The sequence below is a fragment of the Artibeus jamaicensis genome, unplaced genomic scaffold (assembly GCF_021234435.1).
Source record: "Artibeus jamaicensis isolate MK-2021 breed Jamaican fruit bat unplaced genomic scaffold, CSHL_Jam_final contig_3230, whole genome shotgun sequence".
Lineage (NCBI taxonomy): Eukaryota > Metazoa > Chordata > Mammalia > Chiroptera > Phyllostomidae > Artibeus > Artibeus jamaicensis.
This window is the reverse complement of record NW_026521764.1, coordinates 1,945,088-2,006,035: the sequence shown is the minus strand read 5'-3', so window position 1 is coordinate 2,006,035 and position 60,948 is coordinate 1,945,088. Positions and strand designations below refer to the sequence as shown.

Below are 60,948 nucleotides of genomic sequence, written 5' to 3'. Positions count from 1 at the left end.
GTTGCACAACTCTGTGACTGTATTAAAGACCCCAGAATGGTGCACTTTACATGGTGAACTGTTTGATATGTGACTTTTATCTCAATAAAGCTGTTATGTACACAAAAACCTACATAAATACAAATATGCTTCTCACAATTTCATTCTCATTTAAGTGTTTAAGATAAAACTCCCATATAAAGAAAACAATGAAAATTTAAATAGAAATACTTCTTCACGAATTTTACAAATAATCAACACATCTAAAATAAAGAAGAAATTTAGCAGTCTATTTTAAGTTAAAAATATTTAATATTAACAGGTAAAGACATTGATGGCGACAGCTTTATATGGCTCATTCCACACATTTCATAATGTAAAAGGGCAGAGCATTATGAGGAAAGAAATAAGTAGATGGGTTGGTAAGAGACTTATTTATCACATAAAAGCAATTAATATGAGATGACAAATATTTAATTAAAATTATTACAAAACTTCAGGTACAATGGGGACAAATATCTCTGATGTGTCTTGCTAAGGAAATCATGTACCTTTGTAATCCATAAGAAGTTCAAAGTTAACAATGATACTGTATAACAATCAGTGTTATTCTAGTGTCCTATAAGTTTGCTCTAAATAGCTTTATTTTTGGAATAATTGGATTTTATTTAAAGTGAGGACTGTAGGTCAGTCATTTATTTTACTGGTTGATTTTAGAGAGGAAGGGGATAGCAGGGAGGGGAGAGAGAGAGAGAGAGAGAGGAACACTGATTTGTTTTTCCACTTATTTATGCATTCAGTGGTTGATTCTTGCATGTGCCCTGACGGGACTGAACCCACAACCTTGGTGTATCAGGATGACAGTAACCAATTTAGCACCCTCTGAGATATAATCATTTTTTAAAGCACTGGGTAAAATAGTGATATAAATTAATTATGGGTGATAAGCTTGACATTTGTTTAAAAGATGGAATATATTTAATTGGAGTGAATATATTTCATCAGGCATATAGTACATTTTCTAAAGTTCCGAAATGCGATTATGAAGTTTGTGAGAGAGTATGTGTATGCCTTGCCTCACTCTGCCTTGCTTTTAAAAATGGAACACACTTGGCACTAAATGGAACAAAGGAAGACAAGCAAAACCATGTGAGACTAAGCTGTTCCATACTATTTCTTAGTTTTTGAGTAAATCAAAACAAACAGACCTAATTACACAGCACTTCTGTGATGTATGAAAATAGAATCTAGAGCTAAGATGAGACTGTTTCACTGAGGAGCCAATCCCCACAATGTCATAATCATAGTTACAGATGTGAAATTCATTTAAGAACTTGTATTTTCACTGATGCTCATTATATTTCAAGTTTTCTTGCTGGATATGTTCATGATTAGGTGGCCAGCTAAATAAGGTGTGTAGTCAAGTAAGGAAATTTAAATAAGAAACATCTATTTTATAAGGATCTTTCTTTACTTGAAACTTCCTTCCAAAAAAACAAAAAACATCCCACCAAATTAAAACTTTGTAACCAAACTCTTGGAACAAAGCACTGGTGGCCATTTTTTTGAGTCTCTAATGAGTCTTGAAGTCCACTCATTTTTCATGTTTCAAGGGTTTCTTCATTTGCTCCACAAGTATCGACAACACAAATTAAACAACTTGTTACTGGAAAAGCTCGAACTTTGGAGTTGGCAAACCATTTGTCTGTTTCAGTATTATATTCAAGGATGTGTCCTAATCGACCCACACCTTGAAAACCAGCCAAAACATAAACTATGGAGCCAACTGCTGCACATTTCACTGTCACACCCTTCCACGGCATCGGTGAGACCATCTTCCATTCATTTAGTTTAATATCATAATACTCCACATTGTCCAGACCGCCTGCAAAAGGACAAAACACAAACACTATAAGCAATTCAGAGAAGATCTCTTAAAGTAATAATTGTTTGCATTTTTCCAACAATTTTATTATGAAAATTTTCAAGCAGGCAAAAAAGGTGTAAGAATTTTATAGTGCCCATGTACCTACCATTTAAATTCTTATGCTTACCTTAACACAGCAGAAATGTAATTTTTATTTGTCATTTTCAAATCATAAGTATTTAATTCCACAAAATTAAAAATTTTCTATCTGTCGTAGAAAAATAAAAAAGTAGACCAATCTGTGAATTTTCCTTTGGGTTAATTATAATTATTCAAATGTCCCACTCTGTCCTTCTATTTACCTTTCTACTTTTCAGTAGAAAATAGCAGTGAGCAGAGAGAGGAGAAGGGAAAGAAGTTGTTTTATTGTTGCACTTAAGTAGTGGTTAAAGGTACTGACTAAAATGAGGTTGTGGAGTATATATAGATTCAGTCCAAATTTCCCTTATTTAAAGCAATTATTAAAGATTTTAGTACATTATTTAAGAAAATAAAAGGTTAAATTCACCCATTTAAAAACAGTAATAATGTTTTCATGCAGTGTTTAAAAATGTTTAGGGAACTTTGTCATTCAGATCCTGGACACAAGTCCTAAAACCTGTATTTAAAAAGTTTAAAAAGTATTTTTTTAAAGTTTGATTACTTCTGTCCCTCAGCAGTTCTTAAGCTAGCGTGATGCCACACCCCAGGGGCACTTGGAAATGTGTGGAAGCCACCTGAGACTGTTACACTCACTGACGACATTTCCCACATTTCATGAAACAGGATGTTAATTTCAATGTGCTCCAAGGTTGCATAAAATGCTAGTTCCCAGAAACTATAAAAATAAGTATAATGATGTATGTGATAAATGCTTGTATGTAGATTTTAAGAAATGTTTCCATAATTTAAGATAGGAAAATAATCAGCAGACTCATTGGGAAGGCTGCACAGTGAGGTGACATCACACACCTAAGCCGTTCTGACCACCCACAGCAAATATCTTATCCTTCACAAAGACCAGTCCGTGATTCTTCCTGGCTTCAATCATTGGACACAGCTCAGTCCATCTGGGAAAAGAGAAGAAAGGTTTTAGTGTACTTGTTCACAGGCAGTAAAAGGACTCACGCTGATTCACAAGAAAGACCAGTTGCATATGTGCACACACACACAAACACACATCTGGAAGGCTAAAAACCAAAAGCTTCACGGTGGTTTTGAGCAATTTATCTATAGATGGGTAAATACAGATTTTATTCCCTTCAACTCTGACAGCATATGAGATATAGAGGATATCTGGAGACTATTAACATGTCTTTGGAAGGAATTCACTTCTTGTAGTTCACAATGACTTGTAAAATGGTAACAAAAATGAAGGGAAAGACACATAAAAGACTATAAAGCACAAATAGTGTCACATGTGGTTTTAATTAATATGTACATATGAGTAAGTAAAACACAAACTTATCACGGGCCTCTAGCAAACTGGCAAATTAGGGAACATGCTAATTATTGAGTAGTAGGGGTGGTGCTAAGTACAGTAACGTGAAACTAGTGAGGAAATGAACCCAGATGAAATCCCAGTCAGACCTTTTGCTCGCACTCAAAAACACAAAGAACTTCAGAAAGAAAATTCACTAGCTTTTTTATAGGACTGTTCTTCCCTTACCAGAACAAGTTATTGGGTAAATGTGTTCAACATAAATGTTGTGCCAAAGAGCTGCACCAAAACTCTGATCTCTTAATAAACCTGATGATCTTGGAGATTTCAACTAGGAAGAGATGAGTTTCAAGATATATTGCTTTCAATTCTATTCCTAAAATTGGTAACCAGTTGAACAAAATATGCATAAAAACCCCTTATAACTGCATTTTTGTTTGGGAAAGGACTTATTGATTATGCTTCCTTAACTCCTTTAAAAGTAGGTGGGAAGCATAAATAAATAAATGCACATGACCATACTTTATAATTAAAATGTTGCTCTTAATTTTAAAAAAGCAGTAGCTGGAGTGGAAGACTTCCGTGTTTCGTAGTCTGGCAATATTTCCTAAACATAACATTTGAACACAAGAGTTTTCCTTCTGGTTTTCCCCTCCTACAAGAAGGAAGGGAAATGGAGGGGCTCCTACAGGGTACAAGGTGAAGCCATTTCTTAAGATGTAGGAAGGGTCCAGGCTGTAAACATGCCCCTGACCTTGGCACATTTAAAAGTGTCTGTACATTCTTAATACAAGGCTCCTTCTGCATTTTGACATGTTCTTCCTAGAACTTACAGAACACAATACCGAGCTTACAGAACACAATACTCTTGAAATAAGTTTTAAGTTAATACATACGTTTCCGTGGCAGGATCATAAACTTCACAGGAATTCAACACACGGCCAGAAACATTGTTCCCTAAGCTCCCACCACAAACATAGATGAGGCCATTGGCCTCCACCATCCCGTGGCTGCAGCGCTGGGTCAGCATGCTGGGCTTTGTGTGCCAGCTCTCAGTCCTTGTGTCATAGCACTCAAATAAATACAGAGCTGAGTTTCCTGTAAGAGAAGAGGGCCAGTCATGCCTGTTGTCGTGTGTGTGTGTGTGGGCTTGGGGCGAGCTGACTGTAGAGCTGAGTCAGTGGCTGGAAGAAAGAATTTAGGGTTATGGAGTCTTTTCTATACTCAATCAGTAACAGCAGCAACATGTAGGAATAGTTGTAGAGACCTTGGAAAATATTCACAGAAGGATACATTGGAGAGACTTACTTATTGGTAACTAAATTTTAGAAAAAGAAATTGGTTTGATTTTAAAGAAAATTAAATTAAGAAACTTTATACATGTCCTCAAGCCCAGCTGTGCATGATAGGAATTATCCAACCTTGAAGTATTTATACAGAGGAGAAAAACATAACTATTTACAGATGGTAAACCCATACCTTAAAATACAAAAACTACCTGATAATATTCTGAAACTTATCATTTAATATTCTATAACAGCCACTGCACCATTAACAAACTGCTCTTCCTGACTGCTCTCAGTGGTTGTGTGGGTAACCCCTGAAGTCACGCTGGCCCGTTCCTCAGTATGTGCCCAAGGCATCGCTGTATGTTTTTGGTGTACTTTGATTATACCTTTTAATCGCAAAGCATATATTCTGTTTTTCAACTTCTGCATATTATAGGAGCCCAATAAAGTTTCAGAAATGATACTATCAAAGTGCTTTTCTTCCTTCCAAGAGAAGTTATAACTTGACCAAATTATTTCTCATCTGCCCTATTCTGAACTTTGCTAGTGCTAAAAAACAATCACACACTGCCACCCTTATAATTCTCAATCACAATCAAAATGTACAAAAAGCAAAGATCAGAAAAACCAGTGGTTGTGACTAACAATAACTTCCTTTTAAAAAATGTTTCCAATTTGGTAGATTTAATTGGTTGACATTAGGGGAAATATACAGTATATAGCAGAAATAAAAATCTATGTAAGTAAAAATCTTAAGAGTAAATGAAGTTATCTATGATACTTGCTACAAAAAGTATATTATAGAACAGTTAATTTTTATTTTTAGCATTTATTGTATGTATTAGACATTCTGTGAAAAATACTTTTAAACGGGAAAACTCATTTCTTAAATCACATTTAGAAAATCATATTTTTTCTTGTACTTATCTGGGAGGATATGCATTTAAAATGTGGCATATGCATTTAAATTATGTCAAAAAGTATCTGAACAAATAACACCAACAGTTCATTTAAACATGACAGCCAGGATACTCAGCTTTAAAGCACATGCCCCAAACAGAAACACGAGCCAAGTCCTTACCGACTTCGGAACCGCCAGATGTATAGATTTTGCCTTCTGCGGCACAGGCCGCCAGGCTGTCTCGCGGAGTGGGGGGTCCCAGTTTGGAATACCAGCTGTCCTTCACGACATTATAGCAGTCCATTCGTTTAATGGGGAAAAGCTGAGAGCCACCCAAAATGTATACAACATTGTCCCAAAACACGCATGCTGCATCTCTGCGTTTTTCAAAGGGGCAGCGGATGTCTGTCCAGCTATAATCCTGCAATGGAAAAGGACAGGAAGCTTTCAGTGATGGAAAAATATAATTGAAAAGGATAAAGGAAAGCTGTAGTTGAAAAATGCGAACACAAGATTTTGTTAATTTAGTAAAGCACATATAAGAATGTTTGGCTTGAGACTATTCATCTAATCTGTGTGATTTATTTTTCAGAATGTTGGCAGAGGGCAAGAAGAAGACAGTGGCTGTTTGGGTCCTTTCTGGCTCTGAAATGCATTTTAATACATTTGGAGGTATCGTCATCATCTAGTCTTCTATTCCTGCTGGTACTGAGGATAATACAAGAAGATTTGAAAACAAGTAGGTTTGTTATTTTAAACAAGCTTTTGCCCAAATATCCTCAATACCTTCCCCGACAAATGTATAGAGTGTTATAAAGAATTGATGGTTAATACGAAGTTGAAACTGCCATTATCTTACTAATGTCTAACGCTAGAAAATATTTTGTGGACTTCTGTGAGACATTAATTTTCTGTAAACATTCAGTTGAGCCACTGTATTCAGCTGGGCGCTTATAGCTGTGATACTTATTATGAAATACTTGAGTACAGTAGTTCCCCATCATCCACAGTGGGTCTGTTCCAAGACCCCCAGTGGATGCCTGAAACCTTATACATACTACGTGTTTTTCTGTACATACATACATATGATGAAGTTTAATTTATAGATTAGGCACAGTGAGAGATTAACAGTAATAATAAAATAGAATAATTACAATAATATACTGTAAAAGTGAAGTGAATGTGGAGTCTCTCAAAATGTCTCACTGGCTGGACCCGCCCTTCCTGTTGTGACGAGGTGAGATGGTGCTGTGTCTGCGTGATGAGGTGACTCGAGGTGAGTGATGAAGGCACTGTGACACAGTGTTAGGTTGTTCACCTTTTGACAAAATGTCAAAAGGAGGATCGTTGAGCCATGACTTAGGAATTGTTTATTTCTGGAATTTTCCATTTAATATTTTCAGACTGTGGTTAACTCTAACTGAAACTGCAGACAGTCAAACTGTGAAAAAGGGGTACCACTGTAGCCTGTTCTGAGTAGTTTGGAAACTCACTTTCTTCTTCCCAGCAATTAGAAATGGGCACCTATCAGTGCTTCACAGTAGGGCCTGTTCACAGTACCACTCTGCTTCCTCACTGCGTTAGATGACATCCATGGGCGCCTGCATCCTTCTCCTATGGAAATGTGTGGGGGATGTGCCCAAAGTCACAGAGTCCTGGATCCGCCCTCTTTGAGTGAGGAAGCTATAGGTTCCTGCTGCTTTCCGAAAGTGGTTGGAGATAATAAGGGTCAGGCAGAAATCCAAACAACTGCCAGTCTCACTGAATAAAGCAGTGCGTATGGTTATTAGTGTTCAGTTCCCTCTGGGAAACTAATCAGTTGATACTATGCTAGTATCTCTCGTTTCAGGCACTCTTTGGATTAGGTCCAAGTATCACAGGAAGTAAGTTTTATTAAGGTCCCTGATGTAGAATACCATGACTCCTAGTGATCATAAACATTCTGCTTTTTAGGTGACCAGAAAAATAAAGTCTTAATCCATTTTTTATTCTCAAATTAGGATCTATGCGTCCCCTAGCTTACTGTGTGGTATGTGTATTGGCAGGCACACAAAACTATGGGATAGACATAGCACCTTCCCAAAGCTTCAGTGTTACTCAATGGACACTGAATAATAACTCAGAGAATCTCAAGTCCTGCCACTCCTACATCCAACATATTGCTATTTATTATTAGAAAGCAATATGGCAACTTTTCCATGGTTTCTAAAGATATCTTCAAGAACATTATTTTCATGCTGTTCCTTATTTAATTTCAGGATGAGAAAATTGGTTTATCTCCAAGACCTGCTACTCTTCCAATTAAAAATAACTGCCCATGTAGAAGTTGGGATTAAAACAAACAAAATACTTTTTTTCTTTTAGCTAGATCACCTTAAACATTTAGATGCTAGGATATGAGTTTCCAAAAATTGAATTCTGAAGAGTTTGGTAACAGAATAATTCTAACTTTCTAATCTTACTCAGGGATTTAAGTAGGGAATTGATGGGTGTTCATAGGTACCTGTCATACAAGGTTTCAGATTTAAGAAGTAAAATAAATTGCTCTTTTGGAACTATAAGCCCATGGGGAAATGATTAATTTTGTATGTGTAGTACGTGTGCATGACACAAGAACAGGCACATGCTTCTGGTTACTTGCAATTTGGACTCTGATGTCTCTAGAAATCTAGAATTTTTTAAAGAAATATTGTCATTCATTGGTCATTGTACATGTTAGACACTAAGCTTGATAAACACTATATTATATGATACCCTAGTTCATCTTCTAGGCAGAAAGTAGAATGATCTTTGCAAGAAATTTTACCTAGAATGTAAAATGGACTATTTCAGAGAAAAGTTAATGCTTTACATCTGGGCTCATTATGTCTATCTGGCAGGTATGTGTTCACACCTGTGTTGGAACATATCCCTGGCTTTGGCTGTATGTAGGTATGTGTGGTGGGAGAGGAGCTCATGATTGTTTTTTAGTGTGTGTATAGGTAGATCTCCCTGGGAGGTCTAATTCCTCCAATCTACCTGATATCCCTTGTCTGAAACAGACTACTGAGAAGGCGATTCGATGTCTGCCCTTTAGTGACTTGTTACACTGCCTAGGTGGTGATGTGTGGAGCTGAGGGGAGAAAAATAGATGGGAAGGAAGGATTGTCAGGCTCAGGGGGTGTGAGTGCTGGGCCTTATCCTAGTGATGGGACCACTCTTTACCTGGGGCCTGCAGGTGAAGGGTCACTTACAGCTCCTTGTACGCCTAGACTACAGGGCAGGCTAGAGGGACATGAGCTTTCCAGTTAGCAAGAAGATGGACAAATGGCACTAGAGTCACAGTGTGTGTGGGGGCAGGGAACTGTCAACCTAAAAATAGAGTTTTAGTTAAGTTCAGTTGAGTTTACCCAGTCTGCGCGAGGTTCTGCATTTAGCTGCTGAGAATATATGAAAATAGGGCAAGCGGAAAGCCTGGAAAAGATGCAAGTGGAAGGACAGACACACGTGTGCAGAAGTCCCTTGTGGAAAGTCCAGTCTCCCCTGGTCCTGGTCAGCTTTTCTGACCTCTGCCGTAATATACCGCATTGCGGACTTTTTTTCAAGTTCAAGACTCCTTTTTTGTTGTTTTGGTTTCTCCGACTTCCCCACTGTGAATCCCCACCAAGCTGGTGAGGGAACACTCCAGTACTCCCAGGCCTGGTGATTTCCCAGCTGCAGTGCTATGCTGCAGGCAAGTAACAGGCTGCAGGAGTGGAGCAGCTGTCATGGTCTCTCTAAATGCCTCAAGGCAAACACATCAGTCTCTATTCCTTTTCTTGAGGGTAAGAACAGATTTTATATAATCTGTATTCTGAAAACACATGAATCCTCAAAAAACAAAAACACTACAAGATGTAGATTTTAATAATCAAGAAAACCAAAATCCAAACTAAAAGAAATACTTTTTATTTTTAAGGCTTAAGAACTTTATTTTGAATCACTGTGAGAGGAAGCCAAGCAAAATTAGGGAAGATAGGGTCTTAGAAAAAAGGAAAGAACAATTAACAAAATGGTAAACAACCTTAAGATTTCTTGCAGAAACCTCATGGAGTTGACCCGAGTTTAAATAACCAAATTATAAACACTTTCTCTGAAGCCAGTATCTGACTTATCTCTGTTTCTAAGGGCTGTCAAAAATAAAATCACAGAACTATGGTGACAATATCAAAAGCAGGTTTATGTCAGATGCCAGAACATTCCTCATAAAAGATTCATGAAAAATGCATAGAAACACTTTTGGCTTCATTCATTTCACAAGTCACAAAAAACTAGTAAACCTGGGCACTGAGCTGGACTCTGTGTGGAGGAGCTGTGGGACTCACAGAAGTCAGTTACCCTCTCTGGCTGTTACTTTCCTTATCTGTAAAACAAGACAACTGGGTGATCTCAGGGCCTTTCCTTTGAGCCCTCAAATCCAGTGATTTTGAGGGTCCAAATAACTTATATGTCAGTAACAAAGAGCTACTATTAATTTAGTCATTATTCAGTACTTGCCTTCCTAGGAACTATGTTGAAATATCTTAAAACATTACATTATTTCCTCAATAACTCTATGAGGTAATATCCTCATTTTACAGATTAGAAAACTAAATCTTAGAGATGTTATATACCTTGTCAAAGGTCACAGAGTTAGGGAGTGTTGAATCCAAGATTAAAGTCTAAAACGATTAGACTCCAAAGTGGTGCTCCTAAACTCTACACTGCTCTGCTTCTCTAAAAATCCTCTTACATGGCAGCCGAGAAAGAACACTGGATTGGGAGTGAAATAATGTGGGCTCTTCCCATTGCTGTTGTGTTTCTAGCTAAGTGCCTGGGCATCTGTAAAATCTCACCTATAAACTCAGGATGTTGGCAGGATGGCCACTGAGGTCCTGCACAGCCTCCACCTACAACTTACCACTTACAAACACAATGATTAGCTACTAAAACCAAAGGCTGTCTGAAAACGGGATATCCCCCATGTCTTGGTGTGGTATTTGGCTTGGGGCTTAGCGTGTCTAAGGGAATGTTTGGACTGGCTGACAGGCCACAGTTGTAGAAAAGTGTATCTCCTCCAGCTGAGCCGCCTTCATTTTTGACCTTCTAAAGGTCAAAGGCTGTAGATATGACACAACTGGTCTAGCTTGGACCAGTTCTCCCTGCAGCACTGTCCTTAAGTCACACAGACTCCAGTGTGCACCTTGTCCCTGCAGCTCCTGGCCCTGTGGCAAGGAACAGGGAGACCTGTGACCAACCAACGAACAGTTAACTGTGGTTAGGGACCAGGATTTCATCTAGTTTTGGGATAAATCTAAATAGTTTCCATTTCTATCCTTTGCTAGAACAACTATTTTCCTAGGAATTTACCTGAAAGGAAGCACTGGGCAATGTATAAAGTTGGCACATACAAGGACGTTTCACTGCAGGGATGTTGTAACAGGACAAAATGGGAAACAGGCCAAATGTGTGGGAAGAAGACAGGCATTAAACAAAGCATGGTATATTTTGTGCTGGAATACTCTGCAGCCCTTCAAAAGGATGGCATTTTCACTGACATGAAAATATCTCCATAATGTAAATGCTGAGAGAGTAAGACGTTTGTGCAAAACAGCAAGCACGGTGTGATGCCACACATGCACAATGAGAGGCCGGAATGACGTTCACTAACTACTGACGATGTTTCTCCGTGTTGGGAGCACTTCACTGTCCTCCTTCAGGTCTTGCTATATTTGAATTTTCTGCAATGAGCCTGTGTTATTTTTGTTTTAAACAGAAAAAGTAAATACAACAACCAGACCAATGATACCAAAAGTGTGGTACGAGGAAAACAACATCTTACACTTATAATAGTGTTAAGTGTTTTAATAGAAATGTAAAATTTTAAAACGAAGTTAAAGCTTTAAGAACTGAAAAACCTAAAAGGTTATATTATAAGGCTGGATTTCACCTACAAGATGGATCAGAAATAGCCTCTGCCTTCCTGCCGAACAGCACACCTGTGAGGGCACTCGGGTTTTTCAGAGGAGAGTGCTTGATTGTGCCAAGTAATCTCACAGGCTGTACTCATTTTGAAATGCTCTCATTTTCAACAGTCACACAAATATTCCTGGAAGTATATTAATCCCCCCCAAATCCACAGAATTTAATAATCAGCCATTAGGAGGAATACTCTTATAACTTAAGTTCTTTAAGAAATATAGCATTCTAGCTAGGAATAAAAAGGGCTTCCACACTTGAAGTGGGCAGAAAATGACTGTGCTGCTTTAAGCTGACAGATAAAATTAAAAATAATGAATATATAAATGGGTATTTCTGAGCTGTTAATGACTAGTTAAAATTAGCAAGGAACTGAAGTGAGGTCAGAGACCAGCTCAAAGGGAATTACTAATTAAGAATCACTGCTGCTTCAGAAGGTCACAGAATGTTCTTCCCTCCACTCTCAAGCTAAAACCCTATCACTAAAAGACAAAACTCAAACAACTATGCAGAAGTTTACGTAGGAAATGAAACTCGGTCCAGTAGTGATACCTGACATGCATCTTGTGCTCAGTAACAGCCCTTCTCCTTGAGAAGATAAATGAGATAGTAGGGAGTGTTCTGGTGCTGGCACATGCCACTTGTCTCAACCCCAAATCTGTCTTTAGAAGTAATTTTTAATCTTGGCACAGGAAGGCATACCATACTTCAGATGATGATCTAAAATCCCAGAATGCAGTAACATAACTCATTTAATACAACGTTCTCACCAGGGGGACAAACATCTATTCTGTCTCAGATGTGCAGAGTAGGAAATGATGCAGATGGTCAAGCGGTGTAGAAGAGTTAGGGAAGGCAAACTAAAAAATGAAGATGGTGAGCTTTTTAAAATTTAAATATGGAAAACCTAAGGATGGCAAGGAGAACCTGGGTGAACACTGATTTTAAAAGAAGAGGGAGTTAAGTGAACATAGTGGATATTCACACAAATACTAAGATTTATACTTTATAATAATGAACCAGAGGGACTTCCGCCAAGATGGAGGCATAGGTGGAAGCACTGCGCCTTATCACACAACCAAGTTTAAAAATAACAAAGTTTTAGCAACAAAAACGCAGCCAAACCACAGAAAATTGAACTGCACAAAAGTCTGACAACAACGAAACCTTCAGCCAAACTGGTAAGAGGGGCAGAGCCAGCAGCAGAGCGGGGTCGGGCAGAAAAGATCCAATGGACCCACCCGGGCATGCAACCCAGGTGCGCCAGCAGCCGTGGGGGGATCCCAGGTGTGGAGAAGCAGGCAGACCCACTGAGGGCGGACCGTGGTCACACATTTGTGCGCAGACAAACTGGTGAAGGAGATAGCGGTGTTGACAACGACCATGCAGGCCCCAGCAGTGGGATGCAGCAGAGGGGACCGCCACTGTCCCTCTCTGACCCCGCCCCCACATACAGCATCACAACCCAGTGACTTGGGTGGCCCCACCCTGGTGAACAACTAAGGCTCTGCTCCTCATACGTAACAGGCACAAACAGATCAAAACATGGCTCAAGAAGAACTCAGAGCCCCAGAGCCAATAAATCTAAGTGATGAAGAAACAGCAAAACTTTCAGATGCACAGTTCAAAACACTGGTGATCAGGATGCTCACAGAACTGGTTGATTTTAGTCACAAATTAGAGAAACATATGGAAGCTAAACTAATTGAAATGAAGGGAAATACACAGGAAACCAATAGTAATGGAAAAGAAATTGGGACTCAAATCAAAGGAGTGGACCAGAAGGAGGAAAAAATGATCAAACAGAAAAGGATGAAGAAACAAGAATTCAAAAAAATGAAGAGAGGCTTAAGAACCTCCAGGACATCTTTAAACGTTCCAACATCTGAATTACAGGGGTACCAGAAGGGGAAGAGGAACAGCCACCAGTGGAAAACTTATTTGAATAAATAATAAAGGAGAATTTCCCCAATCTGGCAAAGGAAATACACTTCCAGGAAATCCAGGAAGCTCAGAGAGTCCCAAAGAAGTTGGACCCAAGAATGAACACACCAAGGCACATCATCATTACATTAGCTGAGATTAAAATGAAGGAGAGAATCCTAGAAGCAGCAAGAGATAAGGGGACAGTCACCTACAAAGGAGTTCCCATCAGACTGTCAGCAGATTTCTAAAAAGAGACCTTACAGGCAAGAAGGGGCTGGGAAGAAGTATTCCAAGTCATGAAATCCAAAGACCTACATCCAAGATTGATTTATCCAGAAAAACTTTCATTTAGAATGGAAGGACAGATAAAGTGCTTCTCAGATAAGATCAAATTCAAGGAGTTCATCATCACCTAAGAACTCCCTTGAATAAGGGAGTTCAAGCCCTTATTATATGAAATGTTAAAGGGACTTACCTAAGAAAAAGAAGATAAAAAAGATGAACAGTGAAAGGACAGCAAACTCACAGTTATTAAGAACCGCACCTAAAACAAAAGCAAACTAAGAGGACAGCTAGATCAGGAGCAGAACCATAGAAATGAAGATCACATGGAGGGTTAGCAACAGGGGAGTGGGAGGAGGAGAAGGGGGGAGAAGATATAGAAAATAAGTAGCATAGACAGTAGGTAGAAAATAGATAGGGGGGAGGGCAAGAATAGTATGGGAAATATAGAATCTAAAGAACTTGAGACACATGGTCATAAACTAAAGGGGGGAATGGTGGGGGAGGGGTGTGCAGGGTGGAGGGGAATGAAGTGGGGAAATAGAACAACTGTAATAGCATAATTAATAAAATATATTTTAAAAAATAAAGATTTTACATATCAAACAAAAAATGAACCAGAAAACTGAGGCTGACTGCTTTGCCTAAGCTCATACATCTAGACGTGAAATGCTTTCTACAAAACAGTTGCTTTCCTTAAAAGAAAAGGGAGAAAAAAATGGCCTCACAAAAGAAACAAGACCAATGGCCTACTCCTTCAGTTCTTTTACCTACACCTAATTTCTTAAGCACAAAATTAGATGCCATTCCATTAAATATTTTGTAGGCTTTCATGAAAAATTTTAATAATCATACTTATCAATATCAAAAAGATGCATTCATACTTAGGATTCAATATATTGTCTTTTTTCCCCCTTTCCTCCTATCCAGACTACGAATGTTTCCCTTAAGAAAATCCCCGTGAAGCTTCTATGAACAAGTCCAACCCGAGGTATCTCTTCCTCTCATACCCCTAAGGTGGTCAGTGTCTGTCCTGTCTCAGGACTTTTCACTGCCTCTGTGCAGTGGCTGCCTCACTGCAGGAGCCTCTGTGCCCTCTAACTGCTTCATGCTTCCGTATCCATCTCATGCATATGGATTTGAGGACAGGACCGTGTGATACATGTTTTTCACATTCCCTGCTGCTACTCAACCCACACATTTCAAATTCTAGATGAACTATAATACTGGTAATATGCCCAAATATCATTTGTTTAAACTATGCTTTTTTAAAAAAAGATTTTATTTATTTATCTTTAGAGGGGAAGGAAAGGAGAGAGGGAGAGAAATATCAATGTATGATTGCTTCTCATGTGTCCCCTGCTGGGAACTGGCCTGCAACCCAGGCATGTGCCCTGACTAGGAATTGAACAGCTGTTGTTTGGTTTGCAGGCCCGCACTCAATCCACTGAGCTACACCAGCCAGGGCTAAACTATCCTTTTATGACCAGCTAACCACACCACATGCTGCCATGCAACATGCTCTGTGGTTGATAACAGCGAGGATAGTTACCTCTTATACCTAATCACCAGTTTTCAAAGGATATAATCATACTAAACCTATCTGAACATGATTTAATACTTCTGGCATGGCAGATGGTATTGTGCCTCTGGGTCATCATATGAACAATTACTAAAGGTAGCTGACAGTAATTTTCAAGTGACATGGAATAGCAAATACTGGTAATTTATCCCTTTCCCTATTGGTCACTCAGCCTGACTCTTATCCTTCTGGCCCTGCATTCAGGTGCCTGCCACTCTCCAGTTAATTCCAGGATGGCTAGATCCCTTAAAACACCACTGCACAGAGACACCATTCCTAGTTTCCCCATCACTTTGCACTTACAGCCCTCAGTCAAATACCTGCAGCTGTTTCTGCTCTCCCAGCCTTTTCAGGGGACTAATCTGTTAATTCATAATTGCACTGGCTGTGGCTTACAAAGGAGTTTGATGTCATCCCTGCCATGGTCAGTCATATTTCCCTGGGGTTTCTGGAAGATGCAGTGACTAAACACAAAAGCAAACAGATCCCTGAGGGTGAAAACATCAGGCTGTGTACCTGGGTCAGGTGCGAGTGGCTGAGGTTGATTTTAGAATAAAACTACAAAAACAGTCTGTTATGGAGATGCTTGAAAAGAAAAAAAACAAAACAAAACGGAGGCTCTGAATGTTCCTATTTTGGAAGACATTCTAGAAAGGCAGAGCACTCTTCTGAGACTGACCTCAGAGTAGGTTTTAACCTCTTTTGCATGAATGTGAGGACCACCTGTCTACCAAACTGCTTGCAAACAGGCAGGAGACATACTTACTGTGCACAAGCTGCAAAGAACATAGTTTTTTTTTCTTTTTGCCACTGGGTACCTATTGCATGGATGAGTTAAGGAAGCCTGAGGGGGACCATGGCGACCCACACTTGTATTCCAGCAGTGGCAGTCCCGGGGCGCAGAGCCATAGGTCCCACCCATCTGAGATGCTTGTTGCCCATATTGGGTGTTCTGTTACTGGGGGGGCTCCTGCCCATTTTAGCAGTGCTCACTTTTTCCCCTAGTGCATTGCTTCTACAATACTCTTCTGCAGGGGCAAACACTACTGATACTCTTATAAATGCCTTGTTGTTTAGTGTAACACCATTTTCCTTTAAGGTTCATGCTTCTTTTATGCACAGGCTTTTTAAAAGCTGTATGCAATACACTCTAACAGCTGGTTCCCACCTGGCTGGCAGAGTGGAACTGTCTCTGTGTTGCCGGCCTGTTTAAGAGGGAGAGTGGCCATGTTACTGTGAGAAAAGGCACTGTTATCCCTCAAATACACAAGACTTTGAGCAGGAAACTGCACTCTGAGTTGAAGGTAATTTCATTTCTCTTGATTTGGGGCCAATCTATAGTTAAATCCAGCCCTATAAACCAACACAGACAAAACTGCCTGTGAAATGTTATATACAATTGTACCGGTTCATTCACCCTAATAAACTTGAGTACAGGCTATTCTTGGAGATATTGTGGGTTTGGTTTCAGACCATCGCAATAAAGCAATTTGTAATCTTTTTGCTGGTGGAGGGTATAGTTTACAATTGATAAAAATGCAACATGTGAAGCACAACAAAGCAAAGTGCAATAAAATGAGGTGTGCCTGTTCCCATGCTGGGCCAGACACTAATCCCGGTGATGCACTACTTCTGAGTTCTGAGTAAGCAAATGTACTCGGGGAAACCTTCCAGGCATGATGGCTCCTGTGGTTTTCTGTCTTTATAATACAGAGGCTCTGGCCCTCACCCTATAGTTTTACTCCTGGCTTGTTCTGACAGGCAATAAGCAGAACCCTGTTTCTCAAGGGCACAGAGTGTTTCTCCACCATACGGACGTGGTGAGCCTGGACCCTCACAATGATCTGAGCCCTCAGCTCATCATTTAATTGACAAGAAGAGTCCAAATAAAAACTGGTCAAGTGAGTCAACTTTTATTAGGCATCAATATCATAAGACATTCCCATGCTACTATTTGAGAACACCAAGAGAGGAGAGCACCGGATACAAATAAATAATGCTTAGTAATCACTAAGCACTTGGAAACTTCAAAAAGGCAGGTACAGGAGGGAAAGGGACAGCTCAGCAGGCTTTATAAAAGGGCCATAACAGGAACAATGTCATTTCAATTCAATACAGTCCCCCAAGACTTCCTTTTCTCTCAATTCTTAGAATATTAAGATGTTCTTTTAATTTTTTAGTCAGCAGTTACTACAAATATTTGCCACCTCTCATCAGTGATATCCAAAGAATATCTAAAGGCAAAAGTTTATAGGGATATGGGCTTAATTCTAGATAATTCAATCAAGTAATGAATAAATTGTCCCCTTTGAAGGAGATCAGTCCAATAAAAATGATAATTTTTGGCTGGTATAGAACACACAAAAATGGGTCCCATTTAATGATCATTAAAACCATTTTAACATTTGTAAAAATATTAAGTTCAAGAATCTTAAATGAAATAATTACTAATAGTACTTATGTTCACTTTGGGAGATTCAGTGTAAATAATAATTTATAATGAAATCAACCTTCTCAATTGTTTTACTATTAAACAGAATAAAGACTAATCAACTCATATTGAAATGTTATATACAAATAATAGTAAATGGTGAAAATTTTTCAAGATGAAGCTTTACAACAAAAAGAAGGGATAACCTGATACTTCCAATAGAAACATTTAATAAATAATGTAATAAAATTCTAAGGTGTAGGTGCCAGGGAATAAGAGAGAGTTGATGAAATGAGGGTGTTTTATTGGTAGTTGTCTCTTCAGTTATTTGAAGTTTTGCACTGGAAGTCTAAAAATTTGTGGGTGAGTATACACAATAGCAGTAAATATGGGCCATTTATAAGAGCAAGGTAAGACATCAAATGAAAATGCTGAAGTTACAGTCTTCAGGCTGGTGCAGAATATATATCACTTTTCAACTGTCCAATAAAAAAAAATCGAAAATGTTAGAGCTACAGACTAAAACACAAAGTGCTGAGTCATTCTACATTTGCCTTGTTCTAGAAACAATGTCTCCTAAATGAAATAGGATTCTTTTTGTCCCTCTGCACATCAAAATAGCTAAAATAAATACTTTATTTTAAGATAAATATTTCTATAAAAACATGTTTAATTCTTTTTAATGATCAAATTCAGCACAATAGTTCAGCTTTGGGAAACAGGGGGGGTGTAGTAGCTATTATCAACACTTGAAAGCTCCGGTTCATAGAATTACAATTTAAACTCCTATGATTTCAGTTTTTACTTGGGAAAAAAAGTGTATTTATAAATTTCCTGCTCTTGACTTCAAAGGATCCTGAAAAATTAAAAATACTAAAATTAAATAGCCACTGCACAGACCTAACCTTACCTGGAGTGAAAGTGATGTGCAGGTATGACCACCTCTCAAGTACCCTGACATTGTGCTCACTGGGTGCTCACTGGATTGTACGGCACAGTCCATGAGGCCTCATGGTACCTGCCAGTACTCAGTCTTCTACTGAGACGGACAGCCAAATATATCTCTAGTAAAAAACATGTGCCCATACTCTGGAGATGGAGAAATGGACCAGAGATAGATGTAGGAGCTGAGAGCAGCCCAACAGGGAAGCCCAAATATGAAGGTATTTACCTATTTTAATCTGATCCTTCTTCCCTGAAGAGGTCTTTTGGGTATCTGGCAGCATGTCCACTTACTGCATTATGATGTGAAGTATTATAATAAGGAGGAGAAGTTGCTGAGGCCTCCTTCTCCACCACAATAGAGGAATTGCCAAGACTGGTGACTCTGCTGTAGCCAGGGCAGGTGTGGTCTTACTGGACCAGACTGAGCAACCACTAAAACCTGGCATATAGCTAACACTCTAGCTCATGAATATCTCTGTTACTGTCTACACAGACCAGTAGATGGAATTTCTTTTCAAATGGTAAGAAAATTAATGTACTCTATGGTCTGTCCTTGGGGATCTCTTTCTAGCTTCTCTCTCTTTATGCCATAAGCTGCAAGAGCCCTGGTCTGTCTCACCTTCCCCAAAGCAGTCAGTTACACGCTGGTCTCCTTATAGTGATGCTCATAATGCTCATGAGCTCTGGAGAATAGGAAATGGAAAGGACCCTTCCTGTATATCTTGGTAAGACAAATGCTTCACAGGGCAGCAGTTATCCTTGAACACAGTGTCAGTTACTTCAAAGTCCCTAGCTGCCCAGAGGTCCAGGGCAAGGCCTGTGCCAAATGCAACTGTCTGCCGGTTTCTGTGAGTAAAGTTTTGTTGTCATCCAGCCATGTCCATTTGTTTATGTACTGTTTATGGCTGATTTCCTGCTGTAGCATCAGAGCTGAACAGTTACAGCAGAGACTAGTATACAAAGCTCAAAATATTCATTATCTGCTCCTTCACAGAGAAAGTTTGCCAAGTCCTGATTATTGCATGTTGGTATATACATATAACCCTTTGGAAATGAAGGATAGCTTGCCTGCCCCAAGAATCTCCTACATATTATAGATGACACATATCCTATATTTGGGTGTCCTACTTTTACGCTTTTACTGGGTAAACCCAAAAGCCGCCAACTGCCAATAAAACTTAGAGCAGGAGAACACTCAGTAAGTAGGATGGGCTCAGTGGCATGACTCAGCTGCTCAGGCTACACTGTGACCCTGGGGCACCAGGATGCTGCATATAGCTTGAGGCATGCCCCGGGATGGTCGCAGAGCATGGCCCTGGGATTCTGGAGCAAGGCCAACCTACTAAACAGGTGCCATTTTCTCAGTCACAGCTCTGGCTGACCACTAGGCTCCAACAGATAGTGAATGCCTGACACCCAAGCAACCCAAGTGATCACATCATTAATCCTTTTTGAAGTTTCACCTGATCTACCAAATTATACATAGCATGCTTTTAACCAATAATCTGATATATAAAAATAAGACTGGGTTTATTGAGGTCCCAAAGGCATAGAATACCTGAACGGCTTAATCACAACCTTTACCCAGTAGGCTTTTCCCCTCAACCAGGGTTGTCTTCACTGAGGCAGTCCCTATAATCAGGTGATAAATTTGAGACCTGAGCTTGGTTCATTTGTGATAGTTCTAGTCACAAGGTCACCACTACAGCATTACAGCCCCTGTAGGGACAGTGCTGAAAAACTGTATGGAAGAACACCTTCTGATTTGGCAAAATTTCAAGCAGTTCCTTTCACTGTCAATTACACTGTCTTAGGATGGAAAGCCTTTGGCCAGTGTTGTATCAGTTCTTAGACAGTGGCTAATGGTTAACCAAACGGGATGTAGACTTGAAATAGCAAGGATGGAAGACTGCTGATGAGGAGAACTGAGGAAAGATAAAGTAGATGGCCAGCCAGAAAGGACGCAAATTTGTGTCCAATATGAATTCTTTCCTGAGTACCCACAACTACAGTGAGGTATCTCAGTCATCATGTGGACAGGGCTGCATCTATACCTTCCCTCCCCAATCTGACACTTGCTCAGTGGCCTTATGAGTGACCACCCTGGCAGTGACAGAGGCTTGAACCAGCCAGTGACTAAGGAAGCTAATGAACAACCCCACCCTAAAGTCAGTGTGAATGTCCACACTGGCCAGTGCCCACTCTGTCAGCAGTACTAGCCAATTGTGAGGCCTTGATCTGCAATCTGCACCATGCCTTGAGGGAATTAGTTAGTACCAGGCTCACTACACAGGGACCTTTCCATTGTTGAAGGGACAATACCCTACCCTCACTGGAACTGATACTCCGGATTTGGATTGGCCTTTGTGGTCTTTTGCACTCTTAACGTCATCACCACATGTGTTTTTTTTAAATTCCTTGTATGTCACCACTACAGTAATATACAAAATGCCTCCAAGGACCCACTTCAGTGAGAAAGATCAGACAATTACCCTGATGTCAACAGGATGCCCTGGATTCCTCAGGTGTCTATCATCAACCAAAAACAGGCCTACGAAATGATGAAAGAGACCCTTATGTGCTTAAACTCAAACCAGTTATGAACTTGCAGGTTGGAATGCTATCTTTTAGGATTGTGGTATTTGTTCTGTCCCAGCAGTACATGTACTATCAGCAAAATACTGTATTATCTTCCCCCACAGCCAAAAAAAACACAGGTCTAAGCAATAAGCGGTAGAAATATGAGTGGACTCTATTAAGGTGGTAATTAATAATCTGTTTAAAAAACTGTGTCCTGAGCCCTGGCTGGTGTGGTTTAGTTGACTGGGCATCATCCTGCAAACTGAAAGGTTGCTGGTTATATTCCCGATCAGGGCCCATGTCTGGGTTGTGGGCCAGGTCCCCAGCTGTGGGCGTGTGAGAGGCAACAGATCCATGTTTCTCTCCCTTTCTTTCTCCCTCCCTTCCCCTTTCTCTAAAAATAAAGAAATCTTTTTAAAAAATTGTGTCCCTAGAACTATGACTTAGGCTCTGCTGGCCCAAATGATGTAATGTGTACTGGAAAACACATTAAAATTGGTGATCATTTTTAGATGGTGGGATTAAAGGCAATTTTGTCTTTCTTCATGATAGTTTGGTTTTCCAAAAATGTTTAAAATGACTGTATCATTTTATATGAAAACACAATTACTAAACTAAAAAAACCACACATACATAGAGCTCCATAAGCAGATTTTCACTGAAAATGGCACATAACAGAAATAAGGACTTGTGATGAAAGGAAGGCGCTGCTAACACAATGAGGTTAAGACAGGAGAACTAGTTTTCCATTTTCTTTTTAGTGGTTACTGTGCAGCACTCCAGAGCAATTATGGAAACATCTGAAATGTGACTGAGTCCCAATTTCCTAATGTGTAAAATGAAGATAACTATATATCTCATAAGGTATGTGAAAGAACATCATAAACAGTAACATCTCTACAGACATGAGTTATTACTACTGGTGGCAGATAGAGGCTTATGTGCTTAAAGCTTTCAGACAGAAAACAAGAAAAATTAGTTACCTTTGGGTTAAAGTATCTACAAGACTGTGGCTGAGAGCCTCCAAATAGGGCTATGCGGTAGTCATGTTTCTTCCTTCTGGGCCTTGTGCCTTCCACCAGTTCTTCTCGATCCTCTGGAGACAGGAGATGATACCTCATTCCACCTGTAGAAAAATACATGGTAATGCTTTAAGAACTTCAGGTACTTGAATGCTTGGGAGTAGACAAACACTCACACATAACAGTGCTTTTATTTGTGAAAACTGTTTTTTCCATCATCCCTCTATTGCATTTAAGGAAAGAGTGAGGGAGAAGAGGCAGGAGGATCTGAGTTCTAACCAATTCATTATTCTCAGCAATTACCATTATGCTGATTGCCCACCAACTTACTATCTACCAGTGAACTGTCTGCCTCTTCCAACAATAGCTGCCAAAATAACTACTGAAATTCAGATCTCCTAACCAGTGGTTCTCAATCTTAAATGTACATTAGAAATCATGTAGGAAATCTCTGAAGCCAAGCCTGGCTCATATCACAGGCTAATCAGATGAGAATACCTGGGGGTAAGGCCTCAGCAGTGGTATTGCCACTTAAAATGTGGTTCAAAGACCAGTTTAGAACTGAATTCTAGCACTTACCCTAAACCTACTGAATCAGAATCTGCATTTTAAACAAAGTATCAAAGTAATTCAGCCCTGGCTGGTATAGCTCAGTGGATTGAGCACAGGCCTGTGAACCAGAGGATTACAGTCTGATTCCCAGTCAGTGCATATCAGGCCAGTTCCCAGCAGGGGATGCACGAAAGGCAACCATACATTGATGTTTATCTCCCTCTCTCCTTCCCATCTTAAAGATAAATAAAGATAAATAAATAGATAAAAATCTTAAAAAAAAGTAATTCAGATGCACATAAGATTTTTGAGAAGTATTGCCTTAGCTGATTCTAAAGCACAGTGAGGATTCAGAACTCTTGTAATCTAACACGATCCTTTATGATTTTGTCAAGGGCCACTTAACAAACTTTCCAGGTTTCATTTTAGGTCACTGTGGGGAAGTAGACTGTTCAAGAAATGATGGTAGACAATGACATGGAGAACAAATTTGTCCCCCCACCTCATATCTACTCTAGAGTAAATTTAAAATCAATAGAATATTTGAATATGCAAAAAATCTCATAAATATACTAAAAAATAGGGAGTTTTTTATACTAAAAAAAAAAAATTAGGCCCAGGATGGGGAAGCCTAAGAATAGCCAAAAAAAATACCCCCCAAAACAAACAAACAAACCCACAGGAGACATGAAAAAAAATCAGACTTAACTACAGAAGATGTTAAATGATAGCATGGCAAAAAAAAAAAAAGACAATGGCAAACTAGACATTTATAAATCATGTAAAAGGCAAACATAAAAAGATACCCTATTAATAAGATTAAGACCAGCAACAGAAAACCAGATTCAGTATCTGAACACAGCTCACAGAAAACGGACTACCTATAAACAATTCTCCAACACATGAAAAGATGCTCAAGTGAGAGAGATACAAATTAAAATAATATTTTTTCACTTAGGAGACTGGCCAAGATCCAACTATCTGGAACACAGAGGGAAGTGTAGGGAAGCGGCACCCCATCCATCGCTGGTGGGGATGTGGATGGGTACAAACTACTGAGGGTAGTACAGTGTGACCCCGAAAATCACAAATGCACACACCCTTGAGCCAGTAATCCCCCTTCTAGGAGTCTACCAGCCTGAAGTTCACTGTCAGGGAAATGGTTAAAAATGATTGTATACCTATACAATGGAATATGATTGTGGCTGTTAGGCAGAATGAGGAAGGGTAAAGATGCAGACATGGAATGTGTCCAAGAAGTAATGTGGAATGCAAAAAAAGGAGGATGTAGAAGAGTGTACAGTGTGATACCATTTGTGCTTAAAAATTTACCTTTTATACAAATATATACTTATTCATATATTTGATTTATATAAGCCTATGTAAGTAAACGACTGTATATGCGCAGACTCAAGACCACCTTTGGAAGGACACATAAAGTGATAATGGTAACCTCCATATTAAGGGGGTGGAGGGTAGGGGGCAAGGTTATCAGAGAGACCTACTTTTCTCTATATACCTTTTTATACTTTTTGACATGTAGATGATGTACAGTGTTATTGATCCAAAAAATAAAATAAGGTAAATGATTCCCAACCCAGGCAAAACACTGATGTTCATGAGATTGTGTTGGGCCTTATAATTGGGAGAAGACCGGTGTAGAGAAGAGTTTGTGAGTGGATACAAATCAGTATCAATATCTGGCATTTCCTTCCATTTCAGAGTTTGAGTGGAAGCACTTGGCATTAGAACAGCAGAAATCTCAGGGGCGAAGGCTCTGGGGCACGCTCGAGGTCGGGGTCTACAGTCTTTTCCTGCAAGCCCTGGCTGGTGTAGCTCAGTGGGTCAAGCGCGGGCCTGCGGACCACACACACATACAATCTTTTCCTGCAAAGGTCCAGAGAGTAAATATTTTAGGCTCTGCAGATCACATATTGTTTTTGTCTCATATCCTTTATTTGTTTTTTACAGTTCTTTACAAATGTAAAAACCACTCTTAGGCTCAAGACTGGATTTAATCCATGGAGTGTAGTTTGCTGACCTCACTGCCACCCCTTCTGCTCCGTCTAAGACAGTGGTTCTTAAAGTGTGTTTCCCTGGAACATGTTAGAAATCCAAATTATTTAACACTACCCCAGACCTTCCAAATCAGAAACACTGGAGTTTGAGGGTCACTGCTCTCGAAGGGCTCCACACAGGTCACAGGTACACTTTGAAATCTACGGATAGAATCTCCCAACAGGGTAAGACAGGTAGTGGGGAAAGAAAGACAGGAGGCCACTGGGCCAAGTGGCTGACTATGGCCAACTGCATTGACCCCTGAAGGAAGCAGGAACTTGGGCTCCTTCATTGACAGGCCTTTCTCCCCCAGGACAGGGACGGGACAAGCACTCTGGCCCACTTCCCTGAGGAACGTCTTGCTCCTTAGGACTGTTCCTTTGGGAGGGGGTCCCTGTGAGGGTGCGGTCTTGTCGTTTGCAAATTCTGAGTTAAGAACTTGGTTTGGCCCTTTGTGGTGACTGTGTGTTCTTCATTTTTATAACTAATTTCCTTTTAGTTGTAAATTCTTTTAGTTCAGTTTTAGTCTGTTTTCTGTTTTTCTCCCAGTCTCAAAGGCAGCACAGTCAGGTGGCAGGAAGGTAACCGATGACCTGAAGATGGGAGACTGGAGGCCTTCCTTTCCCCGGGAAGCTCTGCCCAGGCTCCCGAGTCTGAAGGTCTCTGCTGCTTGTGCTGAGCCAAGAAATTTTAGGACTCACTGTTCTCTATTAAAATAAATAAATCAATAAATCAAAATATGTACTAAACAACAAGACCTCAAGAATCTAATCTCCACACTTGGTTGAATTTCTGGAATGGTCCTGCTATCTTTTTCTAAATCAATTCAGAATCCACATAAGAATAAATACTATACTTGACCGAGAATGGCCAGTTTTCCTCAACCATGTATGAAGAAAAAAGTGCAGCACTCTACCCAATGGAATGCTAAGCCCAGAAATATAACACAATTTGAGAATGAGGTATGGCAAAAAACCCAGTACTAACATGCGTAAAATCCAAAGATGAAAAGCCCTAATATAGAACCATCTACTTAGTCCAAATCTTTCATCTCTCTTCATTTAAGAGACTAGAGGCTACCTATGTCCTGCTTTTTATAACGCTACACCATGGTTTACAAGCCCCCAGCCTTTGGTTCCAGTAGCTTAGGGAATGCTTCTCTCCTGGCTCTTACCCTCCTCCTCTCACCTGCAGGTGCTAACAGCGTTGTGTCCCCGAGTCACCCCTTTCCCCTGACACCTGAACTGGATTCAAATATCCAAGTCTTTAAAAATTTTATTTTAATTTAATAGAAAGGTATTATACCATACACTGCTTCTGTTTTATGCTTTTGTCACTTATAAAAATTTTCCATATTATTCATCTACAATGTTTTTCACTAGGTATAAAGCATTCCATTATATAGTTATATAATACTTTTCCAATCTGGGTGACAACTTACCTAAAACCACAACAATATTATTAAGTAAGAGCTACATGATGAGTCTGAGGGAAATTTTTCTTAACTTCCAAATGAAGGGAGAAAAGTGATACCACCTAGTAATTAGGATACTCAAACGTCTCACCAGTCTTCAGAAGAATGAGTTAGGCAGGAGTCAAAGTGCTCATTTCTCTTATTTCTGTAGCTTTGTACCTGATACTAGCTATACCTTAAATAAAATGCCCAAATGAGATACTAATAACAAGGTAAGGTTCAAGGTAGGTTCCAGCTACCTTCTAGAAGATGCTTTCTTGCTCATTACCCACAGGCATACTTCAGAGGTACTATAGGTTCAGTGTCAGACCACTGCGATAAAGCAAGTATTGCAATAAGGCCAGTCATAATCTTTTCACTGGGAGAGGGTCTTGCCATCAATTTGTAAAAAGTGCAACATCCATGAAGCACAATAAGAAAAGTGAAGCATAATAAAACATAGTATGCCTGTATTAACTGGAATCTATACTGCTGTCCCATTTGTAAGACACTGTCCACGAGGTTTTTGGTTTGATTAATTAGGAAGAGTAGGAATTCAAGAAGAGCCTGAGAGTGTTAGGGGGCGCATCCTAACTCAGCATATCACCATCATTACACGGCATATTTTGTGCCTGTTTAAAGAGTGAGCTGCATTTCCACTGATAGCAGTATGGCAGTTTAGGCTTTTGGAAATACTTTCTTACTGCAAAATAACTATAATGCTGGAAAGAATAAAAATACATTTTTAAAAATGCATAGCTAAGGTCAAAGGGCCAGACATGAAGAGGGAACTAAACACCAGAATGGTAAGAGATGCTGGAGCTACTCTGAGGGCTTCTGTTAATTCTGGAAACCCAGACATTGATTTTACTGGCTGTGTAAGGGAGAGGAGATAAGGTGTTGGAACTGAGATATCCACCAAAGCCAAATTACTTGAATGGGTTATACTTTTAATGACAAGAGAGGCTGAAAAAAAAGAAAAATCTGCCTGATGGCAAACGGCAGAATAGCCATATGCCTTTTTAAATTTCAGTTCCAGGTGAAGGTAAAGTATCCCTCCTTTGAGAATTTATAATAACAGCCCTGCTCTCCTGCAGGTCTGAGGTTTGAGTTTGCCTACCTGTAAGTCTAGGAAATGATAAGCTAAGAAAAATTTGAAGTAGTCCTGGATTATTGGGCCCTGGGTACTTGGCAAAAGCAAATACTATTCTCGTCTTGAGGAGAAGAGGGAAGGCCTGCAGGAATACAACCCAGGCCTCCCAATATTCCTGGCAATTAAGATTAATCAAATATAAACTCATAATCTAAAATTACAAAACACAAGGCATTAAGCCACGAGAAATAAACCAAGAGTGCTAACAAATAGCATTTGATCTTTAAAGACTTTAGTTAGATATTGGTATTATTATATATAGAATATAAAATAACTATGACACATATATAAAGATATCAAATTATAATGCTGTACCCAGTTACCTGAGAAAACATTTACAGAGACTGACATCTGAGGATCCCCAGTTAAAAAATTATCTGGCTTCACTGATTACCCTACAGTTATCAATGAACTGAGAAGCCTACTCACGTATACAGAACTTACCCTATCAGGCTTATGTAGCTCACTCTTATAAATATAATTCACAGTGAAACCAACATTTAAGAAGAGCTTCCAAGAACACAAACAGAAACAAATTCAAAGGCAATATAGAAAATGTAGACAAGATAAGGAAAATCAAAGGCACTATAATACTACTTTAGAATGATATTACAGACATGAAATAAGAATGAGAGAATAAAAGCCCTGGCTGGTATAGCTCAGTGGATTGAGCGCGGGCCTGCAAACCACACGTTTGCGGTTTGATTCCCAGTCAGGGCACATGCCTGGGTTGCAGGCCAGTTCCCGGCAGGGGACTCACGAGAGGCAACCATACATTGATGTTTCTCTCCTCCTCTCCTTCCCTTCCTTTCTAAAGATAAATAAAAATTTTAAAAATCTCTAATTAAAAAAAAAAGAATTAGAGAATAAGTAAAAGCTCACAGAAATAAAAAATAACTGAAAGAAAAGTGTTGAAAGAAAAATGAAGGCAATCTCTCAGAAGACAGAATGAAGAGGTAAAGATGAGTAAGAAGGGAAACTCAACAACTAAAGAATCACACTACCAATAATAGAAAAATGAGAAATCTGTGGCTGAAAAGATAGGGAATACCCAACATAAATACACACCAAGATACATTATTGTGAAATTTCAAAACATCAGGGATAAAAAAGATTTTATATGTTTACAAAGAGGAATAAAAAAATAAAGGATCAGACTGGCATCAGATTTCTCAAAAGTAACACTGGAAACTAGTGAATAATGGAGAAATGCCTTCAAAATTCTAACTGAAAATGAGGAATAGTTTAACTATTCCTCAACCTTATGGTAAAATAAAGATACGAGATTTGTCAAGTTTCCAAACAGTTACTGATTGTGCAGTCTTCCTCAGGAACCTCTGGGGGTACATTCCACCAAACAGAGAATTAGGAAAGGGGAAGACCGGGGCCCAGGGGAGGAGTGAATGGACATCCCAGGGTAGCAGAGAGGGCGGCCCAAGGGCGAAAACTGCCTGCACCTTATGCCTGGAGAGCGAACAGTCCCTGTTGGAAGAGGCAGAAGGAAGGCTCTATGAAGGATGGTTCCAAGAAATAAAAGCAAAATTTTATTTTATTGTACAATTTTATCAAGTGACATTTTACAGAGGGGTTGCGACTCAGCCTACAAGTCAAAATGAAGTAAATGGGGAAAAATATGACAATTATTAGCTCCAGCACCCCCCCCCAAAGCTGTTTAAGACAGGATATGTGATTACAGTACACGGTTTGACTAAATAAAGTGAAAAAGGGAACATGAGAAACAAAGTGCATGAAAGCCATTGTACACAAAAGGAGAAAAAGCAGAAGGAACGTGCATGTATTTTTTACCTTCTGTCACACATGTCCTTATACAGTAAGGGCTGGGCTAAGTCCCCTTCAGGTAGACAGCTCAGAACCCCAGTGGATTAATTATCTGGAAGAGCAAAGTCTTGAATGCTTCTCCCTGGACTGAGTCTGGTTCGTTCTAAAGGGGTTCTGAAGCCCATGAAAAACTGACTACACAATCAGGTTATAAATGGATATTAAGGCAACTTACTTATCACCATCTTAAGGCATTCAGGATTGTCTTGAATAAGTGGTTCAGCTTGTACCGTTTTACTTAAGAAATTCTTTGATATAAGAGGAAACCTGACTTTAGCAAGGATATCAACCATAAATGGCTGGCGATTAGGTTCATCGTATTTCAACCACCTGACTGCAGCATCATAAACCTAAGGGGGGAAAAACAGCACAGTAAAGTTCTCAGATGGCAGGCACATTTCCGGTTACCTAGATGTAGTCTCACATTGAAGGGGCAGAATCTCATAACCCCTGATTCCCCATATTTTATCCAGATATTTGCTTTCATCCCCAAAACTTGCCTATATTTCAGAACACACTCTCCACACTGCTCAGTGATTCTTTTAGATTAATGTGTTTCTTTTAAGAGTTAATTATTGCTACATAATGTAGTGACAGGAAGAATGTTGAATTTATAATTTTAAAAACAAATTATCACTTCCTTTTTGGAAGGAGATAGGCACATTTCTGCTGAAAAAAAAATCTACTGGTCAATTACAGTTACAGTTTCCTGGGAACAGGAAACAGGTGAACTTCCTAAGAGGCCTTCCCTCCCAAAAGATGTGATGTTCTCACATCATGAACTGACAGACTTATCAGCTTTCCAGAAACTTTATAATATACAAATTCTGTATTTAAAAAATAAATCACAATTTATATAAGAATTGTTTTCCAAAATAATATTGTGGCATTCATTTAACTATACCAAACAAGTCCAAGTTTGTTAACATAATTTGACTAACAAATCACAGTTTAAACACTGAAAACAAACACTATTATTTCATGTACATACACATCTACCACACAGATGCTTGAGCTAGTTAAATCTGGGTTGGTGTTAATAACACCTAAATTCTGATCTCCCTATGAGTTAGTTAATTTTTATGATCTATTGATCTATTTTTTCAAGTAAACTCTTTCTTTTGGAGTAGTTTTGGATTTACAGAAAAATTACAAAGATAGCACACAGAGTTCCCAATACCTTGCACCTAGTTGTTACAATGGTTACTTTAGTATGATACTCCTGTTACAACTAATGAACCAACATTGATACTTTATTATTAACCAAAGTCGATACTTTTATACCTTTTTTTTGTCCACTGCTTTTTTTCTGTCCCAATCCCATGAAGAATACCCCATTATATTCAGCTATGTCACTTCAGGCTCTTCTAGCCTGTGACAGTTTCTCAGACTTTCCTTATTTCTGATGACTTTGACAATTTGAGTTCTGGTCAGGTATTTTGTAGAATTTCCCACAGTCTGAATTTGTTCGATGTTTTTCTAACAATCCTTGTTTAGACTAGGGTTGTAGATTTGGGGGAGAGAGACCACAGCAGTGACAACTGTTCTTGTTAGATTATAACGAGGGTGCACGCTACCTATCGACCTGACATCACTGGGGGCGTTAACCAGCAGGCAGTGTTTGTCAGGGCTGACCACCTGTAGGTAGTGTCTGTCAGGTTTCTTCAGCCTGAAGTTACTTTTCCTTCCCTTTCCATAGTGCATATAAGTCAGTTAATTGTGACAATAGAACTGAGATTTTTCTTGTTGCCTAGTCAAGTCCTCCTGGTCCAAACTGTGAACCTGCAAACTAATACTTGGGCCATGAAGAAGACTGGACGAAAGAAGACAGCTCAGTGCAAACCTTTTATCTTCAGAACAAAAGTAACTCAAAGCCTATGATCTCACACTTCCTCTACTAGCTTCCTCTGGTGCCACAACAAACCACAAACTTACTGGCTTAAAATACAGAGAGAAGGATGTGGGACCAAAAAGAGGGATTAAGTCAATGTCTGCATATCCAGGTGTTATACCAGCTCACTCCCCAATGCTTCCATCCAGCTTACACCTCTGACAACTTATTTGACAGTTCTGAAGGTCACAATTCAATATGGGTCACACTGGGTTACTGTCAACTGTCAGCAGGGCAGCCTGAAAGCTCTGGAGGAGAAACCATTTCCCTGCCTTTGCCAGCAGCCACTTGCATTTCTTGGCTTGTGGCCCCACCCTCCATCTCCAAAGTCAAGCAACAGCCAGCTAAGTTTTTCTCACATTGCATCACTCTGACACGGACTCTCCTGCCTCCCTCTTCCCCATCATCCAAGGACCCTTGTGGTTACATGGGCCCACCGGGACCATCTCTTCTTCTGAAGATCATTAACATAAGCACATTTCTACAATCTCATCTGCCATGGAAGGTAACCTATTCAGATTCTGGGGATTAGTAGAGACCTTTTGGGGGAGGCCCTGTTCTGCCAGCCATGGCACCCAATAGCTTTACCTCTCCTAAGTGACCCATCTCTCATACAGCCAGTCCATACAAGCACCCAAGACTTAATTTTCTTATTACACAGACTTTGGAACACTGTCTAATGTAAAAGAAAACACATTCTTTCCTAATAAGATTCTTTCTCTTGTCATGTATCCCACCGCAAAGCATAAGAAATCAATAACAACATTCTTACTAAGAAAAATGTGAGAAGGCAATGTAGTCACCTGGTCTTCTGCTCTTACAGTCAGAGTGTCCTGGTTGAGGAGATGTGTCACTCGCTTGACATCGAGTTGTAGAAATTCGTCAGTTTTGTAAACTTCAGTAAAATGCTGATGGATAAAGTCATCTGCAGTGGCTTTCAGTTCAGGGCAGTCCAGACACTCTGCTAGCACACTTATTCCTGGACAGGAGACGAAAATGGGGAGAGAGTCACTTTTCAGAAAACCAAACAGGCATCGAAGATAAAACATGACTCCAGGGGACCTGCACGAATAGCCTCAGTCTGGATTCCCTTTTGCTCCGAAGACTTGTCTTTTCTTCACACCACCTGATGTATGGCTGATTTTGATCGTTTGTAGAACAAGACCCCTTCAGTGTCTTTTCCAACTTTTCTTGGCTACTGTTAAACATTTTCTCCTGCATATTAGTTTTAAAGGAAGCTTATCACACCCTACTTTTTAAAATCCTGACATGATTTTAGTTAGGGTCACACTAATTTTTAGATAACGTTGGGGGCAGGTGACCGTTCAGCAGTCTGGAGGAGCTCCACCTGGACACGCGGCAGACCTCGCACTTACTCAGATTTCGTGACTGTCTGTAATTACGAAATTTTCTTCACAGAAACCCTATATACTTCCCCTTCAGCCTCTTCCTAGCTGTTTTAATTTTTGTTTGGGAGAGAAGTTAATTGATTATTAATGTCACATTATCTGGAGTCTGCAAAGTACTTATTGTCCATGAGTCAGCAGCTAAGACTATTTGTTTATATTTTTAAAGTGTAAAAAAAAAAAAGAACAGGTGAGAAGGAGGAAGAAGAGGCAGAGGAGAGTGGGAGGGAGTAGGAGAAGGATGACCAGGAGAGTGACAAGGCCTAAAATACTGTCTCACCCTTTACAGAAAAAGTTTGCCACCCTCTCTCCTAAATAAAAGCATCGACTATTGTATGTGATCTCGCTTCCAAGTCATGAGATAAATTCAGTTCATTATCTTGATTTTCCATGTTTCAACTTTTTCATATTATCTTCAGGTAGAGTTTTGAAGCTTTCATATTTATACCATAAAGGTGCTCATAATCAAGGCCCGCTAATGAACTTGTCATCTCAGCTGCCATTTTTAAATGTACTGACGGAAGCTGGGCATGGGAGATTTTCATGGTGAGTAGCCACCTACGTATATACTTTTGCTCCCATCAGGGAGATGACATTTCCACCAAGAACCAGTATTTGTTTACTGACAAGTTTTTGGCAGTTGAATTTGTTGCAGATATGCAATGTCATTAAATATTATACAGCTCAATAAAATAGGAATGTGAAAAGTAGTTGTTTCTATAAAAACTAATCTTAAGGTTTATTAAAGACAGATTTTTAAAAAGCTCAAATTAGGTGTGACCAATACATCAGACAAGATCTGGAAAACACTGTAAAGTTCTGGAGGGACTGTGTACTCAGAGTCGCATTAAATCACTGCCTTTCTTATTCCTTCTAAAATTCCTGCTTCACATTAGTACCCCTGTGTCTTCTTTCCACGTCATTTCTCTTTTCCCTAAGTTTCCATTGCTTTGCATGTTTGTTTTGTATCATGAAACAATTTCCTGTTTGATCTTTATTTTGACTTTCACGAATTCCATCTTATGTTTTAATTCAATTGAATTGCATGAAAAATCATGTTTTCCCCCTTCAAATGGACCCTTTCTATTTTGAGTTCTCTTCCATTTCTTACATTAAATTTGACTACAGGAGCCATTCATTTTGGCTGTTTAGCTAGAGTTCCTGTCCCTCAAACGACTGAGTTTCCTTTAATTTCATACATATGACCTTTGTCTAATTCTATCGGCTGTCATGGATTCCTTTAACTCTCATAGAAGTCAGATTGTTGAGGTCTGAAGTTGACAAGTGATGAAACATAAGAGAGGCGTTCTCCAGGAAGCTCTCAGGGAGAGCTCAGGGCTAAGAGAAAGCGGGCTGGAGCACTTCCTGGGCACTCGTTGGCTGGGCCCCTGTCTTTGCCCCAGGCTTAGCCAGATTATCAGGCTTCCTTCTAGCTTGCCAAGCTGCCCTTCCTCCCAGTGTCTTAATCAATGACAAAGGAAGGCATCCAGAGGTAAAACTCCTAAATGGTCTCCTCAAAGCCCAAGCCTTAAAAAGTAGTTAGCACAGACAATTCCTTGGGGTACCACGCTGTGCTTTGTACTGCCACATTGACTCCTCTGTTCCCGTTCAGCCGCCCTAGTATGAAATTTAGAGTGCTAGAGAGAGTTAGGGAGACATACTTTAAGCCATCATCTTCCAAAAGCTTCTTTAAAATCCCTTTTTGTAATAAATTTTCGAGCATATGTATTTCTATAAGGGGAAATAAATCTTAGGACTGTAAATCTTATTCATGAATGGAGCCCCAAGTTATGGCCCAGAGAGATAGAGGGATTCATCCCAGAGTGTCGCTGTCAGGAATGAAGGCTGGTCTTTTATTTCCTAAAATGGGGGTCCTTTTACTATGTAAACCAATGGCCACCTTTAAAAAAATTTCATTAGCATATTCACCTGCACAGCTATTTCCCCTTCTGCTCCATCTGGTCCAGTTTTTTTCTGGATATAGCAACAATCTCATTCTCAGCCCTTTGCCTATTATTTTCCCTCTCTAAAATTCATTCCACTTTCATTCTTCCTGCCTTCTAAGATCTTTTTCTCTACACTCATAGCGGAGGTGTGTGCCAGATGGAGTAATGAAACGGTCCAGGAGGGGGGCCTAGACAAGGGGGAACTGACAAGGCCTGCAAAACCTCTCACGCATCTCCAGGAGCCCCCTGCCCCAGCCTTTGGCTTCAGGACATCAGCACCCCTCGTCTTCCCCTGTGGTCAGAAACCTTTGCACTGGCTGGGTTCTGAGGCCTCCCTCTGTACTTTCTCTCCCCTTTCTGCCTGTCCTGGCACTCCTACACTGATCCTTTTCCCCTCTGAATCACAGAGAGGGCAGGAAAACATAATTACAGAGATCTGGGTGTTCATTCATGTGCTGCTAAGCTTGATCTCACAGTGGAGAGCACACCACAACACACTCTGGCAAACTATCATCAACTTTCTCTGCTTCTCCTGGTATCAAGTACAAAATATTTTCTTTTTTGTTGAATTTATTGGGATGACTTTGGTTAATCACATTACATAAGTTTCAGGTATACGATTTCTGTGTTCACCACCCCAAGTCGCATCTCCTTCCATCACCATTTATTTCCCTTCACCCTCTTCTACCTCCCCCCACCTCCCTTCCCCTGTGGTAATCATCATTCTGTTGTCTGTCTGTGAGGCTTTTTTTCCCAATCCCTTCACCTTTTTCACCCAGTCCTGTAAGTCCCCTCCCTTCCGACAGCTGTCAGTCTTTTCTCTATTTTGTTAGTTTATTTTGTTCATTAGATTTGACATATGAGTGAAATCATATGGTACTTGTCTTTCTCTGACTGGCTTATTTCACTTATTATAGTGCTCTCCAAGTCCCTTCATGCTGTCACAAAGGGTAACATTTTCTTTCTTTTTTTTTTTTTTTATGGCCAAGTGGTATTTCATTGTGTAATTGTACTACAGCTTTCTCACGTACTCATATACTGATGGACAGCTGGGTTGCCTCCAAATCTCGGCTACTGTAAATAATGCTGCAATGAACACAGCAGCACATATATTCTTTTGAATTAGTGTTTCAGTTTTCTTTGGATATAGTCCCAGAAATGGAATTGCTGGGTCATACGGTAGTTAGTTCCATTTTTAATTTTTTGAGGTAACTGCACACTGCTTTCCAGTGGCTGCACCAAGCTGCATTCCCACCAACAGTGCACAAGAATTCCGTTTTCTGCACAGCTTTGCCAACACTGGTTGTTTGACAGTGTGGAGAGGACGCACAGTGTCTCAGGCGAGAATAAGATTACTTAAATTCCAACCCCAGCTCTTCCACATACTAGCTATGTGACCTCAGCACATTACATAACTTCAGATTCCTCGTCTGTGACAAAGCACAGGAATCATGAGGGCTTCAACGAAGGTAAACACTCTCTTATATGTAATCATCTACCACACACCTCCACCAGATGCAACCCTTACTCCTTGTCTGGATAAACAAAAACTCATTATTAAAGCTATTTTATATTTTGGAAAACACCAATACAGTATTTAACATAACAGGCTCAGGCTGCCTAAGTAATATGCACTTCCTTGAGCTCTTCTTAAAATGCACGACTAGAAACATTTCTGCTGAACAATGTCTTTAAAATTAAATGAGGACACTTATAACCACACTTTTTTTCTTCACTAAAATACACAATAAATTTTTAAAAAACCAGAAATCTGACTTCTTACCAAGACAATTTGAAGCATCAACTTGTTCTTTCAAAAAATCAACACACATTTTCTTCACAGGTTCAATCTGGTACTGGTTTGCTGCATCTAATAAAGACTGAACGTTGTTGCTATTCACAGAAATTCTGTAAATAAGTTAAAGTGAACATTAATTTCCTACAACTTTCTATTTAAACAATGCTACTGTAGAATGCATTCCACTAGTCCCTGAAATTAAGCAAGGGGTTACACTTTTCAGTCCTTGAATTAGTATGGCAAAGGATTTCTCCCCACCCTTCGGCCCCCAATCCTTAAAAGTTTTTCATTCTGAAGAATCTGGAACACATCGATTTGTGTTCAGGATCTCAACCTTACCCCTCCACAATAGAAATGGTCCTTCTACACTTACCTAGCAGTATAAGCAAATTCCACAAGTTGTTCAATAATGTCAGGTTCAGCATCTTTGAGTTCTACCTCAAAGGACTTCGACTCGAGCATGTTAGCTGCAATGGAGAGAAAAAACATGAACGGCATTGAGCACGGCCACTGAGGAGCCAGGCCAGGCCAGGCTCAGTGTGGGGAACAAGACAGAGACTTCACTGGAAAATACCTGACAAAGCCCAAAATCCCTATAGTATTGATAAAACGCAAAGTAATTCTCCATACTTGAGATACGCCTTAAATTAAAACCATCTAAGAAATTAGTGAATTAGTGTTCTTATTTAAAAAAGCCCAAGTGAACAGAGACCTAAAACTGGAGTTACTATTTTCCCAACTCCTAAAATAATTTAGGGGCACTCTTTTAAATTGCTGTGAGCAAAATGCCTCTGATGCAGCTAGAATAAACCTATGAGAACCACGACCATTCTGTATAGTCAGCCATAACCAGCAAAGCTCCCGTTCTTTCCCCAAACCCTGGCAGGTGGCCAGAGCATCAAAGAGGACACTTGAGGCAGATTATTTCACAGCCTGATCACGCTCATTTTAAAGCAGGACTCAGCAGAGGCACTGGGACTGGGCCCCAGTTCTCAACTCCAAATCTAGGGTTCTTTCCAATATGATACGTCCCATATTTCATTTCTCATTTTTATTTAGTTTAACTTGTTAGATAAAATGTCATATGGCTTTACCATAAGGTTTTACTGTGGGCCAACTACAGGCCCAAGGTTTACCTATTCCTTAGCCTGTCCACCTGAGGTTAAGAAGAAAACTCTAGGCATTCAAGTAGAAGCTCTATATCCATCAGTAAAGCCCTTGGGCCTTTCCAGCTAATGAAAGGACATGTTTCCTTTGATTCATCATCACCATGACCACTTATCAACCTCTTCATCGTCTTTTCTTTAGTCCTTTAAAAATCAGGGTAAATGGCATATTTTCATCTTGACTCATTTCGTTCTCAAAAAATAAGTATGTTTGACCTTAAAATACTTACTTGTGAACATTAAGTTAAAAAAATGACTGGCTGCAGCAAGAACAACACGATGAGCAGGTATTTTCCTTTCCTGCACCATAAGGATCACATCACACAACGTTTTCTAATCAAGAGAGAGATAAATAAAATCAAAAGTGGCTCATTGGGCCTAGTTTAGCAAACACATAAAACAGGTGCTTGTCAAATGCTTTATCTCTATTTTCCATTTAAATCCATGCCCTGGCCTGGTATGCCTCAGTGGTCTGAGCATCGGCCTGCGAACCAGAGGGTCACAGGTTCAATTCCCAGCTGGGGCACATGGCTGGACTGTGGGCCAGGTCCATCATATGTGGTGTGCGAGAGGCAACCACACATTGATGTTTCTCTCCCTCTTTTTCCTCCCTTCCCCTCTGTCTAGAAATAAATAAAATCTTTTAAATTGTCTTTTTCTACAGAATTTGTTTATAATGCAAGGCCATTTAGGAAGGACTTGCTGTCATGAGTCTGCTGTATCAAAATTGGGCAGTGAGCTTCCCAACAGTCAGGAAAACCTTTATCATCGGGAAAGAAGTAGTCCACTACCTTTTAGGAAAGGATTCCCCCCCCCCCACACACACACAAGTTCTAAGCTATTTATCATAGGGAGAGTTTTGTGGGGACAGTAAATGACATAATGAGAACGTCCTCGATGGTTTTTTGCACACAACAGTCTGTTTTTTTACAATGACCTGCTAAAGTGCAGAGTACTCACTGCACTCCTCCAGGGAGTAGCCTTCACAGACCTGACTTGAAATATAAACAACTCAGAATACACAGAACCGGATGAGCCAAATGTCCATTCAGCACTCTTTCCTTAAATAACGCTTCTCTCAAATGTACTTCTGATAAGGGCTATCGGTCACTTTTAAATTATGATTTCTGACCAAGGTCAAAATGGTGTCATTCTCAGTTGCTAAAATAAGACAAATGTAGATTAAATACGTAAAATGTTGGAAAAAGGGAATGTTAAAGAAAAAATGTATGGTTTACTAGAACCATTAGAGATGAATTTCAAGGAAACAACTGTTCTTTCTGCAAAATAAAATTTAAATATCTTAATGAAGTTATAATTGTACAGGTAAGGCTCAGAGAAAATTTACAGCCTGAGATACACTCTTTTAGGTACTGGGAATATGAGACATAATTTTTTCAGAGTAAAAAACTTTCAAAACTTTTTTTCAGAGTAAAAAAAATATCACCTACAAATCTAAATAATGACTTGGTAACTCAGAGGATAGAGCATTTTGCATTTTTAAAATATTTTGCTGAAACTATTAATCTAGTTTCTGAGAGATAAATCACTGATAGCTCCTATTCTATTACTCCATAAACAAACCCAAATAAGATGGTAATGCTTAGACCAAGAAAGGAAATGAGCCCCCAAAAGCAGGCTATACGATGAACAGGATTTCATTTTTATGGCTTATCTGAAAGGGTTTTTTATTATGTGGCCTGTAAAATATTGCTTGGAAATTATATGCAGATTACTTAAAGTTATTGTTATTTCAATAATGTCTTGAATGTTAAAATTTTTATTTCCTTTTATTTGGGGAGGGGGTTCAGGGTAGGCAAAGCTCTTAGGTGATTTTGCCACATAGCACATCAAACAAAAACAAAAAACCAGGTAGTAAAAACCAAACCAACTGTTTGATTGCCACCAAAACAAGCTGATCAAATGGCTTAAGAGAAGAAAAGAAAGGGAGAAGCGAAGGAAGAAAGGAAAGGAACGGGAAAAGGAAAAGATAATGTAATTACCTTATTATTTTTTAAAGGAAAAGAATATTGATAGAATGGCAAGCAAATCAGATAGGGCAGGGATCCGAGGCTGCTAATGGCAAGTTGCAGAAAATGTAGGGAGAACTAAACTGAAATGTAGCAAAGAACCTTTCCTAGGCACACCCTGCAACAGGGAGCTCCAGTGGAGGGAATTTATAGGCACTGGAGGAAATTAGAGAAGTCAGAGGGATCTTTTTAGAGCCATTTAGTCTTCATCTAAGATTAATCTCTAGCTGAATATTAATGTGTTGGGGGGAGGTATGAAAGGGGAGGAATCTTCTGTATTCAAACAGAACATTTATGTGACTGTTCTATAACAGACTGACAGGTTTCAACAAGAAATGGGACTGACCTATAGAGAGGTCCCTCCTTCTGTCAGTCATCTGGGGAAGCAGGTGTATCCATAGACAGGAAATGGGAAGAGCAAGAGGCTCAGGTAAATGGAGAATGTGAGAGATAACAAGTCCTAGGTGGATGGAAGAGAACTGAACAAAAAAACTACCTGTTGACAATACATGTTCACTGGATAAACCAAGAAAAATAACACTTGCAATTTCTCTGTGTCCCCCACAATATAGTTCTATCTTTGTATTAATTTCAGCTTTTGAATCTTAAGTCTCTTATAAACAGCACAGATTTTCTTGTGACTCAGTCTCCAAGTTCTCACCATCTAAAATTATTTTCAGTAGGGTTTAGTTTAATCCTTCATATTTATTACTGATAACTTACGTTTTACCTTACAAACGAACCTTCTTTTTTGCTATTTATTATACTTCCTTGCTGTTTTCTTTTTTCTTTAACTGACACTTGCTGTTTTGGTCCCATTTCCTTTGCACTTTTTTCTTCCTTTAGGGACTTACTTATAGATATGCCAAATATTTGCAAACTGAATTCAACAGGGTATTAGTCAAATACTGTTCTAGGAATGCAAGGCACATTCCAAAAAACAATTCTATTAATGTGACTAATCATATTGTCAGATTAAAAGAGAAAAACATCATGTAGGGAAACTTCAATAGATAGAAAAGGCATGTTGGATAAAATTAAAAATTCATTTCCTGAGGTTCTTTAATAAAGAAAATGATGTGTCTGTGTTAGAGTCAAGGAGGAAATAAGTTGTTTGTGCTAAGCTGTTTGCTCACTCAGGCCTGAGTAGAAACCGCACCCACCCCCAGGCAGGTGTTCCAGAGAGTTAGGAATTGGTCAAAACGTAGAGAGGGCTTCCATGTGTCAGGAGTTGTTGTTAAGTGCTTCACACCTGAGCTCGTTTATCGCTAACTGCCACCTTTGCTTCTGGAAACCCGCTTGCTTGCCCGCTTCTATAAAACCCTAGCCTGTAAGCGATAGGCGCGACTCTCATTTGCAGCCATTTTGGCACCGTGTCTCCGGACACCCCGAGAGTTCACCCCTGCGCAGGTAAAACTTTGAAACTTTGGCCAATAAAACACCTTTGACTGCCCGACCGTCTCCGACCCTTCTTGCTTGTGAGAGCGGAATGTAACATCTGTATAGCAAAGGCCATTCATCAGAAATCAACAGCAAACATGACATTTAATGGTGAAACAGGACAGGCATTCTCATTCAATTTGAAACAAGCAGGAATTTAGTATATGATAAAGATACCGTTTCAAAAATGCGGTGAGAGGGCGGAGCACAGACAAAGTTTAGGGCAGTGAAACTATTTGTATAATACTGTGACAGTGGATACATGTCGTTATACATTCATCAAAAGTCACAGAATGTACAACAGAAAGAGTGAACCCGAATGTAACAATGTTGGCTCATCAACACTAACAAATGCACTCTACTAATGCAAGATGTTAATAACAGGGGAGACTGTGGGGATGGGGCAACTGGAAAGCTTGTACCTTTCACTCAGTTTTCTGAAAATCTAAAACTGCTGTAAAAAAAAGCCTAGTCTATTAATTTAAAAATGTAGTGAGAGATCAGATAATTGAAAAAATGGTAGTGGGAGGGCACTTTTACTGGAAACATTAGATTTTTGGCTCTCAATGCATTCCTTCCTTCTCTGGGGAAGGTAAGCACTGGGTAGGAAGTTGCAGCAGTTCTTTTCACAGCCTGTCACTTGTGACATCCTGTAGAAGAGTGACTACAGGGTGGACAGGAGCAGGGCAGTGGTCACACAGAGCTAGACCTTCTGACTCTCCCTTCCTCCATAAACCTGCCCCGAAAGTGGAACATTACTTCTTGGGGCAGACTTGCTCCTGAGACAGGAGAGGACTGCGCCCATTACTCAAGGTGCTCTGCCTCAGACCGGTGGGTACACTGAGTTCACGGGAGAAAGAAGAGGGAGCCCAATTTTATGCTCAGGTCAAGGCCATGTTCTCCAGTCTATCACCATTAATTTAGCCATCTTCTGTGTCTACTTCTCAAATGTTTAGAACCATCAGTGGAAGAGGTTTCTCAAATCCATACGCAGAGATAATCAAAGCACCATGGAGGGGGACAGAAATTTTGGTGTTGCTTTGGTGCTTTCAAGTGTTAGAAGCTTTTGCGGAAAGAGATCCTTTGTCAGGAAAGATGTTAAGACAGGCAAGCATTTTAGGCATGTGTTGGTGGATGACCTTTTGCTCTCTTTGTGAGTTTGTCGGAAAGAATCGCAAAAGGCAGCTAGGTTCCATGTAGGCTCCGCAGCACTGTACGAGGTTCTAGCTTTTAACACTATGTGCTGGCATGAGGTGGAGGCATGCAATCAGCTGTCCCAAGTGCTACTCTTCAGTGTATCCCAAGGAGAGGACTGAGGAATGACTAGCCTTCCGATTTATGTCGCTTGTCAACAGGTTCTGCAATCAGTCCCTCCCAGTGAAATTTCAAGTTGGCCCTGAGCCTAAACACCTGAGCAGACTGTAGATTCACCTACAGTTGGGTGGTGGATTTGAATCGCTGAAACAAATAAAGGAAATGGAGCCCCTATTTTTATGGGGGCAAATCATCTTCTTGACTGGATGGACATACTAGAAAAGCCTCGACAAAGCCACAATAAACTGAAAGGCTAAGAGAAATATTTAAAGAGCCTCTTTAAGAATCATGTTTATTCAGAAAAGCAAAATAAACAGCACTGGATTTATACATACATACTATCACATAAAGGCAAGTGGGAGAGTGAAAGAAAAACAAAGGAAGACGCCTATATTAGTAGAGGAAAAAGGGGATTTCCTTTTTTAAGGGAAACATGGGATAAATTAGGCCAAACAGCTTTGAAGGGAAAGGAGATACGCTTTGGTGTAACTGCTCTTTAATCATGGAATTAGGAAAGAGTTATTTTTGTTATTTATTCAAGAAAGGTGATAAGGATCAAAGAGATATAACGGAAGAATTCAGGAATAGATTAAAATAGTTCTCTCAGAAAAAGCATGGACCTGGAAAGCTTTTGAAGGTTAAAGCCAAAGATAAGAAATCACAAACCTAACGAGAGGACTGCCCTTAGAGACTGGGGCAGTTACTAGAGGTGGTTACAGTAAGTCCAGATAGATTTCAGAGGGGAAAAGGAAGATCAGCAACACAGTATTTTACAAATTTATTAAGTAATTTATAAGGTGATATGGGTGGGAAGACAGAAATGGAACATACCTGGGAAGTCTGTGGGAATAAGACTTTAAAGGAGAGGACCAGGTTACATGGAAGGGAAACCAAGTAACTTGGAAAACAACAGCCAGGCCAAAGTTAAATGCTGGACTTCCCCATAATTGGGATGACCTAACTGGGGGTGGTGAAGGCTGGCAGTAAGTGAATCAATCGGTCCTGAACACACAGACCTCTTATCTTCACTATGGCAAAGTCTGTAAGAAAGGTACCAGGGGAGAAGTAGTTAGCAAACAGACACATGGGCCCAAAATGAAAAGCAAAGGAAAAGGAAGGTATTCTGATCTAAATAATGTTACCTCTACAGGATACACCAAGGAAGAATACTCAACTTCAACAGGTTAACAATTCAGTTGGGGCTGTCGGAAAGGAACAAAGGACTACAGACCATTTTGACACAAATAGGTGACAGAAAGGAGTATGTCTGCTAGCACTAAGTTTCCAAGGTTTGGAAAATGCAGACAATGAGAAAAGACAAGGTTTTGAAGAGCACACAGTAAAGTCCACACTGGTCCCTATGGGGGAACACAGACCTTACAGCAAATCAGAGGTCCTTCTTCAGGTGAGCCAGATGGAGGGGAAAAGAGAAGGACCCCTCCGAGAGACAGCATTAACCGATATAAGGAACGAAACAGCAAGACAGGATCATCATAGGGACACGAACACGCAGAACAACCAGAAGGGTCACAACTGGAGAGAATACACGGGCACAATGCTGTTCTGTGCCTGCTACAAACACAGATCACTCTTTTCCCAAGAGGGAGGGAAGGTTTTTGTCATTAGACAGAACTCAATCCTTTTAGCCCTGGGTAGCCAGGAATACAAAGTTAAAAAAAGAAATAAAAATTAAACATTAAATGTGTAGGATGGACAACAGGGAAAAGGGGGAAACTCTAGGAGACCCTGGCAGCTGAGTAAATCTCCCTGGCAAATGTCTTAACACTTTGCCCAAGAAAAACAATGTGTCTTGTGCCACTGAAACATTATTATGCACGTATGAAATTCCTTGTCCATATGGTAAACACAGTGTCTCCATTAGCTGTTGTGAAGTGACTCCTCCCAGTGGAGTTCAGTCTCAGATCCTGTCATTACAGACAGTGAAAGACTACCAACCTGTCAGAACCAAAAGCCAAGGTTTTCTTTGAAAACCCTCTCTGCCTTCAAAAACTAAAGTTTCTTTTCTGTTTTTGGCTGGGAACACGAATGTGGGTTAGGACTGTATAATAACGTGTCAACAGCTGCACTATTTATTATAGAGATGGAGATTTACTTGGCTCTCTTCAGGTTTGTGGAGGTAGGGATGATACTGTGCTGATTCGAAGAGTTCCAGAGTCCCTTTGACATGCAAAAAAACATGTGGCACCAACTAAAGTTGGAGAAATGCAGCTTTGGAGGTATTAAATCAAATCTATTCCAATGGCAGACAGTCCACGCTGCAGCTGCCGAAGAAGCTATCCTGCTACCCAAACACTGAAGCAAATGCCTTATTGCTGAGGCCAAGCAGTGTACGGGGAACCAGGGAGAGCGGACATTTGCAACTCAGTTGCTTTCATTTGAATTTACATTAAGGAGATCAGATGTGTTAATTCAATAAGAAGGTTCATAAAAGTCAAATTTGGGAGATTTTATGTTGCTGGTATGGAATTAGATGAAGTGCTTTCAGCTATCATGTGATTTACTGCAGACAAGCTGGAACACTATGAATGATATCTTGAGGAAACTTTGAGATGGAAAATGGAAGCGAACTTCCACTCTGGAGTTAATTTAATAGATAACTGTCCATTTCAAAGCTTTCTGGAGTAAGAACTTAAATAGCCTCCTAAATGGGTCTTGAGAGGATACACAAAAGAACAGTTGTTGCCAGAGGATGCCTCATCAGCACCGAATATAGAACAACACTTCCTGTGCCAGCAAGAAGACAGACAACCTAAAAGGCCGAGCAAACTTGGAAATAAGAACTTACAGAGGCTCAGTCCAGCTGACTTCTGCTGGGAGTGAGGTGGGACTTTGGTGTCTGAACTCTACCAGCAAGGGAGTTTATGTAAAGATCAACGTCCAAATGAGACACCATGGAACATACTATTGACAGGTGGGCCAGGACTTGGTAATACCCCTGTGCAGTGCTTCTTTAATGAAATAAAGCTGGAAAACTGTTCGTTGCTTGAGAAGCCCATGTACAGTTTTATCTCTTCACCTTTGCACACCCCAATAATCTAAATTTTGGAATCTGTATATATTTTTTGACCTGCAAACAAATAAAAAGATGGCTGGGCTCAAATCTAGTTTGCAGAGTTTACCATAAGACACACATTGTGGTCCTGCTTAAATGGAAGTATGTGGGTCTCAACGGAGTAACCTCATTGTTAATAAAACAGCAATGTCTTAGGCTCTAACTCAGATTACAATCTCTCTCTCTCTCTCACACACACACACACACACACACACGCACACACACTGGACAAATTTAGGAAGAGAGATTTAAGCTCCAGACCTCATTTCCTCTCCTTTTGGTGAGGAAGGTTAGAAATATTTTCCCCTCCCACTCTCAGTCCCTTTGCCCTCTGTTCCCAACACCACGCATAGGTGGAAACGGATACAGATACACACACAGTACATTCTCCTTTCAGGGAAAAGATGTATCAGTAGTTTTCAAACATTTTTCTTTAAGCAGCAGAATCCATTTTCAATTATCTTATTTCATATAATTCATATAGACACAATAGTTTCTCTGCAGCTGGAACTAGCCCAGCAACCAAGGGATGGAAGAGGTTCCCCTGACTATTATGCTTAATGGTTCACTTAAAAAAGTTGGTTTTGATCTCACCAATTAAGTCTTTCTGGAGGTGAAAGTAACCCAAATGTCCATAATGATACAATGAATAAATTGTGACGTATTTATACAATGGAATACAGTGTACAAGGTCTATGTAGAAAAAGTTCAGCCATCGTTAATATAATGCGAATGGTTTGTGCGACACTGATGTAGCTGGCAGGCAAGGAGTGTGCATGTGTGCATGTGGAATGTGCATGTGTGAACAATGATGACTTCACTGGGGGTCAGTGGGGGTGGGAGACACTGTTAAGTGAGCAAGTGTACTGTGTGTGGCCATCACATTCAAAATGACTGAGCGAGTAGAGCAACACATCTGCACCAAATTTTGTTAAGCTTGAACATTCTCCTCCACTGAAACTATCTGGGTGATTCAGAAGGCCAAAGATATGGGTAACTGGTGACTGGCAGCTTCATCAGGATAATGTGCCTGCTCATGCATCACATCTCATTTAGAGTTGTTTGGTGAAACATCAAATCACCCAGGTGATTCAGCCCCCTCTACAGCCCAGATTTGGTGCCCTACAACTTCTCTGGCTTTTCCCAAAACTAAAATCACTGTTGAAAGAAAAGAGATTTCAGACTGTTGATGAGATTCAGGAAAATATGACAGAGCAGCTGATGGTGACTGGGAAGACTGTGTGAGGTCCCAAGGTGCCTGCTTTGAATAGGACTGAGGCATCATTGTCTTATGTACAATGTTTCTTGTATTTCCTTCAATAAATGTTTGTATTTTTCCTACTACATGGCTGGATACCTTCTGGACAGACCTCACACCATGGGGATGAACTAGAGCTAAACAAAACAATATAGCTAAATCTCACAAACATACTGTTGTCTTTAATAAAAAACTAAGACACAATATTACTTTTTAAAATTGTTATTCAATTACAATTGTTGTTTTCCCCCATTGCTTTCCCCTTCCCTGCCTTCCCTGTTTCCACAGTCAATCCCCACCCTGTTGTCCATGTCCATGGGTCCTATATACATTTTCCTTAACTTGACCCAACCCCTTCATTCCCCCATAATCCCCCTCCCTCCTTCCCTCTGATCACTGCTAGTTTGTTCTTTATTTCCAGGTCTCTGGTTCTATTTTGCTCATTTGTTTTGTTGATTAGGTTCCATTTATAGGTGAGATCATATGGTATTTGTCTTTCATCACTTGGATTATTTCACTCAGCAAAATATTTTCCAGTTCTATCCATGCTGTTGCAAAGGGTAGGAGTTCTTTCTTTCTGCTTTGTAGTATTCCATTGTGTAAATGTACCAGTACTTTGACCCACTCATTTATTGATGGGCATTCAGGCTGTTTCCAGCAGCAGTTTGCTGCTGTGAACATTGGGGTGCATAGGTTCTTCAGAATTGGTGTTTCAGGATTCTTAGGGTATAATCCCAGCAGTAGAATTGTTGGGTCAAAAGGCGGTTCTGGTTTTTTTTTTTTTTTTTTTGAGGAAATTCCGTACTGTTTTCCAGTGGCTGCACCAGTCTGCATTCCCACCAAGAGTGTACTAGGGTTTCCTTCTCTCCACAACCTTGCCAGCACTTGTTTGTTGGTTTGTTAATGGTGGCCATCCTGACTGGTGTGAAGTGGTATTTCATTGTGCTTTTAATTTGCATTTCTCTGATGGCTAGTGGTGCTGAGCTTTATAATTCCTTTCATGTGTCTCTGCGTCCTCTGTACATCCTCCTTGGAGAAATGTTCAGGTACTTTGCCCATTTTTTACTGGCTTGTCTTTCTGGTGTGGAGTTGTGTGACACTTTTGTATATTTTGGAGATCAAACCCTTGTCCAAGGTAACATTGGCAAATATGTTTTCCCATACAGTTCATTCCCTTTTAATTTGTTTAATATTTTCTTTATGCGCGCAGAAGCTTTTTAATTTGTAGTCCCATTTGCTTATTCTTTCCTTTATATCTCTTGCCCAAGGTCAGGGGTGTCAAAATCATTTTCACTGGGGGCCACATGAGCCTCACAGCTGTCTTCAAAGGGCTGAAATAATTTTAGGACTATATAAATGTAACCATTCCTTAACTGTTAAGGAGTTGGAATTACATACATTTGGCCCTTTGAAGGCAATCGCAAGGCTGATGTGGCCCCTGGTGAAAATGAGTTTGACAGCCCTGCCCTAGGGGATGTATAGGTGAAAATATTGCTGCATGGGATATATCTGATGCTTTCCTGCCTATGTTTTCCTTTAGGACTTTTATGGTGTCATGACTTATATTTAAGTCTTTTATCCATCTCGAGGTTATTTTGGTGTATAAGTTGGTGGTCTAGTTTCATTTTTTGGCAGGTACTTGTCCAGATCTCCCAGCACCAGTTATTGAAAAGGCTATTTTCACTCCATTTTATGCTCCTGCTTCCTTTTTCAACTGTAAATTGACCATAAAGATATGGGGTTTATTTCTGCACTCTCTATTCTGTTCCACTGATCTGTGTCTGTTCTAATGCCAGTGCCAGACTGTTTTGATTATAGTGGCCTTGTAATACAGTTTGACACCAGGTGTTGTGATCCCTCTGGCTTTGTTGTTCTTTCTCAAAATTGCTGATGCTATTTGGGGTCATTTATGGTTCTGAATGACCATAAATGGTTGAAATATTTGTTCTATATCTGTGAAAAATGTCATTGGTATTTTAATAGGGGTTGCATTGAATCTGTAGATTGCTTTGGGTAGTATCGACATTTTAATGATGTTAATTATTCCAGTTCATGAATATGGTGTATGTTTCCATTTATTTGTGTCCTCCTTAATTTCTTTCTTCAGTGTTCTGTAGTTTTCTGAGTACAGGTCTTTTACTTTCTTGGTTAAGTTTATTCCTAGGTACTTTTTTTCCTTGTTGCTATAATTAATGGGATCCCCCCAATTGTTTCTGAGATTCCATTGATAGTATACAAAAATGCCTTTGATTTCTGAATATTAACTCTGTATCCTGCCATTTTTGCCAAGTTTTCGTATTAGGTCAGTAGTTTTTTGTGGAATCTTTAGGGTTTTCTATGTACACTATCATGTCATCTGTAAACAATGACAGTTTTACTTCCTCCTTTACAATTTGGATATCTTTGACTCCTTTTTCTTGTCTGACTGCTGTGTAGGAATTCCAATAAAATGTTGAATACAAGTGATGAAAGGGGACACCCTTGTCTTGTTCCTGATCTTAGGTGGTAAGCTTTTACGTTTTGCCTGTTGAATATGATGTTGGCTGCAGGTTTCTTATATGTGGCCTTTATTGTGTTGAAGGATGCTCCCTCTACTCCCACTTTACTGAGTGTTTTAATCATAAATGGGTGCTGTACTTTATCAAATGTTTTGGCATATTGAATATGATCATGTGATTTTTTTTATCTTTCATTTTGTTTATGTGATGTATTACATTTATTGATTTGCTTATGTTTTACCATCTTTGCATCCTTGGGATGAATCCCACTTGATCATGGTGTATGATCTTTTTAATGAGTTGCTGGATCCCGTTTACCAATATTTTATTGAGGATTTTATCAACTATGTTCATCAGCAACATTGGCCTGTAGTTTTCCTTCTTTGTTGTGTCTTTATTTGGCTTTGGAATTAGGGTACTACTGGCCTCATAAAAAGAGTTTGCACCCTGGCTGGTGTGGCTCAGTGGACTGAGTGCTGACTGTGAAACAAAAGGTTGTTGGTTTGATTCCCAGTCTAGGGCACATGCCTGGGTTGCAGGCCATGTCCCCAATATGGGGTGCACAAGAAACAACCACACATTAATGTTCCTCCCTCTTTCTCCCTCCTTTCCCCTATCTAAAAATAAATAAGTAAAATCTTTTTTTTAAATCTGGGAGTCTTCTCTCTTTTCGGATTTTTCAAATAGTTTGAGAAGGATTGGGGTAAGCTCTTCCCTAAATATCTGGTAAAATTCTCCTGTGAAGCCGTACAGTCCAAGGCTTTTGTGTGCCAGGAGTTTTTTGATCACTGCTTCAATTTCACTAGCTGTTATCAGTCTACCCAGGCTTTCTGTTTCTTGAGTCATTTTTGGAGAATTATATGTTTCTAGAAATTTGTCCATGTCGCCCAGGTTGTCAAATATTTTTGGCATATAGTTGTTTGTAGTAATTTCTTAACAATCTTTTGTATTTCTGTGGTATCAGTAGTAATTTCTCCCCTTTCATTTCTGATTTTATTTATTTGGATCGTCTCCTTTTCTTGATGAGTCTCATTAAAGGCTTGTTGATTTTGTTAATCTTTTCAAAGAACCAGCTCTTGGGTTTTTTGATCATTCCAATTGTTCTTTTAGTCTCTACATTACTCATTCTGCTCTGATCTTGAATACTTCCTGCCTTCTAGTTGCTCTGGGCTTTGTTTGTTGTTGTTCCTCTAGTTCTTGTAGATACAGGGTTAGGTTGTTTATTTGAAATTTTTCTATCTTTTTTAGGTAGTGAAACTTCCCTCTCAGGACTGCCTTTGCTGTATCCTATAGGTTCTTGGCTGATGTGTGTTCATTTTCTTTTGTTTCCAGAAACTTTGTGATTTCTTCCTTGATCTCGCTGTTAACCCATTTATTGTTTAATAACATGTTATGCAGTCTCCATAAATTTGATTGTTTTTGAGTTTTCTCCTTAAGTTTGGTTTTTAGTTTCAAGCCACTGTAATGCAAGAAAATGCTTGATATGATTTTAATTTTCTTGAATTTGTTCAGGTTTGTTTTGTGTCCTATTATGTGGTCTGTGTTTGAAAATGTTCTACATGCATTTGATAAGAATGTCTTTTATGCTTCTTTGGGGTGAAGGGTTCTGTATATACATTTGAAATTTTAATCATGATGTGTCTTGGAGTAGGTTTCTTTGGTTTCATCTTGATTGGGATTCTCTATGCTTCCTGAACTTGCATGATTTTTCCCTTCACTGAGTTAGGGAAGTTTTCTGTCATTATATTTTCAAATAGGTTTTCTATCCTTTGCTCCTTTTCTTCTCCTTTTGATATTCCTATGATATGAATGTTGTTACATTTCATGTTGTCCTGAAGTTCCCCTAAACTATCCCCATTCTTTTTGAGTCTTTTTTTCCTTTTGTTGCTCTGCCTGGGTATTTTTTTTCCACTTTGTCTACATGTTCACTGATTTGGTCTTCTGTTTCATCCAGCCTGATTTTAATTCCTTCCAGTTTACTTTTCATTTCAGATATTCTTCACTGTATTCTTCATTTCTTCCTTGTTCTTTTTTTATAGCAGAAAGAGAGCAGATTTTATCAAGTGGACAGTATACTCCACAGAACATGGGAATGGGCCAACTCTGGGCAGATACTGACTACCTACTTCTTGCTCATAGTTTCTATTTCCTTTTTCGTGTTGCTGTGGTTCCCACTCAGCAGTTCCTTGTATTGTCACTGAGTTCATGGAGCATCCTTATAACCATTGTTTTGAATTCTGTGTCTGACAGACTGCCTCAATTCCATTTAGCTATTTTTTCCTGGGCACTCCTTCATTCTCTTCACGTGGGGGGTTCTCTGTCTCCTCATTACTGGTGACTCTTTGTGTCTGCACCTCCGGATGTTCTGCTTTGCCTGCCTGTCTTTGCAGGATTGAACCCAGGCTAAGAAAGGGAACGATATTAAAGTAAATTCCTGACTCAACTGATCAAGGGCAGGGGGAAGGCAAAATGAAGTAAGACAGGGAGAGGAGTATCCTGAGGGATTTCAAGTACAAACAGATAGTGAACAAATGGGAATTCTGTTGAAGAACAGCAATAACTGTCATACGCTCACCCAACTAGCCAGTTTATAAAGGTGGAAAGCAAATAAGACTATTTTAAGAGAGCGAAAAGAATGTGAGCTGACTTAAGAAAGGTAGAATACTCTTGCAAGGTTAGATGGAGGGAAAACAGTAAGGGTAAGGAATAGGAACATGGCATAGCGTGGGAGAAAATAAAGTTATAGCAACAATAAGAAAGGTCAGGAACAAGGCAAAATGGACTGAGACCAGGGAAGGGTGCTAAGTGGGACTTGAACTAACAGTAATATGAAAAAATATATATAATCTGAATGAAAAGAATAAAAAATAACAGACCAAGAGCAGTGAGTTAGCTGGAATACAAGGGAAGCAAAAGAAGAAATAATAAAAGGCTATGTGAAAAGAACAAAAGAAGAAAAAAAAAGCAAGTTCTGAGGAAAAAGCAAGGTGAAATTAGTCTCAGTTGTTGGTGTTCACCTTCCGACTTCCCTCTGGATGCGTCTCTGGTTTTTTATCAGCCCAAGGTCCAGGGGTGGGTGGCCCAACTTCTGGCACTACCGCTATGTCCTTCGCCTGCTCCTAGAGGGAGCTTCTGTTGTAACGGAGGTGGTGGAGCCTCTCTGTCTCCCCTGGGAGGCACTGCTCAGTCTTCTGGGAAACTCGTGGGTACGTTCCCCTGCCCCCGCCCCTCCCGTCTTAGTCTGTCCCAGTTTATTTCCAATAATGTACAGTTTCTGATTAAATAACTGTTTCATGGTGGGGGGGGCATCTTTCTTTGTGTAAGAATGTCAGCTCTCTCCTGCTCGATGTAGACGGCAGCTCTGTGTGCGAGCTGAGGCTGGGCAGCGTCCTGAATCCCATTTGCTGTACACTTCCTGAACTTCTCTGGTGGCTTCAGTGAAATAAGGCCCTACGACAACCCGGTGTAAAACTTTGTCTACCTGTGAGGAATTCAAAATAGGCCCATTTAGGTGTTAGTTTTGCTGTCTTATTCTTTAGAAGTGACCCCTGCAATGTCGTTAAGCCTGCCCAGCTGGTTTTGCAGATCTTTCCCTGCTCCTGCAGGAAGTGGGGGCTGGGCTAAACCTTCCCTCCCTGGAGGTTCCACCAAGGATGGGGGCCCAGTGTGGCCTCAAATAATCTCAGGTGCAGTTTCCAGCCCACTGCCCTCATAGCACATTGCAGCTTGCACTCTCCACTGTATGCTGCTGCGCAGGGCTGGGGCCAAGAAACCACCTCAGTTTGCACCCCTTTGATCAACCTGCCCATCTGTACTGAGTGGGAGCAAACTGCGCCCACAGTCCTCCTTCTTGCTGGCACAGAAGATGCACGGGCCAGGACCCTGCCCATCATGCCTCAGCCTCCCTTTTTAAAAAAGTCTCTCTGGATGCTCCCTCTGTAGCACCAAGCTTTCGCCTGGCTTTCCACACACTCCACCTCTCCAAAAAGTCAAGAGTCTATCCCAGGTGCGGTCTTCCCCCTCCACCAGATCCAGGTGCAGACAGTATCTCTCTCACTCCCTGGCACTCTCCCAGATGGCACTGCTGCCCCAGATAGCCTGTGCCGCTAGCTGTGTGTGTGTGTAGCTTGGTTCTCTCTGGGGACTTTGCATATCCAAGTTGCTCCTGGCCACGTCTAGCGATTCCAGGCTCTGTGAGAAGAGGGAGCTGCTAGGCTGCTCTCCCTGACCAAGCTCTCCATGGATGCAGGTGACTGGCTGTAGGTGCCATGACAGCCTTGGCTTTGGGGGACTTTGAAAATCAGGGGACTTTCCCCGTCTACCTACAAAACTGCCTTATCAACTGTTTTGAAGCATCCTCTGTACTCTTTGGCTTCCAGACTTCGTATCAACTAGGATTCTGTTGCCTGTTCACTTTATGTTTTTGGAAGATCAGCTAAGGGTCCAAGTTGGGTGCAAGAGCAAGTAGACTCGGCTCCCACCTACTTGGCCGCCGCCTTCGACTGACACAAGAGTATTTACTGTATGATTCCAATTATATAAGTTAAAAAAAAGCTAAAAAAAGTCTACGGTTCTAGAAGAATAATGGTTACCTTTGAGGGGTAGTTACTGAGAAGGACATAAGGAAGGCCCTCTGGTGTATTAGTCACGTTCTATTTCTTGTTGGTGGTGTGGTCACTTTGTAACAATTCACCAAACTCCATGTTTATGATTTGTATCCTTTTACACGAATATTTCATTAAAAACAAAAGGCTAGAAATGACTGAAAGGGTGATGGAGGAAAAGGCTCCATAACAAGCTGAGGCCAAACAAACAAACAAACAAACAAACGAAGCTGAGCTCTGACCAATGTGGCTCAGTTGGTTGGGTGTTGTCCCACAAAGCGAAAGGTCACTGGTTCGATTCCTGGTCAGGGCATATCCTTGGGTTAAGGGTTTGGTCCCTGGTTGGGACACATCTAGGAGGCACCTGATTGATGTTTCTCTCTTACATAGAAGTTTCTCTTCCTCTCTTCTTTCCTTCCCCTCTTACTAAAGATAAATACAACCTTTAAAGAAGGTGAAGCTGTGGTTCTGCAGAACCCCATTTAACCACTATGTATAGGATTAGCTGCTGTGTTACAGAGAGATGAAATGACCTAAATCATATTATTTAAAAATCTTAAAACTAACTCATGGTTGAGCAGGGATTAGAATTCAGGTTTCCTAATTTCGCGATGTTCTCAAATTCTTGTAGAAATGCTTCTGGGTACATATAGAGGAATCTACGTCATTCAGGTACTCATTATCCTGATGCCCAAAGTAACGAGATCATTAGGAGAAGCAAAATTAATCATTACACAAAAATATTTATGAAAGGACAAGAAGACATAAAATTGGTCCTCACTCAAACATTCTTCCCCTGCCTCAGACCAGCTTCTATTTCTGCCAGTTCACATCAACTGCCCTTGTCAGTCATTCTTGGTGAGTCTCTCCAGTGTTATGATGTTAAACAGAATAATACAAGTATAACATAAATCAACTGCAAAGTGAACCCACACATCTGAAAAAAGATGCAAGATTCCATGAAGCTGGTAAAAGTGCTACTGGAGAAGTGTTGGGCTTACATGCAAAACCACTGACAAAAGGAGAATCCAGCAGATTAAGGTCAGTTAACCATCGTGAGAGAGATGCCACCCAGCATCCATTTTCCCTTCCCAAGCATTGAGACAATCCTGATTTTTCAGTAACTGTATTTCTATTTCGACAGTAAAGAAACAGAGGTTAATATAAAGCTAAGTCTAAGGAATGGATATAAATGAATTTTGAAAACTAAAGAGCTAACTTATACAGTCTCACAAATCCCCTCCTCCTCAAGTAAACATTTGATGCTGCAACCCAGTTGCATCGTGTCTGTGTTAAGAAATGAGACACTGCTTTACAGTGCTATAGTCCATGATGAAAACACATAATTTGGGGCAATGGGAAGTTGTTGGACACAAATTAGAGCACTGGTGAACTGTGTTTAACTACCGTTTACAGGCAGACACTAGTTAAATGCACCAGTCAGTGGTGCTGTAAATATAAAAACTTCTGCATGAAAGGAACATGAATGTATACATAAAAGTAGATAATAAAAGTAAGATACATAAAATATTGAATTCAGCTGCTCCAGCACAAAGGCCAGGAAAGATGTAAAGGCATTCTCACAGATATCTACTGCACTCAAGCACGGTGCCAGGATCTGATGACAAAGACAAGATCCCATCAGTCAGAATTGGCTTAAAGAAGCCAAAGCCAGTATCTTCATAAAGATCTTACATGCCTCTACTGTCATCCACATTCCTATCAGAACCACTAGATAAGCACACTAGGTTCTGCAGTTACTCATACAACCTGCTTTTGTCCCCTTGAAAAACAGGACCGCTATCACAAAACCAGAGCATTCCCACAAATCTTAGACTCGTATTTTCTATCCATAACGTTTACACAATTAAGAAGTAACCAAGTAACTTTCCTTGATGCTTTATTGGTATAAGATGTTATGGATTTAAAAATAAATCACCAAAACCTCTCTAATTTACATTCTCCGTCATATTAAAATTCGTTCTTTTCATAACCCACCTTTCGCCAACGGCGTGAAGACTTTCATTAATGCGCCACGTACCAAAGAGAACAAAGAGCTCCTCGTCTTAGCAGAGGCGCACAGTGCCCTTAAAAGACTGCACGGCGTGTATCGACAACTGTTTTCTGTTCTAAATTAACCCGCACCGCAGGGTACCGCAACTTGCTCCACCCAGGTACCACGGAAGGGGGCGGGGATCCTTATTTGAAAGGGGCTGGTTTCTGGCCAAGCAGTGCTTCTCCCCTCTTGGGGGGCTTCGGGTTGGCCTGCGCCAATGGGCTTCCTCGCACACATCTCCCGACACCTTACACGGCTCTCCAATGGAGGGATCCTCGCCTCACAAAGATAACTAGGGCAGAGCTGTTATACAAGCGATACCCGACGCCGAATGCCAGCCCGAGGAGTCTCCCACGAGTCTGACTTGGGAGTCACAGCACCAGCAGATCGAGAAAGCACTTTTGCTCGACAAACAGTTTAAAGCGACCCTCTACTAACAGCAGCTTTGCTAGCGTGTAAAAACGGGAAGAAAGAGGGAAAAGAGGGTCTCAATTCACAGGGCGCGAATTTCAGCCCAGGGAACAAGGGGCCCGAATCCCGGACCACTTTCCCCCCTGCAGGCGGTCACACCCACCCTGGAGATACCTGTTTCCGCATGTTGTTCATGACACCCATGAAGCCTGCCAACAATTTAGCTTCTTCTCGAGCAGCAAGTTTCTTCTCGGTCTTCTTCTTGCAGCTTTTCTCCACTCCGGAGGCTGCCATCCTCCGTCGGCTCGGTTCACACCCGGGGCTCGCCGGGCTGGGCGAGGGGTTGCACCCCCCCGGACGCGCTAAAGCTTCTGTTTAGCGACCACCACGGCTGGGACTCTGGCTGCAGCGCTCTGCTCCCGAGCGCGTGGGCGGCAGAGGCGCGGCCACTGCGGGAGAACAAGGCCTGGAGGACTGCTCAGGAGCTCGCCGAGAGACAGCGTCGCGGCGCCGGCTACATCCCCGGCAGAACCGGAGCCGGGCGGAGGAGCTTGCGCACTGCGCTGGACCGGGCGGGGGCGCTGAGACGGGAGCAGGGGGCGGGGCCCGTCGTCACAACCGCGCGCCGCTCGGAGCCACGCAACGCCGGGCGCCCTGGTCGCCTGGGTGCGCGCCCGGACTCGGCTGTCCCAGGGTGGGGCGTCCCTTTTCTACTGTCCACAGATTTTCCACAGTTAGGTTACGTGGCGAGAGTATCTTTTTTTTGGCTAATGGGTCGGTTGAATACATCAAAGCGTGTCCCATTAGTGTCATCTCCGTAGGAACAGGGTTGGTGTTTTCTTCACTATCAGATTGGAATGTCGTAGGCAGTCACTAAAAATCACATACTGCAAATTAAAAGCTTACTACATAGAACCCAAGATCTGTTTGTTTGGGATTCATAGAGCAAGAGCATACAGTCCTGTGAATGTTTCCTTGATGCGGTTTGCTTGACTACTTAGACTAGTATTTTGACTCATCAGGATTTTAAACTAAGGTCAGGTGTGAGCTCCAGCGATCAATTAGGCTTCCCCCAAGTGTTCTAAGGAAACACGAAACTCCATCACAAAATTGATGTTACGCTTTTCCTAACTCTAATAATTTATTATTCTTTTTAATGTGTGGTAATGGGCAGTATTACTTGAAAATTTACATTCTGAAAACTTTCTACAGCTCCCTTAATTTTATACCTAGGTCTACATAGGAATATACAGAGACATTTTTTATGTAAAGTAATTCACACTATTGAAGCATTATGCTTTCTCATGATGAAGACAAACAATATAGTATAACAAAGAGCAGTGGCAGATAAGCCTCCATTTTTTTTTTTTTTTAACAAAGAATAAGACTTTGAGTGAGACACACCTCGGTGCACTTTGTTTTGTTCCTTTAAATCTAGATGTTCTCAGATATTCTTCTATTTTAAATAGCCAATATTTTGAGGTTTTTGAATGGGCAACCATTCCCCATTCTCCATGCCCATTTCCCATGGGCACGTGACAGCTCCATGGGGAATATGTACAAGGAGCTCAGGTGCGGCTTTGGGCCATGTGTAGATATAAGCAGAGAAAGGCAGTATTCTGAGACTTGAGAGTGGAAAGTTAAAGCAGAAACTCAGAAGTCAGGAAAGAGACCTGGTGGTAAGAAGAAGGGAGAGGGGGGAGGGGAGAGGGGGAGGGGAGAGGAGAGGGAGAGGTAGATAAAGTAAGGTTAACTAAGCTTAAAATTGAGGATCTCTAAGTTTAACAAGCTTCTTTCAATGCTTGGTTCTAGCAATGTGTTCACATGGCCATTTGGTTTTATAAAATTTATAAAAGTAAGTATTTTAACCACAGTCAATTGTTTGTTGTCTCATTCTACTTTGGTTTTTGCCTCTGTTGCCCCTCTTTTACTATTAGGTGGTGTTGGAGCAGACATGGATATTTTGGGGAACTGACTAAGGACAAATTGATACATTTTGTTAGGGTTGAGTAGGATATATTTTTGTAGACCATAGTTACTTCAGGTAGTTATTTTTAGCCTTTCTGATGTAGGTACAACTTCAGGAATAGTCCCAATGCTCACTGTGCCAACTCTGGGCTGTAATGAAAAGATGCAGAAGCAGAAATCTTATCACAATATGCCCCACTGGAGGGAAATGTAAGGAGTTCAGGAGAAAAAAGTTTGAAATGTGTAAAGCCAGAAGCTGGTCTGTGGAGAATTCTTTCAGCTTTCAGATATGCAAAAATGTAAGGAAAGATTTAGTATTTACTGCATTCTAATTTGAAAGAATGTATATACCCCTACATTCATTGCAGCATTATTTATAATAGCCAAGATTTAGAAGCAGCCCAACTGTCCATCAGTGGATGAGTGGGTAAAAAAGGCATGGAACATTTATACAGTGGAATACTACTTGGCCATAAAAAGGAAATGTTACCCTTTGTGATAGCACAGATGGAGCTGGAGAGCATTACGCTAAGTGAAATAAGCCAGTCAGAGAAAATATGTATCATATGACTTCACTCATGTGTAGAATCTAATGAACAAACTAAACTAACAAAACTAAACTAACAGACTCATGGAGAACAGACTGACAGCTTTCAGGGTGTGTTGTGGGGCTGGGTGAAAAAGGTGAAGGGGTTAAGGAAAACAAAAAAACTCACGGACACAGACAACAGTGTGATGATTACCAGAGGGAAAGGGCCCTGGGGGTAGTAAAAGGGGGAAAGGGGGGATGAATGGTGACAGGAGGAGACTTGACTTGGGGTAGTGAACACACAATACAATAGACAGATGATGTATTATAGAACTGTACACCTGAAACCTACATAATTTTATTAACTAATGTCATCCCAATAAGTTCAGTGAAAAAGTAAAAAAAAAAAAGATAATGGAAAACAGTTTTCTGAAATTACACCAACTCAAACTCCCACAACAGTGGGTAAGTGATGAGGTGAATCCGTATCCTCTGACCCCCAATATTGTCAGACTTGTTGATGCTTATCAATAAAAATTTCATAAAATGATATTTTATTATCATTTACTTTCCTTATCTCTGTTGTTAAATGTCTCATCATATTCTTATTAGCCATATATATTTTCTCTCCTTTGAAATGTCTGTTCATACATTTTGACTATTTTCTATTGGGATATTTGGGTTAAGCCAGTAAAACTGAACACAGCCTAAGTGCCTATCAAAAGGAAAGGGCATAAATGAGCTGGGCCGTATAAAATGTAACATTGTTCAGAAACCAAAGGGAGTGAATCAAAGTAACAGTCAACACTGTGGATATCAGATTTAATAGAAAACAAGAGATTCTGATGGCATTTTTTCCCACAGAAATAAAATAAAATCCTAAAATTTTAATTTTTATGAAACTACAAAATACCCTGACTAAGGCAATCTTGAGAAAGATTTATGTTATAAACCTAAAACATTTACATAAATCTGCTCAACTCTAGGGCTTAGGTGTTGGTAACCGCCCTGCCTGGTTTCAGAAGCTGTAACCCCCCCAAGGCTAAGGCTGAGTGAGTGACCTTCAGACCATAAGCCACTAAGGAGACAAAGCTTATCTCCCTGGCAGGAGCACCGCCTCTGCTCCTTTTACTTCACCCTGCCTGGCCCCCAATGCTTGATCAGTTAGCCCAATGATGGGTAAGATTCCCCGAGGGGGGAATGACCTAAGATAGGTACGATAACAGGGAGCCCCCAGGGAAGAACTTGGGGGGCTGTAGCAAGAGGGGGTGATGGTCCCTCGCCCCTGGGCTTTGACATGGCCTGAGTCCTCATTCTGTCTGTGAGAAGTCTCCTAATCTCTTGGCTCCCTTACTTCCCCTGCCTGACTTAAGCCTGAAACAATGGCAGAGGGTGGTGCAGCCCTGTGCTGGAAAGGGTGGGTTTCCCAGGTGATCTATCAGGCCTAAGAAATATATAGGCCTGTGAAACCTGCTTTGCTAAGAATGCTCTTAATGAAATGATAAGGATCCCAGCAAGAAATGAGTTTGTTTCCCAAAGTTTTGTAACACTTTAGCTAATAGACCCTGAACCAGAATAGGCCCTCAGAGTTCTTTGAATGTTACCTATTGTTTGATCATTACTGCCTGACAATGATTAACAAACTTTACCAGCATTCCTGTGCTAATTGAACCCAATAAAAGCTTGTTAAGGCAAGGGTCGGGTCACTCTCCACTTGAGAGAGGAGCCATGCCGTCCCTTTTCCTCCACAGGACTCGGCAGTCTGTGTGAGTTTCTCGTGCCTCATCCACAGTGTGACAGACCCCGCCAGTCAGGGCCCGCGGCCCTTAGGCATTCAATGCCTGTGGTATATGCTTTTCCGAATTACATTTGTTGTTAACATTTTCATACAGGGTGGAAGGTAATGAAGAAATAAATATTTATCTCACATCCATCTTTCTTTCTTCTTTCTTTAAGGGAGGAGGAAGAGAGGGAGAGAAAAATGATATGTGAGAGAAACATCAATTGGTTTCCTCTCATACACTGCAAACTGGGGACTTGGCCCACAACCCAGGCATGCGCTCTGATTGGGAATCGAACCAGTGACCTTTTGGTTTATAGGCCAGTGCTCAATCCACTGAGCCACACTAGCCAGGGCTATCTCACATTTTCTGTGTAAAAATCACTATAGGAGAAGTCAAAGAAATAAAATATGGTTCCTGGCTCCATGTCCTCCACAAAGCTTAGGTGCTAATTAGGGATATAA

General features: G+C 40.4%; 1 protein-coding gene across 1 annotated transcript; it reads right to left on the bottom strand.

Moving 5' to 3' along the window:
• Positions 1–271: 271 nt before the first annotated feature.
• On the bottom strand, positions 272–56,761 carry KLHL7 (kelch like family member 7). The gene is made up of 11 exons (XM_037136306.2): positions 56,381–56,761; positions 37,753–37,855; positions 36,730–36,823; positions 36,342–36,466; positions 32,010–32,185; positions 29,491–29,665; positions 22,222–22,364; positions 5,697–5,937; positions 4,223–4,424; positions 2,858–2,955; positions 272–1,864 (listed from the first exon to the last, which is right to left on the bottom strand). Exons 1-11 carry the CDS (start codon positions 56,498–56,500, stop codon positions 1,581–1,583), a joined length of 1,761 nt encoding a protein of 586 aa, XP_036992201.1. The 5' UTR covers positions 56,501–56,761; the 3' UTR covers positions 272–1,580.
• Between the last annotated feature and the right edge of the window lie 4,187 nt (positions 56,762–60,948).

Bases quoted from the DNA above. Each gene is read 5' to 3' on its own strand.
- KLHL7 (XM_037136306.2), bottom strand. From the start codon at position 56,500: ATGGCAGCCTCCGGAGTGGAGAAAAGCTGCAAGAAGAAGACCGAGAAG. The intron at 22,365-29,490 runs GTAAGTTGCCTT...ATTTTTCTACAG, and splicing joins ATGCCTTAAGATGGTGATAA to GTGGAATGAGGTATCATCTC. The intron at 2,956-4,222 runs GTATGTATTAAC...CTCTTTTCCCAG, and splicing joins TATGATCCTGCCACGGAAAC to ATGGACTGAGCTGTGTCCAA.